The sequence below is a fragment of the Coptis chinensis genome, chromosome 8 (genome assembly GCF_015680905.1).
Source record: "Coptis chinensis isolate HL-2020 chromosome 8, ASM1568090v1, whole genome shotgun sequence".
NCBI lineage: Eukaryota > Viridiplantae > Streptophyta > Magnoliopsida > Ranunculales > Ranunculaceae > Coptis > Coptis chinensis.
The window spans coordinates 71383543-71455631 of NC_141463.1; the positions used below are offsets into that span (position 1 = coordinate 71383543).

At 38.5% G+C, this 72089-nt stretch overlaps 3 protein-coding genes and 1 non-coding gene across 4 annotated transcripts; 2 read left to right on the forward strand and 2 right to left on the reverse strand.

Annotated features, from left to right (window-relative positions):
- Positions 1–5713: 5713 nt before the first annotated feature.
- LOC147482785 (uncharacterized) lies at positions 5714–6214 on the reverse strand. The gene has a single exon (XM_086579423.1). It carries the CDS (start codon positions 6212–6214, stop codon positions 5714–5716), a length of 501 nt encoding a protein of 166 aa, XP_086435549.1.
- Positions 6215–13313: 7099 nt separating this feature from the next.
- TRNAK-UUU (transfer RNA lysine (anticodon UUU)) lies at positions 13314–13385 on the reverse strand. The gene has a single exon. It is a non-coding gene; the product is annotated as a tRNA-Lys (tRNA).
- Positions 13386–38568: 25183 nt separating this feature from the next.
- On the forward strand, positions 38569–46003 carry LOC147482787 (uncharacterized). Its single transcript, XM_086577883.1, has 2 exons — positions 38569–39877; positions 45748–46003. Exon 1 carries the CDS (start codon positions 38703–38705, stop codon positions 39867–39869), a length of 1167 nt encoding a protein of 388 aa, XP_086434009.1. The 5' UTR covers positions 38569–38702; the 3' UTR covers positions 39870–39877; positions 45748–46003.
- Positions 46004–48885: 2882 nt separating this feature from the next.
- LOC147482788 (uncharacterized) lies at positions 48886–53271 on the forward strand. Its single transcript, XM_086576683.1, has 3 exons — positions 48886–49562; positions 51770–52074; positions 52336–53271. The coding sequence occupies exons 1-3, from the start codon at positions 48886–48888 to the stop codon at positions 52692–52694; spliced, it is 1341 nt and encodes a 446-aa protein (XP_086432809.1). The 3' UTR covers positions 52695–53271.
- Positions 53272–72089: the final 18818 nt, after the last annotated feature.

Consider the following 72089-nt stretch of genomic DNA (forward strand, 5'->3'; position numbering starts at 1 on the left):
CCTCGATACCCTTTGCAACCAATGTTCTTTCTTCTCTTGTTTGTCGGATATGCTCGTAGCATCGGTTTCCAACACTTTAACTTTCTTGAATGTATCAGTCCTAGCATCCCCCTTTCGCTTGGATCCAGAAGTCGATAATACCTCGATTCCGGTCGGGTTCGCGAGGTGATCCAAAGACTGGTGAGCGACTTGGTAAGGGTGAGGTAATTAAACCTATAATCCATTCTTTACACTCTGTTCTGTACTAAATAGAAGATATTACCTGAGGAAGGAAGAAAGGAAACTCGGTCCTTAAGTATTAGGCTGATCAGCTGATAGGATTGACTCGTGAACTGAATGGAAGTGCGATTGTAACTGCTTTACCGGCTCAAGTAATCATTCCAAGCCCTGGAAGTCACTCCCTGTCTCCAAGGTCAGTTATGACTTTCTTCCCGGTTCAAACCTTCCCATGTAAGCAGGGATGGCAATAAATCCCTATTTCGGTAAGAACCTGTACCTACTTCTTTGGCACACATAGGTGATGAACTTATACAGAGATCAACAAAGAGAGAGTCACCTTCCGGAATAGCAATAAGGGCCCCATCGCCATCACTATCACCATCAACAGCTCAAACTCCTGAGTCATAAATACCCCATTATCTATAGACTGGATAATGGGTCTATAGATCACGTGACAATACATTGAAATCAGTCTACCCGTTCATATGACTATGTTTAACTTAGGGTACACTGCGACACAAACCAACATAATTAGAGCTGTGTCAGGTCCATTTTAATATAAAAAATATAATAGTCATTAGTTTTAGAAAATACCTTTAGTGTTAAAACCTTCAGATGGAATTGAACACTTCTTTATAGACAATGTTTTGTGTGTGTCCTTCAGGCTCGTTCCCATTCCTTTTGATCAAAAACTTCAAATCCCTCTCGTGATGTTGTTCTTGAAACGCAACATATAACTGTCCATGCGTGAAAACTGGTGTTGGCAAATATATTCCAACTTTTTCGAAAGTTTGTCCTTGGCTTTTGTTTATGGTCATAGCAAAACAAACTTTTACAGGGAATTGCTTCTGAATACAAATGGCCATTTTGTATCGCTTGGTGACAATACTGTTCTTGGAATGAAAACTGGATCTCCTACTTTGTTCCCTGTAATAATATTTGCATATATCACTTTCGAAGCCAATTTTGTGACGATCATCCTAGTACCATTGCATAGTCCTTGACTCTGATTAATGTTTCTCATTAACATAATAGGAACACCAACTTTTAAATCCAGTTTGTGGTTTGGTATGCCGGAAAATTCAAGAGTGTTTAAGAATTCTGTCGGGTATAGAACATCTTGTTCAGCATGTTTACCTTCAATTGGACTTAGTGAGTCTGCACTTAAGTATGTCTTCAGTTCTGTCGGGAGTTCTGAAATTATTGTAGAATTAATTTCATCAACCGTTTCGTTCCTCGGGGCTAGAATGCTTCTTTCTTTGAGATACTGAACATCTGTATATTTGTTGACCAAATCCGAATATATGCATGACACAATATCTTCTACTGGGTCATCACTCTCAGGAATAAGCAAGTCTTCAGGAATTTTGATCCAAGTTGATTCCACTTCATCACTCAATCTAGAAGCAGGCAGATTTCCATCTCCAAGGTCTAAAACCCATTTGCTAAACTCTTCAATAGAGTTTGTTGTAGCTGAGTCTATATTTCCAATCTTCAGTCGCATGTTCTCAGTTAAGTGAAAAACTTTGCAGTTTTTCCATAATTTTGACTTGTTGATAGAAGCATCAACAACATTAGTTCTTGTGCCCCTTGGAATGACTGGTAATATTTGTCTGAAATCTCCTCCCATTAGGAATGTTTTACCACCAAATTCTTTGCCTTGTGATTTAAAAAGGTCCTCCAGTGTACGGTTTACAGCCTCAAATCCATGTATGTGAGTCATTGGTGCTTCGTCCCACACTATTAGATCAGCTCGCCTGATAAGGTTGTGTAATAATGTCCCTTGAGAGATGTCACAATTGGTGTTTTCATCAGTCGGAATAACAATTTTAAACCTAGAGTGAGCTGTCCTTCCACCTGGAAGTAGGAGTGCAGCTATCCCAGACGACGCAACTGCAAGAACAATTTTTCCTTCAGACCGAAGTTTAGAAATTATTGTTTTGTAAAGATATGTTTTGCCAGTTCCTCCGCATTCGTACACGAAAAAAACACCTCCTGATTGAGACTGAACTACATCATTAACAGAGTTGAATACCTCACGCTGCTTAACGTTCATTCCGTTGTTAAGAATCTCATATTCTTTTCGCAACTCATTGCAGTCGTAGTCTAATTCTTCAGCAATCAATCTGTTTTCTGTGGAGATCCTTGAAGACATATCAAATTTCAGGAAATCAGGAATGTTTGTGAGAGATAATCCTTTTTCAGCCATAATTTGTTCAATTTCACAGAGAGTCTCATTTCTAATCTGTTCTTCAGTGAGTTGGAGATTCTCATTATTGTTTTTCTTTCTGTATCGAAACAAAATATCATCTCCGAGGTGCTTTTGATGTTTCTCAAAAAGTTTATCAGGATAAGTCACCCCACAAAGCAGTATCAAAGTGACGAACAATTGTCTTAAAGATTTTGGAAGTTGCCAATGGCTTGCTTCTTCCATAGCATCATCCCATTCGGCTGTCATCCTCTAGTAGTCCATGCTCCTTGATAGAAGAATTTAACAAAATGATACATTAGAATTTGAATATACAAAATATAAATTAGTCGGTAATTTCAATTTTTGATTTTGATCTGAAGAAATATCTTTGATAGTAATTTTTTTTGTCTTGAGTCTTTTTCTTATTAGAGGTGATTTACTCCAATTGTTTTATATTCTATTCTCAATGTAATACTGATATTCTGCCTTCCTCTTTTGTAGTTCAAGAATCTTAGAACTGGGAATGTAGATGATGACGTACCATTGGAAGGGGGTGCTTGAGGATCATAATAACCCAATATCAGAAGATCTGGAAAATCACATGCTGGGTGATAATAACGATTGTATTGAAAATTTAAACTGGTAAGTGAATGCCTCTTTATCTTTGCTAGGGCAATCCTATAAAAACTATATATTTGATACTTGATGGTTACTTTTTCCAGTTTTTGAACCTTAAATGTCTCAAACGGCAGGATGTCGTCATCAAGTTAGAAATTGTCAGGTTTGTATCTATCTCATAAAGTGAACTTTAGCTATCATAAAAGCATCTATTTCTGGACTCGATAATAGAAATGAAAGCTTATCTTAGTGTGATATGAACGTAGGCTCTATGCATTACTTTCCTTTAAGTGATGCTAATAAGGGGTGTCGCAGTTCTTGGATGCCTTTGCTCCAGAGCATCCCTGAGGAGCTATAAGCCGTTGAACTAACTTTTCATATCCGTTATTTCGTAGGAATTAACAATCCCATTCTTTTGTATATATGCCCTAGTGCCTATAAAGATAACTATTTATCATTGATCGCATCCCTGAGGAGCTATAAGCTGTTGAACTAACTTTTCATATCCATTATTTCAGAGAAATTAACAATCCCATTCTTTTGTATCTATGCCCTAGTGCCTCGACATCCCAAGAACTGTTCTATATTATTTTCTTCTAGATTACAGTGAACAGTTTGCTTCTCTGAAATGCCAAACATATCATAGCTTTGGAGCTCCAGCTACATGAGCTTCAATGAGCAACCAAACCTCAGACCAATCATTGTTGGATATGTATGATTCACCGAGTTGTTTTTCTACTCTTATCATAGATAGTTACACCTAACAACTCATGTCTCTAACAGTGACAAATCCCTATGGAGGAAGGGACTAAATGGATTTTCTCTCAACATCCAAGCTAAGTCCGAAAAATCAGGTATTGACCTTTGCTACTTGATTAAATATTGGCATATAGCTCGGCTGGGGTTGTGTTGAGGATCTGAAATTGTGGATTGCTAGTTTGAAATTTCTATTTTTCATTCAAAATATTAAGCTTCCTAAGCTGCAGTGAAAGCATGTGGATGAACATTGCTAAAAGACTAAAATTACTTGTCACAGTCGGTGTAAGAGTAGAAGTCAATATTAGGTCTATTTTAATGCATTTACAACATATTTATCCAGTCCTTATTGTTTTTAATTTATAGATTATGTACAACATATTTATGTTAGAAACCAATATAAACTAAAGATAAAATGTCATTAAAAACATACCTGACATGCAGCTTTGAAAGTTAGATAAACTTTTCCATTAACAGTTGGAATATCTTCATAATTCAAAGGGCCTTTGACAATATTCAGCAATAGCCTCAAATAGAATCTTTCTCCTGATATGGGATGTGCGTAGTACACACGTCCAACTTTCTTCCCTTTTTTCCTTGGCTTCCACTTCTTTTCTTTTTTATTCCATACAAATTTAGTAGGAAAATCAACATATGTAAGATTCCTGGCTAATTCTGGATACTTAACATTTGCCGTAAACCACTCCGTGAACTTTGTTTTTGAAGCATTTTTCCGATTTATTACATCTTTTGGATAATCTCTTTCACTATAATAAGCCAAATGCTGACCTTCAAGATGGAATGGTGACCTTTCAACGCCTGGACTTCTGTATTGAATATCAAATTTCAATAGTCTCCAAACCGCTTCCGAAGTAGATAAGAAACGACAGTCTAAGAAATTTGCAACTTCATCAACATCCTTTACTATTTGATGATTACTGTCGTTGTCTGTAACCAAGTTTTCAACAATAATTGCAGTAGCTCTGTCCCTTCCCTTGTTAATGTATTTGAAAAGGTACTTGATTGATCTGGCCTTGTTGTAATGTTCGACATTAATATGAGCTTGGTACTTTACTATCAAATCTACATTGTGTGGAACAACCCAACCCATCTGTTATCAACTTCTATTTTCTTTTTCATTGCCTTCTGATTGTTATTCCGCCTCCTGTAAATTGTGAATTCATTGTCATCAGTAGTTGTCTCTTCACTAAAAGGTTTTGGATAGAACTTAGTACACTTCTTCTCTTCCATACAAGGGGAAGCTGAGTTTTCATCACCACACGGTCCATGAATCATGAATTCTACAACTGATTCATATGCAATTTTGTCCTCAATTGGGTCGGGTAACTCAGCAGATATGAGCTTATTGATTTGAGAAGGAGTAGTAGGCTCAAAGCGTTGTCCAAAAAGAGTAAAATGTGAGCATGTGGTAAACCTCTCTTCTGGAATTCAATAGTGTATAATGCTGCAAAACATTAAAAAAATTATATCAAAGTAAAATGAGTATTATTTTGTTAAGTATAAATTACTTATTAAAAAAACAGTAAATCTAGGATACTTGCCCAAGCTTTTCCAAATCGTTTGCGCTTTTGTAAGTCTGTCATCAGTTCATGCAATTTAATCTCAAAAACTCTTGCAACAATATCGGGAAAATCATCGGGTTTATAACCAGGGGCTACCATGTCTATACATCTTTGAATTTCTAGCCATTTGGGGTTGCAAGTAAAAGTAATGAAAAGATCTGGTGCACCGCCAGGTTCCAGATATTGCAATGGCATCTTGATAGTTTTGTATCATATAACGAGGTCTTCCTGTGAAAGATGAAGGAAGAACTAATCGTTTCCCTACACAACCAGGCTTTGCGTCACCAGCAATAGCAGCATCTACTAATCCTTGATACAATTCTGCACGAATTGTTTCTTGATTATTTCAAACCAATTCCATTCTACTTTGTTCAGTAGCTGTATAAGAATCTACACAAAACTGTTGTCTCAACTTCTTTCCACGAACCACAGTTTGGCCTTCATTGTGTCTCAGTTGCAATCTAAAAGCATAAAATTCTCTCATGCTAATATTTTTTCTTTTTCCAACTACTTTATTGTTTCTATATGGAATGTCAATTCTATATCCATCTTCAGCATGGGGGAACAAAAGTGGATATTGCATTGCCATGAAACTTGGAATTAATTCATTGATTCTCTTCAATCCAAATCCTTTCTTGTCGATAATAACATCTCTGTGCTCATTAAATTCATCACCATTACCAACAATTAAACCAGCAACCTCTGTTGATGATGGTAAATTATAAAGTCTTCCATCTTTTTGTCTTCTATTAATCAGTTTTATGCTGATGTCTGCTACATAACATTCTTTAAATCTATCCCTTGTCATTCTGTAAGTCTCAGTGAGTTTGTTGGTAACATTCAACATATCTATCAGTCCTTGAACAATGCTAGGATCTAACTCGTCTCTTGCCCTCTTCTTTACAATTTTCTAACTGAGCGAGTTCAACCTGTGTGAGACTTCATTTTCTGTATCATGTATGTACAACTGTGCAAACCTTGGACGGACTTCTTCTGGTGGAAGCAAAGTTCCTATTTTATGGTGATTTTGTCCTTTTATTTTATAAACAAAGGGCCCCTTTCCATCGTTAATTGAACTCTATACTGCACCACCAGTGGATGTGAACGCAAACATGGAGTTGTAGATGCTGATGTTTTCCATGTAATTTGAAGATTTTTGTCCACCTTTGCAATCCAATAGATTTCTCAAAAATTCAGGAGTTTCTTTTAGAAGAGGCAATTGAATCTTGCCGTTCTGACAACATATTGAGAATTTAGGATTAGTAGGTTTTTTGCTCATATCATTCCTTTTTTCATACCAGACAATAGCTCCACAATGAGAACATATTGAACTTGGACAACCAATATCTAAAGGCTCAAAACAACTTCCTGCAAAACAATTATTAGATTATTTTATTGCATAGACTAAAATAGCAATACGGTATAATTTAGTGTCAGAACAATTACTTGTATGTGAAACTTCCAAATCACAAATACGTGGTACTTCTGGATTCAAATCATTGACATCGTCATCTTCATAATCAGTCCCACTAATCTGTGAGAGGTAATCGTCGTCATTTATATCAACATCATCCATTTGATATGAATGGAACTGATTTGGAGAAATACCAAGTCTCTTATTTCTTAATATTTGACTTCGTTTAAACCGTCGTTCTCTAGCTCTTTCTTTAGTAATAACTGTTTAAAAAATTTAATCAGTCACAAATAATAAACTAAAAGGTAAATTATGTGATATTTTGATCATACCTCTGTTTTTTTTTTGGATTAATCTTGCAAGATGGATTTATTTTCATCTTCTTTCCAGCCTTTTCCTTCGTTGCTGTACACAAAAAAAAATTACTTGATCAAAACAGAGTCTGCCAGCCCAATAAATGCAGAAACAATTTGTTTAATCTTCAAAATAGACAGGGCAACTAATTTCAGTACATAGACAACAAAAAGTAGAGTTTACTTCCAAGCTTTAGAATTCGGTCTATAAAAGCATACATACTTCGCTTGTTTGGTTCTTCTGGGCATGTGACCATATCTTTTTGTTTTCTTTTCAAATTAGTTCTCTTGTTCTTGAACCAATTATTTATTTGTTTTTCAGAAATAGGACCATGTTGTATGAGATCATTGGTAATATTTTGTATTCTATCTTTACATGGATTCCAGGTCTCTCCATCAAAGATTTCATTCAAAAATCTTTTTTGAATTGGTTTTGGTGTCCAACGCTTCATGATAGACATGGAGGAAGAGAGGGATAAAGATGAATGTGATGAAGATTTATTGTAAACTACGTGAATTGGAGATGAAGAATATAGAATACGTATTAATTTCTAAGTTTTTAAACTTCTATCGGTGGAAGAGTTTAGGAAAAAGTGGACACTATATAAGTGCAAATTGGGTGTGTTTAGGAAATTGACGTAGCACTCTAGGAAATATTTTTTCTCGTTTTTTTTATCGCAGTTTGGTTTGGTTTGGTTAGGACCAAGTCAGTTTTTATCGCATCAATCATCCTTTCTTATTTTATCACTTTCTCTTCCGGGCCATCATCATTTCTTATTTTATCGCTTTCTTATTGGAACAGACATCAAAAACCACACCTGAAAGCATGAAATGTTGCTTGATCACAGATGAGCAGTGCAATTCAAGACCAGTTAAGGTATAAAGTTTTGCTTACACTTTTTATTTTTTGTGAAAGCTCCTACCATATGCTTGCTTTTCATTTTAGCAACCACCTGCATATGATTCTAGGTTCAGGAATAAAAGAAAGATGATTGATAAGTAATGACTTGAGAATGAAATAGAGGCGAAAAAATAGTTTCTCCATTCTCTCCATATATCTCTCACTCTTCTTTACCTCCCAATTTGAATTGATATCGAAGCGAAAACTCGCTTCGATTGAAGAGCACCGGTACCACGTGTAGCATTCATGAATACATGTTAGTTGGTCAACATCGTAATGGAATTTAGAAATTCTAGGCTTTGAGCTACTTCAAAAATATCTTCGTGGAATCTTAAAGTCAATGGTGTAGAATTGTGGGGTGTGAATTGGCAAGGGGTCGTGTAGTCATTGACATTGAAATACCTAAATAAGTTTTAAGATTGTTGTCGGAGAGCCATATCTTTTTCCTCATACGTTTGAGTAGTTCTCCCCCTTTAAGAACAAAATTTAGTTCTGATGACATGTCCAATTCTTTGCCTTCCTCTGATTGTTCCTCAGTTGAAGCAAGGACTGAAGTCTTGCATCCTTTTTGCAATCTTGCCTTGAGAGTTGCGACTCCTCTTAGGCTGCATTAGTAACTTTTTAAAAGTCATGTACTGGTGGATTTCACATCTTGTTTATAATTTCAAACTTTATTGCTCTATGTGGACATTTTTATGTGCTCGTTTCATTTTCATTAAGTATATTATGTTTTACATGTTGTGGGGTTAGGCTGCATTATAAACATATCACCTTGTCTTCGACTCTTCGCTCCAACAAAATCTCTATAACATTTAAGCTTATAGACCTATTATACATTATACACTTGATAGTAACACAGAGACATTGTTTACCGGAGCTGCCATCAGGTTGGGCACATGAGCAAGGATTGCACGGGGGGCTTGATGATATGCCACAACTGTGGTGAATGTGGACACATGGCATATGACTGCCTATCGGGCAGATTTATGGAGTGTGCAAGCGAAGAAATCTTGACACTTTCCAAATACCATTTGTAATTCCATCAATTACTTGTCTATCAAAAAAATGAGTTAGTTCTGATAATCCTCTTATATCCCTAGTTAAGGTTTTTGTATAAAAATGGTCTATGTAACCTCGATTATATAACCAATTATATATTACATTTAGTATTTTGTCCCAAAAAATTCTCCTAGGACCTATTTTAACAAAAAAATGGATTAAGTTAAAATTCTTCAAATATGAATAAGCGGGACCATATAAAAGAAACGCTACAAATATTCCGAACTAAGCTATACTGACGGAAAAAATGGAATTTTTAACAAATTCATACCAATCAAAATAATTGTTAGAATTTGAATGTAAAAAGTTTCATTCTAGCCCGAATGATTCCCTCGTCTGAGAACTGCCATTCACGCACGAAATGGAAAAGTAAGCGGCTGAGTTAGCCTACCCTACTATACAATTGAGTAGGTATAGTAGGCGAGAGCGAGTTACCGAAGATGCTTAGGCTAATAGAATCGATAAGAGAGTCGGTACGTAAAGGTTAAGGGAATTTTGTTTCGATAATCAAATTACCCTAGGGAAGAGTTCTTTACTTGAAGACTTCAATATGATAAATATTTGCAGGAGCAAGTCTCTACTAAAGTGAAATCCGCCCCTTTTAATTCATAAGAATAAGGATGAGCAGAGCGAAGTCGTGGTTGTGAATGGATTTCCTTTTCGCTAAAAAAAATAGGATGGGGCTATAGAATGCCTTTCCGATTTTTTGTCCCGAGGAAAAACATGAAGAATTGCCATTTTATGAGCTTGTAAGGCCCTATCTTGAAGTCCCCGAGGATAACCGTTTGCTATTGCTATAAGGGCTGCTTGCCTTTATATCGGGCTTTGGTTTTGTTCAACTATCGCTCCTATGGTTATGGTGGAATGTGCAAAGCAAAGATGAATAATGTCGGGGGGGACTCATAGAGAGCCTATTGGTAGTGGAATGAGTAAGGTTGCAGCTACCCGTCCTTTAGAAAAATAATTGTTAGAATTTGAATGTAAAAAGTTTCATTCTAGTCGGAACGATTCCCTCGTCTGAGAACCGCCATTCACGCACGAAACGGAGAAGTAAGCGGCTGAGTTAGCCTACCCTACTATACAATTGAGTAGGGGTTATAGTAGGCGAGCGAGTTAGCGAAGACGCTTAGGCTAATAGAATCGATAAGAGAGTCGGTCAATGTAGCAAAGGTTAAAGGGAATTTTGTTTCGATAATCAAATTACCCCAGCGAAGAGTTCTTTACTTGAAGACTTCAATATGATAAATATTTGCAGGAGCTATGAACTAATGGAACAGATGCTTAAAGTATACACCTACAGGGAAGGTGCAAGACCCGTCTTCCACCAGTCAGAAACCAAGGTAAGCAATTTGGTGCTTAAGGATAGACATTGAAAAAGTTTTTGATAAGATGCTCAGCATTATTGTATAAAATGAATGCATATTAGAGTCCCTTGAAGCTTCAATGCTAGAGTTGGAATATGATTTTACGGGTCACTGCACACTGTTTCTGTTTTGTTAACATTCCAGTTGAACTTGAACCATGACAGACTTGCAGTTATAAGCAGAGTCACATTTTGCATTCAAATATTTCATTTGTAAAAGTCGGGACTACCCTCCGAGTCACAAAGATGTAGTTTAACCGCAGACTCGGATTTTCATGTACCTTCTTTTAGTTCTTTGGAACGTAACCGTGGAGCCGATCATTTTCTTGTTGCTTGTCATGATTGGGTACACTTTCTCGTGCCTCCTTCTTGATTTAAATTTCACCATTTTTTAGTTGAGACTCCAATTTCTTGTGTAGTCTAATAAATTGTGTATTTCCCAGGCCCCGCATGAAATGGTGCGACATATGAGTAGGTGCATTAGAGCACTCTGCAATGCTGATGTTAATGAAGGCTTTGTAATTGGCAATGCTGATGTAGTTGGACAAATGAAGGTGCTATGTGTCATTGTGTTGTGAGAAATTTAAATGGCTATTTATAGAAGCAGAGATGAGAGCTGGAGAAATTTAATTAGAACACCTTCTCTATTATATTGGCAAATTCGAATTTCTTGATTTAATAAAGGTCTCTTTACTACGAAATCTTGTGTCTTAACTACCACTTATTTTGTCTCTATTACACATCAGCTCACCATTAACCGTTTTTCAAGACCAACTTTGAAATGGGTAAAACAAAAGCAAGGCAAATAAAGTACAATCACACTTAAGTTAGATTACATGCTCAAGGTCAGTTATGACTTTCTTCCCGGTTCAAACCTTCCCATGTAAGCAGGGATGGCAATAAAGCCCTGTTTCGGTAAGAACCTGTACCTACTTCTTTGGCACACATAGGTGATGAACTTATACAGAGATCAGCAAAGAGAGAGTCACATTCTGGAATAGCAATAAGGGCCCCATCTCCATCACCATCACCATCAACAGCTCAAACTCCTGAGTCATAAATACCCCATTATCTATAGACTGGATAATGGGTCTATAGATCACGTGACAATACATTGAAATCAGTCTACCCGTTCATATAGACTGGATCAACACCGGTCAGATGGGTATTCCCCAAATACCTTCTTGCATACAAGTCGGATATAAAGATGCAAAACAACTTTCTCTGGTTCCATGCCCTCTGCCAGAAGTTAGTCGCTTCTCCTTGGCTTATCCATCCCCGACCACCCCCACCACGCATCGGGATAGCAGCGGTTCGTGTTCGCGTTCCCTCACATGCGCACCACTTGGCTTATTGAATACCTGAATCAAACATAAAAATGTCAAAAAATGAGGATGACCATAACTCAGACGACATGTGTCTGATAGGATGACCAAGGTAAGACATTAACACTTACATTCTGAAGTGCCTTGAGCGACTTGGCTTCTAAAAAGCAGTCCAAAAGTGTAAGTATGCCTTCTCGAGTTGCTATCAAACCTCCCTAGGGGTGAACAGATGGATCTTGGCTATCGTCCACATAAACTGAAATCTTTGTAGTAACTCCAACATCACTTTCACTACTCACACTTGACATTCTTCCATTCGCCACATGCCCGCCTTCAACTTGCTGAGACTTTCCATACATAACAATTTGTGAAAAACCTTCAAGCAGCAACCCATTGCATCTAGAGCAATACAAATTCTTCATAGCTTGCTCCAATAACGTCTGCTTATCAATCTTCAAAAGCTCTTGCACAAGATGAGGCGCAACTTCGTTTAACTACATCACAAGATCAAAAATTATAAAAGACTCAACCATTGTAAAAAAAAACCACTTTGTATTATCTCTATCAAATTCACATTCTCAATTTCTTATATCCAACAAATTAAAAATTCCAATATCCAATCCAATTAATTCAATCTAAAAAACACACAACAATTAAATATAGTATACCTTCTGAAGCTGATCAAAACCAATATCATCCCAATGCTTAGACCAGATTCCGTTACTTGAAATCGATCTGGTAGAGCATGTTGTCGAATAAGCATTATTATTATTACTATTAAATTGAACATTTCTTTGTGGTAAACCTGGCATCTTCTTCTGAACCCTTGTGCTGAACTTTCATCTATTAGTAGTCGCATTTCTTGACTCATAAGTTAAGAACTCACATAGAAAGTTTATCTAACATAGAAGTCGAGTAAAATATACAAACGATAGTCCAAAAATTTCATCGGAAGAAAACTACAATCGATGCAACTACATAAAATTCTAAATTTCTTACTACGTAAGTCTCCATATAAACTTTGTATACTACATAAGCCCATACTATTAAGCTAAATTTTAAAACAATTTCAACTACAAATCAAGAGTACTCGACATTGTTATGAGTAGTAGTGTTGGCTCCTTGTGGTTCAGTTTAACTTGAACCTATGCCCATATCAAGTAGTAAATCAATGGTGGAGGCCGCAGGAAGAGGGTGATGGGAGCCTTAGAGCCCCCTTTCAACCAAAAGAGAACATGCCAGTAAGGTTGTCTCAATGGTGTCAAATTCCTAGGAGGCCTTATAGGCCACCGGCCCAGGCGATGACACAGCTGGCTACCAAGTAGCAGGAGGAAGACTTTGTTAGGAAACCACGGGGGCATATAAGGTGGGTTTAGTGAAAGAAAGGAAAAGGTCGATGTGGCTGCTAACAATTGATTGACGGAAGATTTGGATGTGTTAAGGCAAACCTTAAATTATATCATACTCAAATCCATTTTAAAGAACTATAAGGCCATTGTTTTTTTTTTTGGGTATAAACTCATGAAAGTAGCGCCTTCTGTGGGGATCGAACCCACGACCACATGGTTAAAAGCCACGCGCTCTACCACTGAGATAAGAAGGCTTGGTGTTAAAAATGACACGATTTCAAGGTCGCAGAAAGCATTAATCATCCCCAAAAACTTCAAAAACTTCTCCCTTTAACAAATTAGTCACATTAGCTAACATTTCCATCAACAAATTTCAAAAAAAAAAACATAAAAACAATCCATAAAATAAGCCAATTACCTATGTAAATTTTAGTGACAACACAAAATTCTTGAGGAGTTTCAAATGAATCATGCATTTCCATTATGTTCTAGTGTTTCTGCTTCACTGAAATCTCATGCTGCAACCTCCAAATTCTCTGGGCACATTTCCATTTCCATCAGGATCGATGTGCCGTGATCCATAATGAAACACTGTAGCTAAGTCGCCAGTACTGTCATCAACTAACTGTTTCCCATTGTGGTCTACTACATAAGACGTAGTCATCATTGCTGATTTGATTTCATTTGGTGACCAATCGGTGTGTGGCTTTTAGCAATGCCGCTTTGAGATATGGGGAGGCAATGACACCAAAGCATTTATTGACAATTACCATTTACCAATAATACTTACAGCTACTGTTACACCCTCAATTCCATGGGGAACAATTGAAAGCTACCAAAGGCTTCTTGGCGGTGTCTATGCACAAACTAAATCCTCAAATTGGCGAACTTGCCAAGCATATATAGTATTCCAACTTTTAACTGAGAGAATAACCTCTTAACTCAGTAATGAAGTAAGTTGAGCCCTTACTGTCCAATATCCTTCTGACTTGCAACAAATCTCCAGATGACTCCACCAAATATATCCTCATCGAATGGAATCTAGCCTTAGGGGAAGCCGCTACAAACACATCCGATAGTTTGTGAGGAATTTGAAATTGATGAATTTGGATTCATGACCAATAAGTTACTTAAAACAGAGATCTTAAGTGAAATCGATTTGAATTAAGGTATATAACCCGATAGAAAATTGTAAAGAAGGCGTTAGTAGATGGTAAAGTTATTACCCTTGAGCAAAGATCGAAACCCCAGTGGCTTCAGTTATAAGAAATCCTCCTTTGCTTGTTCGTTGAGAGTAATACAAAATTGCATGTGGTTGAGGGACATTTCTATAAGATCTCTGTACGCTTTTTTATCTTTTGCTCTCCTATTTTTTCGTCAAAAGTTAAGCACCGATCACTGATCTTGCGCTTTTTTATCTTTTGCTCTCCTATTTTTTCGTCAAAAGTTTTTGAAACTTCCGGTTTTTCACTCTAAATTTTAGTAATTAGTTGTATGATGTGGACACTCTCTAAAGGCTCTAAAAATAGAGCCAAGAGGGTTCAGCTATAATATATATCTAAGGATGAGTCCCAATTTGTGGACAGACTTGTCCACAAACAGCAAAATTCTATTGGTTAACAGTTTTTTCGGTCAGTTTAACAATTTTTTCGGACAATAACACAGTTTTTTTGGGCAGCCACTCCACCAATAAGAAGATGAGGTCTTGTAGACAGCAAACAGTTGCTTGTCCACAAATTTATTCTGATAAAAGATTTGATTTTACAAATTCACAGTTCCACATAAATAGAGGTGCCTATAGTCCATAGTCCATACAATATTTTAATGTCTCAAGTCCCAACTGATAATATAAATAGGGTCCTGTTAAATACATGCTCCGATTCCTAAGAGGGCACTTCCCAACCCGGAAACCGGTTTTAGTTAAGAATAACTCATCCGGTTCACTAAAAAATTAGAGGGGCACACTCCTGAAACTGGGTGACTTTGTATTTCAATTTATTAGTATTATTTTCGTAGGTTACTAACAGTAACAGTGTAAACCTGCGAGACTTTATCTTCTCTCCTCCTCCCATCCACCCCCGCCGCCTCCTCTCATTTCTTTAGGGGGTGTAAAGTGATTTACGCTTCGGGTGGGGCTAGTAGTGTTTTGTTGAAAGATGGAATAACTAGAGCACCTATTGTTAGATTTGGAACTGCTAAAAGAGCTGCTGAGCTTAAATTCTTTGTGGAGAATCCGGCTAATTTCGATTCCTTATCCATTATTTTTAATAGGTTTGATTCTTACCCATCTCCAAAATGTTAGGAATTTTGCGTATTTTGTTTAGTGTTTGAGATTTGGTTCCAATGGATGGAATTGTTGAAGCTTAATTTGTCTGTATTGATGACGAAATGGGGTTATTTTGATTTTTCGTTGCTGATGTATTTTGAAGTTGTTTGGTCATTTTATGTTAAAATTTTGAAGTTGATTGCAATAGCATAGGTTTAGTAGAAAATTAATAGGATCTCTGAATCATTTTATAGTATTTTGACAAACCAAAAATGGAATCCTAATTGCGATTAAGTACTTATATAGGTCTTTACCTCTTTTGTGAACAAACTTTCGATGTTAAAGTCGAGTATAGGATTAACAGTAGCAAGCTTCATTGATAGGAACTGCATTTCAAAGTGAATAAACCCAATTTAGGAAATGCTCAACTACTTCACAAGAAGAAATGCAATTATACTTGAATATGACATAACAAGTTAGTTAGACGATCTTCTACCTCTACTTGTCTTTGAAGAGATTGAACATAATTGATGATTTCATCCAAAGATTCCGCCTTGCCAATAATCTTGTTGCACCACGGAACTAAGTCTTGAAGATATTTCATCCTCTCACTTATCTTTTCCCTTCTCACTCTTTCAGCAAAGAAGACTATGGTCATGATGGCCCTCGCCCACGATGCACTCGAACATGAATGTAATCGACTTGTCTCCGAAGCCTTTGATTTCTCCTTCACTTGAATCTGCTGAAGTTTATTTGTTGTTGGTTTTATTATTATTGTTACTAATGCTGCTGTTGCTGTTGTTTTGTTATGTTATTTTTGACTCCTCTTCTGAATCACCTTTCATCCTCTTGTTTCTAATCTCCTCTGCTGCAACCTATAAATATCACATTAAAACAGAAAAATTAAAGATAGATTTGATTGTGTTGGAATCTTAGTATTGAAAACATAAAAAATAGGAGAACCATATTAAAGATATGATAGAACATCACATCAGAAGATACTCACTATTTTGGATACCCTTCAGTATCATTGTTAAATATGTCAGTGAAGAAAAAGATTCAAGTTAGAATTTTTAATGTAATATGGATTATATTCATTATGGTAATGTGTGTAAGTTGTTGGGGATTGTAATTGAATTAGACCTCCTGATTAAATAGGTTGTGGTCATGCTCTGGGTGTTTCTTGTTCTTATGAACAAAATTGTATGTGGGGGCTCATATGTGGATTGATGTAATTCTCCATTTATTACTTGTACGCGAGCGGTGGTAGCATTATCGATGTAAAGATTATTTGTGGTGGTAGTTCTTATCCTAGACATTGGGATTATGCTAACTCTATATCTCATTAGCCAAAGGAACTATTTGCATTTTCACTTGTGTTTTAGACTGACAATGACGCAGCAAACTAACCGGTGCTGTTTTTTTGTATGGCAACTTACTTGTACCTATGTTTTTTTTTTCAGGTAATCACCAGAGAATCTCTTATAGCAGCTCAGGTGAAACTTTTACCATTGTATCCATTTATGTTATGTTTTTAATAGTTTTAATGGTTTTAACTCAAATATAAGAATATATGTGTGCAGAGAGAAGATTTTCAGAAGTTGTTAGCAGATCTTGTGGAGAAGGAAAAAGATAGACTTTTTGCTGAAGTAGGTGTGACTCTGCTCGAGTCTAGAAGTTATTTTACATTCCAGTCTCGGTCAGAAGAAACATACGATATTGTACATGCCCATTTTCAAAACGTCATCTTTACTTTTAATGGATATGAACTTAATGGTCTTGGTGTGATGAAAGTTTTACATTTTTTTGCATAAAGTTTGGACTATCTATTGATGTTTTGGAGTAAGCTATGTCCCATGGTTTATGCTTATTTGGTCTTACATGAGTTTGTAAGTTACTACTTCTTGACCTTGTGATGTATGGCTATGGTTGAAAATGTAGATTTCATCATTTCCATAATTTAACGCAACGTCAGTTATCTTCCTTATAACTTTAACACTTATTTTATGCACTCTAGCCATAAAATACAAACATTAAGTGGTGTGCGCTCATTTCTTGGATTGTTTGTCATAGGGAAAGACAAAGGCACCACCGCACCATATGGGATTCTAAATTGAAAACACTGCATTTATTGTTCAAAGCATAGTAAAGTGGTATCTAGTTGCTGCCAATTGCTCAAAATGTGTGTGTTTAGTTGCCGAAAAATGTTGGTATTTAGTTGTTGAAAATTGTAATAGTAAAGCGGTAACCAATTACCAAAATTAAAACTCAATTTCGGTATCCAGTTGCTAATTTGATAAATGGTATCCAGTTGCTAAAAATTGCTCAAAATTTTGGTGTTCAGTTGTTGAAAATTGTATTTGTAAAGCAGTAACTAGTTACTATAACTCAACTGCGGTACCCCTAATTTGAGAAAATTGCTCAAAAGTTTGGTATTCAGTTGCTGAAAATTGTAATAGTAAAGCGGTAACCAGTTACCGAAATTAAAACTCAATTTCGGTATCCAGTTGCTAATTTGATAAATGGTATCTAGTTGCTGAAAATTGTTGAAAATTTTGGTGTTCAGTTGCTGAAAATTGTATTTGTAAAGCAGTAACCAGTTACTATAACTCAATTTCGGTATCCCTAATTTGAGAAAATTGCTCAAAAGTTTGATGTTCAGTTGCTAAAAATTATAATAGTAAAGCGGTAACCAGTTACCGAAATTAAAACTCAATTTCGGTATCCAGTTGCTAATTTGATAAATGGCATCTAGTTGCTCAAAATTGCTCAAAATTTCGGTGTTTAGTGGCTGAAAATTGCATTTGTAAAAACTCAATTTTGGTATCCTAATTTCATAAATGGTATCTAGTTGCTGAAACTTGCTCACAATGATGGTGTTCAGTTGTTGAAAATTGTATCTATATAGCGGTAACCAGTTACTGATATTAAAACTCAATTTCGGTATCGAGTTACTAATTTAATAAATGGTATCTAGTTGCTGAAAATTGCTCAAACTTTTGGTGTTCAGTTGTTGAAAATTGTATTTGTAAAGTAGTAACCAGTTACCAAAAGTAACATAAAATTGAGAAGATTACAACATTCTACATTCTACGATTCCTCTTTTTTCTCCTTCCCTTTCACAATAACTTTTGTCCCAAACCCATGACATATGTTGTTAACTTCCACTTCCAATCCCAATGTAAGCTTTCAATGTGCTGAAATTAGACTTAAATTCAACAAAAAGAAAAGAGTTAGACATATACCCAACTTAAAGAAAACAATTGAAGTGGAGAAGATAACTCAAACAAATTACCTTGCAAGTGTGTGGATTGGGTGAGTTTTCATGCTCACCACCTCCCCTAGTTTTGAGTTTTTGTAAGTTTCTATATTAGGAATGGAGAATAAGCATTTAAAGAGAAGTAGGTTTGAGGGTGGGGAAAGAAAGAGAGTATAAAAAGGGCTAAAATTTGGGTTTGAATTTCAGTTTGAATTTGAGAAGGAAATAAAAAAGTTGAAAATGAGTTTTGAGTTTGATTTTGAGAGGGATATTCAAATCAACCTAAAAAGAGAATAAATTGATTTCAAAATTTCATAAAAACAATTGGGCAAAATATTGAAATAGTATTGAATTATTGAATAATTGGTCGAAATATCAAAAGTATTTTGAAATATTGAAATAATTGGTTGAAATGAAAACTCAATTTCGGATGTCGAGATATCGAAACAATTGAAATATTGAAATATCGAGATGTCTAACCCTAAACCCTAACCCTAAATTGAGAATATCGAGGAATCTCAAATTTTGATACCATTACAAATTAAAACTATATATATATATATATTTCAATTGTTTCGATATCTCGACATCCGAAATTGAGTTTTCATTTCAACCATATATATATATATAGTAAGTGTTATATTAGATATTGAATATTAACTTCCAAATGTACTAGATGTTATATACTAGATTCAAAATATCCGAATCTAATGGATAATAAAAACTTTATCCGAATCGGATATCGAATATCCGATCTGAAAATTAATATTAATTAAAATTTTATTTGCTTTGAATAATTCATTTTACCACTATAAAAACTATTATAAATATATATATTTGTCATTTATTATTATTATTTTGTTATTATAGTTTTATATTATTAGTTTATGATTTTATATAATATTTTATACAATAATAAATTAATTATTTAATTATATATAATAACTATTAATTTTTTAAATCGGATCGGATATTTTCGGATGCGGATATGGCAGTATTCAAAACAAATTAAGACATAAAAAATTATCCAAATCCGATATCCGATATCCGAAATTTTCGGATAATATCCAATTTTTTTAATACGAATTCGAATCGGATTCGAATATTTTGATATCCACTTGCACTCCTAATTCAAAATGTAGTTAGAATTGGGGGTGCAAACGAATAGGTCCGGATTCGGATATGTCTGTATCCGAATCCCAATCAGAAAATTTATACCGATATCCGTATCCGAATCCGACGAATATTAAAAAAATTATCCGTATCCGATTTTGGATATCCAGATCGGATATCGGATAATCTCCGGTTCGAAAATTAATATTAATTAAAATTTTATTTGCGTTGAATAATTCATTTTACCACTATAAAAACTATTATAAATATATATATATATATATTTGTCATTTATTATTATTATTTTGTTATTATAGTTTTATATTATTAGTTTATGATTTTATATAATATTTTATACAATAATTAATTAGTTAATTATAATAATTATTAATTTTTTAAATTGGATCGGATATTTTTGGATGCGGATATGGCAGTATCTGAATCCGTATCCGAAACCAGTTCGGACATAAAAAATTATCCGAATCCGATATCCGATATCCAAAATTTTCGGATAATATCCGATTTTTCGAATACGAATTCGAATCGGATTTGAATATTTGGATATATATTTGCACCCCTAATTCAAAGTGTAGTTAGAACTAGGGGTGCAAACGGATAAGTCCGAATTCGGATATGTCTGTATCCGAATCCGAATCCGAAAATTTATACTGATATCCAAATCCAAATCCAAATCCGACAGATATTACAAAATTTATCCGAATCCGATTTTGGATATCCGAATCGAATATCGGATAATATCTGATCCGAAAATTAATATTAATTAAAGTTTTATTTGCTTTGAATAATTCATTTTACCACTAAAAAAACTATTATAAATATATATATATTTGTCATTTATTATTATTATTTTGTTATTATAGTTTTATATTATTAATTTATGATTTTATATAATATTCTATACAATAATAAATAAATAAATTATATATAATAACTATTAATTTTTTAAATCGGATCGGATATTTTCGGATACGGATATGGCACTATTTGAATCCGTATCTGAAAGCAATTCGGACATAAAAAATTATCCGAACCAAATCTGATATTCGAAATTTTCGGATAATATCCGATTTTTCGAATACGAATTCGAATATTTGGATATCCACTTGCACTCTTAATTCATAGTGTAGTTAGAACTAGGGGTGCAAACGGATAGGTCCTGTAGTGGTAGTATGGGGGCCCGAAGTGTCAAAGGGAGGATACGCCCGAGTCAACGAAAGGTATTGAGCCGCAGCGTACAAGATCAATGCTAAGGCACATGGTCGCAGTACGGAAACCCTACACGCGGAGAGAAGGAGACCGCGAGATGGAAGGACAGGTGGAAGGCCCGGATGGAGTAAGAAACTGATATAAAGAGAAAGAGAGAGAGGAAGAAGGGGGGGAAAAAAAGAAAAAGAGGGAGAGGGGGGAGTGAGCGGCCATCAGAGAAGAGAGAGAGGGAATAGAGATTCAAGATCTAGTGAATAGTGACAGTAACAAGGTGTGAGTTGTAACATTTGGCGCCGTCTGTGGGGAACGTGGAAATGGCACCAAAGAAGGCGGCGGGTAGACCTCGGAAGATAAGAGTCTTAGAACAAATGCCAGAAGCAGCGGTGGAGGAAGGGGAAGAGCGAGGGGAAGGAAGGAGAGAGGAAGAAGCTCGGCTTATGCGGGAAGAGATTGAAAGACTGAGGGAAGAAAATGAGGAGTCGAGAAGAGAGAGAGGAGGAAAGGAGGAGTTCGGGAAGAGACAGGGAGGAATCGGAGAACGAAAAAGGCGGAAGATGAGGAGGAACAGGGACCGATTAATCGGTGGACAACCCGGTGACAGATTAACGATGGAGCAAGTCCAACAAATGATAAACAACGACCGGAGGCTTAATCTTCGCAAACAAAAGTTCAAACGGGCGCTACAGTGGTGAATGGATCGAGCCGCGAACTACCGGCAGATGCGATATGGACTTCTGAGGTGCCAAAACGTTTCAATTAGCCAAGATTCGAGAGATACGACGGAACGGGAGACCCGGCAGATCACATCCATCACTTTCGGCAACAGATGCCTCTCTGGCAAGAGGCGAGGTACGATGGTCTGCGGTGTATGATGTTCCCCGCCGCCTTTAAACGGGGGCTTCCGACCGTACTATCGGTTGCCGTCAAGGAGCATAACCAATTTCCAAGAGTTGGAGCAAGCATTTGTTGATCACTTTATACATCAGAAGAGGAGGGTGGTGGACATCGCGGCCTTATTTAATGTCAAACAAAGGTCCGCCGAATCTATCAGGGAGTATCTATGTCGCTTCAAGGCGGAAACACTTAAAGTGGAAAATTTGGATGAAAGGACGGCGGTAATAGCGTTCGAGAGGGGGCTGCGACCAGGGACGGCGGTACATCAGTTTGTGGCGAAGAATGAGATTGCAACATTGCACGAGCTATATCCGCGGGTAGAGAAGTATATCAGATACGAGGACACTATGCAGAAGGACTCAAAGAGGGGAGCCAAGGCAGTTACAGCGGTAGAAAAAGGAAGGGAGCGCAGAAAGACAGAGGGAGAAGACAGAGGTGGGGAGAGGTACCGCGGTCAGTCATCACGGCCGGGGAGGGGAAGAGAAATGACGCGCAAAGAGCAGAGGGAGAAAAGGCCATACCGCGAGGTGGAACAAGTGCCCTTAACAAGACCGTTGAGCGAGATACTGCCGTTGATAAAAAATGTGCCGGGATATGAAGGGCCGCGAACATTTCCTGCCGAAATGCCTGACAAGCCATATTGCGAATATCACCAGGTGCACAATCATGGAACAAACGACTGCTATGCCTTCAAGTGGTTGGTTCAGAGGTTAGTTGAGAAGGGAGTGATGAGGGAGTTCGTAGCGGAACCACAAAATAGGGAGCCGGTGCCCAACGCAGGAAGAATATTGGGGACCATAAATGTTATCTTTAGTGGGGAAGCACTGAGTCACAATGCCCCATCGATAAAGTCGAGGACAATGAGCATTCAACAAGTCAATGAGTCCCACCGAGGGGCGAGATAATGCACGGAGTCGACGGCGGGGAAGAGAGGATTGCATTCTCCCGCTGAGACCTCAACCGCGTGGATACTCCACATGAAGACGCGCTTAGTCATCACGATAGCAATGGGTAATTATGTGGTCAAAAGGGTCCCGATTGACCGCGGGCGTCGCGGCGTGGATTTCTTGTTCAAGGGAGCTCTTGAGGAGATGGGGATAGACCCGGGGCAACTACGGCCCCCGCAGACCAGTTTGTATGGGTTCAATGGTAGCGTCACGGAGCCTATGGGTGAACTTTTGCTACTGGTAACGACGGGTCCGGTGACGGTGTTCTCGAGATTTATGGTGGTCAACTCCCATTCCCAATACAAGGCGATCCTGGGGAGGAGATGGATACATGAGATGAGAGCGGTACCCTCGACCTATTATCAAGTCATACGCTTCCCGACCCCTACAGGAACATACGAGGTCCGCGGAGATCAGGTGGCCTCCAAGAACAGTCACCAGAACACAATTAAGAGGATGTCCCGCGAACCGGTATGTGAACCGGTGAACCCTAGGAAGAGGTCAGCATAGCAATTATAGTGCGGGGCCGTGGAAGGGGCGGAGGAGGCCGCGATGGTTCCAAAGACTTTAGATGAAACGGAAATAGTGAACCTGGGAGAGAACGGAGAGGAGAAGTTGACGTCGATTGGATCAAGACTGACGGACGAATGGAAGGATAAGTTGGTGCAATGTTTGGTGGATAACAGGGACGTATTCGCCTGGGGGATAGAGGATGTTACAGGCTTAGATCTTGGATTCGCATGTCATCGCTTACATATGAGGGAGGACACGAAGCCAGTGAGACAGAAGATGAGGGGAATGAGAACTAAATACGCGGAAGGGATCCGGGAAGAGGTTGCCAGACTAAAGAGTGCAGGGATCATAAGAGAGGTGGAGTTCACGGAATGGCTGTCCAATATAGTCGCGGTTCCGAAGAAAAATGGAAAGGTGCGAATGTGTGTTGACTTCACGGACGAAACCCGAGTGTCCGGCGACGCTTTATCCTATGCCGCGAAAGTGGACGAATTGGTAGATTGGACGGCCGGATTCAAAGATATTCTTATTTATGGATGCGTCCATGGGGTACAACCAGGTTGCGATGTATGGACCTGATCAGGAGAAGACCTCATTCGTGGTGGAAGGAGGCATATACTGCTATACGAGGATGCCATTTGGGTTGAAGAATGCAGGGGGCTACGTTCCAAATGGGGTTGAGAGAAAATGTTTGAGGGCAAGATTCGGCGGGCATCGAGATATACATCGATGATATGGTGGAGAAAAGCATGTCGAGCTAGAGCACCGGAGGGTCAAGGAGACGCTCCAGATAATCGCGGGTCCAATAATTTGAAACTCAACCAGAGAAATGCACATTTGGAGTCACCACAGGGAAATTTCTAGGGTACATTGTGACCGGGGAATAGAGGCAAACCCCGAACAGATAAGATCGGCCGGTGGAGATACCGCCACCACGCATGCTGAAGGAGGTACGGTTGTTGGCGGGTAGAGTCGCGGCCTCAACAATCATCTCAAAGTCATCCGACAAATGTAGGTCACCAGATCGACCGGGTTGAGGAACACCACGGATTTCAAATGGACAGCGGAGTGCGAAGAGGCATTCCAAGAGCTTAAGAGGTATCTAGAAGAAACACCATTGTTGTCACGGCCCGAAGTGGGAGAAAAGTTATTTTTGTACCTGGGTGTCACATATTACGCAATCAGCTCGGTCCTCGTCCGGGTAGTGGATAAAGTAGAGAGACCAGTGTACTTCCAGAGCAAGACCTTATTAGACGCAGAGACTAGGTAATACCGAAAGTAGAAGCACGCCTCTAGCCTTGGTGTTCTCGCCCAGGTTTAAAACCCTATTTCAAGCCCACGCTAAAGAATTGTGGTAACCAACTTGCCTCTCGCTGTGCCTCGAGGGCAGAAAAATCGGAAGAATGCTGAAATGGGCCGTGATGCTTAGTTCATATGAGATTCAAGATCGTTAGGGACAGAGAAGGCTCGTGCAAAGGGCGAATTCTTGGCGGAGTTCCCTGCAGAGGATCCTAACTGGGGGAGGAGATGGTTTTGGAGCCCGAGAGAGAAGAGGAACTGGATTGTCCGAACCCATGGGATGTACCTGAATGGTTGAGAGTGTTTGCCAATGGATCGGCAACGGATGCAAAAGTGGAATAGGCGCGGTAATCGGGTCACCCAGGAGAACAATAGGTTAAAGCAGACGATGAAATGGGCTTCGCAAAGATCAAATAACGAGGCGGATTATGAAGTCGCGGATCGCAGCATGAGAATGGCAAAGTGGTGGACCGGCGTGAAGGAACTCATTGTATAATTCAATCCAATTTGGTGGTATGCCAGCTTAATGGAGGGTTTGGCGGCTAGATGTCCTAGAATGGCAAGGTATTTGGGAGTCCCGGGCGTGGCCTCGGTTCGACCAAACCGATTCATCCATCCGAACAGGGGAGAATCGCCACGCCGATGCCTCGCCTACGCGGGTCGCCACCATCCCGGTGGTTTAAAGAAAGGACAATCGAGATAAGGAAATTGAGCGACCGAAAATACCGAGGAAAGATTGGAGGTAATGATCACGCGAGGAGGGAGACGAGGGATGGATGGGACCTTTCGAAAGCAGTTCTTGGAAGGGTGGAGGTGACCCAACCCTAGAGAAAGGCGGAGATCGAACAGCGCCGTGGAGATACACATCGATTCGAGGAGAATTATATCGAAGGAACTTCAACGGGCCTTTGTTGAAATGTTCAGTCGGCCGGCACAAGAGGTGCTCGCTGAGATGAGATGCACGGCGAGGAGATCGCGGGCCGGACAACAAAGGTACTGTGTTGTTAACACAAGGTTACTTTTGGCCGCATTACGAAAAAGAGATGTTGTGGAATTCGCTTTAAAGTGTGAGAAATGTCAAAGATTCTCTCAACTAATATGGGCCCCAACAGAGCCGGCCCAGACTGCGGTATCTAGCCCATGGCCATTTGCAATGTGGGCCCTCGACATAGTGGGGACCACGCCAACGCCGAGGTAAGAGGAGGTTTTTTGGTCGCGGTGGACTACTTTATTAAAGTGGATCGAGGCCGTGCCTCTGCAATTGGTAAAGGAGGTCCAAGTAATCAAGTTATTGTGGAAGAACATTATTTGCCGTTTCGGGTTGCCTTATGCTATCATTGCAGATAATGGAACGCAGTTCACGGGATCAAGAGTTAAGAGCTTTCTACAAGCCTATCATGTGAAGCAGGGATTCTCGGCCCCGTACAACCCTGAGGGTAATGGGCAGGCAGAATCCTCCAACAAGACCATACTAAACAATCTCAAGAGAAAACTGGAGAGCAAGAAGGGGTCCTGGGCCGACGAGCTCAATCATGTACTATGGGCATATTGGACAACTCCACGGACCACTACCATGGAGACCCCCTTTTCGTTAGCATATGGTGTGGAGGCCGTGATACCAACAGAACTGGTGGCAGCGACTACTAGAACCTTAGCCGTCGAGGACGGCTCAAACTGGGGCATCCTTGCCAGAGATATGAATCTAGCGGAGGAAAGAAGAGACACCGCGCTCATCAGACTAGAAGGGTACCATCGCCGCCTCCAACGACAGTACAACAAGAAGGTGAAGCTAAGGAGCTTTAAGGTGGGAGATAAGGTACTCCGGCGGGTGACCCCCAACACCAAGAAAGTGAGCGAGGGAAAGCTGGGTCCAACATGGGAGGAGCCTTATGTGGTGGTTGAGGTGGGAGGATCGGGCACCTACTGTGGGTTGGCGGACCTTGAAGGGAAAACGGTTGAAAACCGTGGAATGTGCGTCGCTAAAAAAAAAATTTCATGAGTAAATGTAATGGGAGTGGCTATAAACTGCATGAGCTAGTTGTACATATATAAAACCTTAGCACTTTTGGGATGAGTAATGTCGCATGAATTTTTACTGCCTTCAGAGTAAAGGGAATGGAAGGGGGGAGCCTCCCGAGGACGAGAGGTCTAGAACTCAGTAGGGGCAAAAAGAGTTGTCCACGACGGGTGCGAAATCACACACGAGCCGGGGCGAGTGGAGTCGCCCCAGACAAGATGTGAGATGCTGGCAAGAGGAAGCGAAGAGGCTTCCTCGCCCGCTGACAAGGGGTCCGGTCATATGGAGAGAGGGGGCGGGGCCCCGACCTTAATGGGGCAAAGGGAGCGAAAAGCTCCCCACCAAACAGTGAAGACGATGATAGAGGTTCACTACTGCTAAAGCCACGCAGGTATCGGGTACCGACAAGAGCACTTGGAATTCACAAAGACAAAATGTAAGATAAATACCAAAATCAGTTATCCTCAACCAGAGGGAGTAAAAATAAAACGAAATGTATCAGAAGTATTACCAATTACAACAAAAGAAGCCTGGCCAGGGCACAAAATAGGCCATTTCAAGCGAGACGCACTTAAACATTTTCATGTATCACTGACTCGGCGGCTTCCTCTATGACGGCATCCGCAGCAGCGTCTATCACCCCGGCCACTAAGATAGCGGCCTCATCGACCACTGGAGTAGATGCCGGAGGTGGTACAGCAACCTCAGAAGGGGGGGCAACGGCCGGAACTTCAGGAAGAAGCCGCCCTTCTTTGATCAGCCGCTCATGCTCCTCCTTGATCTTCTTGGCCACTCTCTTGTCTGCCTGGGCACGGAAGTGATCCTGGAGCTCGTCCATGTCGGTGTCATGCTGCCTATGGAGGGCCGCCATTTCAGCCTGGTGCTTCTCAGAGAGGGAGGCCAGAGCGGCGGTATGCTGCGCTAGGAGGGTTTCCCGCTGATTACTCAGGCGGTCATTAACTTTATCCATGTAAGCAAGGTGGGCGGCCTCCCAGCCTTCGGCCCCGCGGCCCCCGAAAGGCGCCTCTAAGTCCGCTGGCTTTTTACGCCTCTTCAAAGGGCAACGCCACCATCGGTTTGGTCGATCCTTGCCCTTGCACCAAAAAGGCCTCGGATCATATAAGAGATGTCCAAACTCATTTGAAAAGAAGTAACTGTAGTTAGAATATTCAGTAGGAGGAAGGGAAGACACCCAGTAAGAGGAAAGAGTACCTTCTCCCAACTAGTGTAAAATGAGGTTCGGTGAGAGTCAAACGTTCCCCCGTCAGCATATGCCATGTCTCTAGGAAGATGAGACCCGTATAACAGAGAAGAGGCCACGGCGGCATTGTCCAAGGCCGAATCGCGGATGTTGAGAGTGTGGTTTCGAACCTTGAAGGTGGGGCAGAAAGTAGGAATGGGCTCAGTGCCCCCCCTTTCGGAGCGGGGGGCCACCTCCTTCCCAGGCCGCTGCTCGGCACGAGGGGGAGCAGCAGGGTGGTCGGTGGACTGATGAGCGGGGTCCTCTTCAGATGCAGAAGTCCGCGGACGTTTAGACGCCGGGGGAGGAGAGGATTGAGCCGCAGTTGTAGGGACAACAACGGAGACCACATCATCTGAGTCGCTGTCGAAGAGCTTACGCTTGTGGGCGCCCATGTCGGAATGGGGAGAAGTGGTGGAGAGTGAATGAGGAGAAGAGTATTGGTTTTCCCAAGTGGTCAGGGACCGATAAGGGTGAGGATCAACAAAATGAGGTGGAGAAGCGGAGGATGAAGGTGGGGGACCGCGAACTGGCCTGTGGCGGGGGGAAGCTTTCTTGGAATGGCGCTTCTTCTTGGGAGGGGTATATCCCGGTTTTTCTCTTTGGGCGATTGGGGCGATAAAAAAGGGAAACAATATTTTCCGATAAGTTTCAAAGTGGAGGATCGGAAAGGAGGGAGTGGCAAGTGATGTGGTCAATCCCTAGTACCGCTGGATTGTTCCGGCCCCGTGTCGCTAATCTTCCGGCGGTGGTGGAAAAGAAATTATCGTAGGGTCGCGACTCGAGTCCGGACGCCAACCCAGAAAAAAGAAACGGTCAAGTCAGAGGGTGGAACAAAAGACCTACACCAAGGGGATTAGTAGAGAGGCAGACTCACCGCTGGGGAGAAAAGCCAGGTGATTAAGGTTCAAGTCGGGAGGAAGATCCGCGGAGAGAAAGTTCCCAGAGATGTAAAGAGGGTAATGGTGCCACAACTTGTCCGAGGAGGTGACACGGAGTATGAAGTGCTGCTTTCTAGGTCGAACACAGAAAGAGTGGTATCCCACGCTGACATCCTTGGTGCTCTTTTTTATGTAAAAATGAGCAGTCATGTCGCGGACTATTATTTGAGGGACTTCGGACCGGTTGTAGTGGTTCGCAGCATACATAACCCTCCAGAAATTGCCGATGCCTTGGCAAGGAGGGATGTTGAAGTGATTACACACCTCGATGTCAAGACGGGTGAGGGGCAAACGGAGGCCGGCTACAATGCCCCTACCGTGGCAACTAGATAAACCCGACTTGTAGGGGAACCAAGTGAGAGGGTAGTAGTTAAGCCGGGGACATGTTCTAAGATGACGCCGCTGGGTATGCGTAAGCGCCTTTAACAACTTTCGAGATTAGGTCGACGGCTGTGGGGGCTGGGCGGAAGCGGCAAAGGGCCCAGAGGTGGAAGGAGCCCCGATCTGGTCGGGGTGGGGTGGGGAGGCGACACCGTGGGGACGGGAGGAGGATGAGGTGTCGGATCCGAAACCGACATCGAGGTCGTGGAAGAAGTCACACTGATCAAGACAAAGTTGAAGAGAGGAGAAACCGAACAGTCTCAAACTCAAGAGAGAAACACGCAATATAGCAAATAAATGGATTAAAGAGGAAAAGGGACCAACCTGAGAGAAGGGGGGAGCAGCAGGAACAAAACTCTCAAAGAAAAGAAAACGGGGAAGGACAGCCCGCGTGGACCGGAGAGAAGTTAACGTGAGGAAGAGTAGAGAGAGAGGGAGAGCAACTGGGAAGAAAACGAAAGACTGAATGGAGGAGAGGAAGAATCGAGCGGGCTTTTTATAATAGGAAGGGGCAAAAGGGTAATTGAAGGGGGCTGAAATCGAGGCGACATCAAAAGGGATCAATCAGGGAGTGACGCGTGGATGCACAAGAAACGAGGGGGCACAAGTTATAATTGCGATGGGACTCGTGAGTCCAGCGATGAAAAAGAATCTTTGGGGGCCGCGGATGGAAATGTGGCGTGGTGGACTCTCGACTCCCCGACCACCAAATGGTCGCGGACTCGAGAGGGGGCATCTGTAGTGGTAGTATGGGGGCCCAAAGTGTCAAAGGGAGGATACGCCCGAGTCAACGAAAGGTATTGAGCCGCTGCATACAGGATCAATGCTAAGGCACATGGTCGCAGTACGGAAACCCTACACGCGGAGAGAAGGAGACCGCGAGATGGAAGGACAGGTGGAAGGCCCGGATGGAGTAAGAAACTGATATAAAGAGAGAGAGAGAGAGAGGAAGAAGCGGGGGAAAAAAAAGAAAAAGAGGGAGAGGGGGGAGTGAGCGGCCATCAGAGAAGAGAGAGAGGGAATAGAGATTCAAGACCTAGTGAATAGTGACAGTAACAAGGTGTGAGTTGTAACAGGTCCAGATTCGGATATGTCTGTATTCGAATCCTAATCAGAAAATTTATATCGATATCAGTATCCGAATCTGACGAATATTAAAAAATTTATCCGTATCTGATTTTGGATATCCGAATTGGATATCGGATAATCTCCAATCCGAAAATTAATATTAATTAAAGTTTTCTTTGCTTTGAATAATTCATTTTACCACTATAAAAACTATTATAAATATATATATTTGTCATTTATTATTATTATTTTGTTACTATAGTTTTATATTATTAGTTTATGATTTTATATAATATTTTATACAATAATAAATAAATAAATAAATTATATATAATAACTATTAATTTTTTAAATCGGATCGAATATTTTCGGATGCGGATATGGCAGTATCCAAATCCGTATCCGAAACCAGTTCGGACATAAAAAATTATCCGAATCTGAATTTGTTATCCGAAAATTTTAGATAATATCCGATTTTTCAAATACGAATTCGAATCGGATTCGAATATTTGGATATCCACTTGCACCCGTAGTTAGAAATGTACTAATTCAAACCCAAAACTCTATACATAAGTATAGTTGCTACTAATTCTGAAATAAAAAATTATAACCTAAACGTTTTATTATAGATTGGAGAATGGGTTTAAATTATGTTATATAATCCAATTTTAATTTGTTGGTAACAATTTAGATGTTAGATTCAAAGTCTAGTTAGAACTGTATTTATTCAAACCTTAAATCCTAGAGACATGTACAATTGCTAACAATTCGAAAATAAAAAATTATAACTTAAATGTTTTCTACTTGTTGGAACTAAATTATCACCTAAAACAACTATAAATAAGTTAAAATATGCTAATTATTAATCAAATTATTATCAAATAGATGATTAAACATTTAAATATTGGAACTTGACATCACAGTAACAAGATGCCAACTGGTTTAAGAATTTTCGGTGTCTATTTATTGTATCTTTATTTGGTAAATGGTAACCCGATACTGTAATTTATGGTTATGTATCAGCAACCCATTACCGTAGTTTATGGTATTTTACGACAATGTGTTACCGTTCATCAAAATAGCACATACATCAAGATTACACAAAATTTATTTTAAAATCTAAGATTCAAACTATCGTAATTCATTTAGTTTCAATTCCATTAGGCAATTTCAATTACATTAATCTCCATTTTTTTTTTCATGTTCAGTTGATTCTTCTAACATCATATAATCTTCAATTTATTCGACATTGAGATGTGGGTATTTGTATTACGATAAATCGTTCATTTGAGAGTTGAATAATGATACATACTCCATTTGAGAGTTAAAATATAGAGGTATTGAGAGTTGAGAAGTAGAAGAAAATTGAGTTGAGTTGAGTCAAGGAAAATTGAATTAGATGTAGATAATTGGAGAAGGAGAGTGTATTTTGATAGTGTATAGAGTTGCATAGTGCAAATTAGTTAGTTAAGGGCAATAGGAGGTTACCACTATTTTTTATGGGGAGTGCCCTCTTAGAAAATATGGGTTTTAAGTTGGGACATAAATGTAATAACAAATTCCGGATTGGAGAGTGCCCTCTTAGAAATGGAGAGTGTATTTAAGATTACCCTATAAATATTCACTGAGCTTAATATTGCCATCATTACCTGTTTGTTAAATTTTAACTAATGGAAATGAAAGGAAATAAATAGTCCATTATGGAATAAAATGGAATGGAAACAGTTTAAAAAGGGTCCTGTTAAATACACGCTTCGGTTCCTAAGAGGGCACTCTCCGACCTGGGAACCGGTTTTGGTAAAGAGTAACCCAGCCGGTTCACTAAAAAATTAGAAGGGCACGCTCCTTGAAACCGGTTGACTTGGTATGCAGGTTTTTTTTATAGGTTACTAACCGTGTAAACCCTTCGACACTTTCTCTTCTCTCCTCCGCGCCTCTTTTTCCATTTAGATCAAGAAAACGAAAAATTGATGAAAGAAAGTGGAAGATAAACAAAAAAACGGGTTTTTGAGTTAGATGTCACTCAATTGAGTTGCAAAAAAACACCAGTTGACTTTCGTTACATTCCTTGAGTAACCTCAGTTGAGTTCAGGATCAAGTAAACAAAGAATTGGTTTACATCGCCGTTCTTAACTAAATCAAGTGAGTTTTACTTTATACTTGAATGTTGTTTCCTTATGAGATTTTTCGTTGTTTGAATTTAATCATTAGAGATTGGTTTATGGATAAATTTCTAGCTAGCTTAATTACAAAAATTCAATTGCTAGTCATTGGATACAATGGTAGAGTTGCTGTCTTACTATGTTGTACCAAAATCATAGATATAGCGTATATGATTTTCGAAATGAAATTTAACTTATTGAATTGTTAAAAAAAATGTGTTTTTTGTAGATCTAATGTTGATTCTATGCTTTGATTCGTATTTAGACAAGTGGGTATTGGAAATTTCCTATTGAATTTGAAGTTTTAAGTGTATGGTTAGTTTAGAATCACGTTAGAATACTTTAATTTAGCATGTTGAAGACAATTGAATAAGTGTAGTTGGAATTTTAAGTTCTTCGGGTGTTGATTTGTTGATGAAAAAGACTTATTTTTTAGTTCTGAATATTGTTGGAAGTTTTGTTGTCATTTGTGTTGTGTTGATGAGTGATGATCACTATTATTTAAAGTAGAAGTATATATTACATTTTGGTTGTTTGGATTATGTTTGTGTAAAGACGTAATAAACGACTTCGTTTTACGCCTTCATGCATGTGTTGTTGTTGTTGTCATTGATTTTTTTCTTATTAGGTTTAAAAGTTGCTAATTAAGTGGTAATAAGTGTTTAAGTGTTGTTGTTGTTGTTGTTGGGTTCAATTATTCAATTGTTGGTTACGCCGCTTTTGAGTTCTTTTCTCGGATAAATCCCATTTTGTGTTCTTTAAGTTTCTTTGAGCAAGTGTTAGCAAATCTTTGCACCCTTCTTTAATTCATTCAATTTTAGTCTACTACTTGCCTATCTTAAGAAATAATAATATATAGCTTTTATTAGTTTGACTTTTAGGCTCGAACTTTTACGAATTTAGCATCTATGTGACAGTGGCATTGCTAAGGTTCCTAATAAGCTTGAGAGCTAGATTAAGTAGGACATCAAAGAATTTTTTCCATTTCATGATCCATGCATATGGTGCTTGGTGAGGCATTGTAGTGGGTTCAGTTTATTGCTTGTTTTGTTTTCAGCCTCAACTTTAACTATTAGTTTAGTGTTCACCTTATGATTATGTTACAAAGCACATAATGCCTTTAAAGTTTCCTTAAAAGAATGTTGATCCTATTGGGTGTGGGTCTGGTTTTGATTTACCTACTACTGAGTGCAAGGTGATTTGGGTTTGAGGACATTTTAGTCTTGATGGTCCTTTGGGTGAGCCGATGAAGTTGTCTTTGACTATATATTTTGCTTTGTTTATAACATTCTTACTTCCCAATCTACTCGACCTTTTGTACTTATTGGGTTATTTATTCATTTTTAGCAGGCATAGAAGAATTTTGAGCAGAAGATTAATGTGTTGGAATTGCACCATGGAAATCCATCAAGGTCCATGTTGAGGAGCATGTCTGGCAATTTACAAACTATTTTTCCAAGTTTGTCTTCAGTTGTTTCTTGTGTCATGTTGTAACTCTTTTCTGTAATGTTATTATTTAGCACTAATGGAGCCTGAATTGGCATAGGTAGATTGACATATAACCGTGCCTTCAGAGCATTATTTTGATGAATGTGTAGACTGTTCATATGGCCTATCAACTTTTAAGAATGTCTCCAGTTGCTATTTTTTTTAAGAATGTTAAAAATGGTATCCAATTGCTGAAAACTGCTAAAAACTTTGGTGTTCAGTTGTTGAAAATTGTTAGTTAGTCAGGTTGTTTTTTGTAAAGTGGTAACCAGTCACCGAAATTAAAACTTAAACTCGGTATGTAGTTGCTATTTTGACAAATGGTATCCAGTCACCGAAATTAAAACTTAAACTCGGTTTTGGTGTTTAGTTACTAAAAATTGTATTTGTAAAACGGTAACCAGTTATTAAAACTCAATTTCGGTCTCTCTAATTTGAGAAAATTGCTCAACATTTTGGTGTTCAATTGCTAGAAATTGTAATAGTAAAGCGGTAACCAGTTACCGAAATTAAAACTCAATTTCGGTATTCAGTTGCTAATTTGATAAATGGTATCTAGTTGCTGAAAATTGCTCAAAGTTTTGGTGTTTAGTTACTGAAAATTATATTTGTAAAGCGGTAATCAGTTACTAAAACTCAATTTCAGTCTCCCTAATTTGAGAAAATTGCTCAAAATTTTGGTGTTCAATTGCTGAAAATTGTAATAGTAAAGCGGTAACCAGTTACCGAAATTAAAACTCAATTTCGGTATCTAGTTGCTAATTTGATAAATGGTATCTAGTTGCTGAAAATTGCTCAAACGTTTGGTGTTCAATTGCTGAATATTGTATTTGAAAAGTGGGAACCAGTTACTAAAACTCAATTTTGGTATCCCTAATTTGAGAAAACTGCTCAAAATTTTGGTGTTCAATTGCAAAAAATATAATAGTAAAGTGGTAACCAATTACCGAAATTAAAACTCAATTTCGGTATACAGTTGCTAATTTGATAAATGGTATTTAGTTGTTGACAATTGCTCAAAATTTTGGTGTTCAGTTGCTAAATATTGTATTTGGAAAGCGGTAACCAGTTACTAAAACCCAATTTCGGTATCCTAATTTGATAAATGGTATCTAGTTGCTGAAAATTGCTCAAACTTTTGGTTTTCAGTTGCTGAAAATTGTATTTGTAAAGTAGTAACCAGTTATCGAAATTAACATAAGATTGAGAAGATAACAACATTCTACAATTCCTCTTTTTTCCCCTTCCCTTTCACAATAACTTTTGTCCCAAACCTATTTCCATATGTTGCCAATTTCCACTTCCAATTCCAATGTAAGCTTTCAATGTGCTTAAATTAGACTTAAATTCAACAAAAAGAAAATAGTTAGACATATACCAATCTTAAAGAAAACAACTGAAGTGGATAAGATAAGTCAAACAAATTACCTTGCAAGTGTGTGGATTGGGTGAGTTTTCATGCTGACCACCTCCCATAGTTTTGAGTTTTTGTAAGTTTATATATTAGGAATAGAGAAGAAGTGTTTAAAGATAAGTAGATTTGAGGGTGGGGAAAGAAAGAGAGTAGAAAAAAGGCTAAAATTTGGGTTTGAATTTGAGGGGGAAGCCAAAAAGTTGAAAATGAGTTTTGAGTTTGATTTTGAGAGGGAAATCCAAATCAACCTAAAAGGAGAATAAATTGATTTCGAAATTTTATAAAAACAATTGGGCAAAATATTGAAATAATATTGAATTATTGAATAATTGGTCGAAATATCAAAATTGTTTTGGAATATTGAAATAATTGGTCGAAATGAAAACTAAATTTCGGATGTCGAGATATCAAAATAATTGAAATATTGAAATATCGAGATGTCTAACCCTAAACCCTAAACTCTAAATTGGGAATATTGAGGAATCTCATATTTTGATACCATTACAAATTAAAAAAAATAATAAAAAAATAGGTGTTAGATTAGATAATGAATATTAACTTTCAAATGATTAGTTAGATACTAGATTCAAAATATAGTTAGAACTGTATTGATTTTTATTTTTTATTTTTTTTCAAAATATAGTTATATTATTGTTAGAACTGTATTGGCTAAACCATAAACATATGTACAGTTGCTACATATTAATTATGAAATCATAAATAATAACCAAAATGTTTTATTATGGAATGGAAAATGGGTTTAAATTATATCATTTAATAAAACTTTAATTTGTTGGTAAAAATTTAGATGTTAAATTGATTCAAATAAAGTCTAGTTAGAACTAGGGGTGGCAGTTTTGTTTTATCTAACCCGCTAACCCATTACCTAAATTAGCGGATTTGGGTTAGAAAAAAAGGCTTTTGGGTCATTTAAGGGTTGACCCGCTGAACCCGTCAAATAAATGGGTTGGGTTATGGTCACATATGTTAACCTAAGTAACTCGTTGGTAGACCCGATTAGTTCTCGGGTCTAATGGGTCGGGTCATCAACCCGTGATATGGATAACCTGTTTTAAGATAAGTGAATTATTTTTTAAAATCTCACTATCCCAACAACTTAAAATAAACAACTAAAATGGAGAAGGATTAGCTGTCATATTGATTCATTCGATAAATACATGTTTCGTTATTCAATTTTCATTGATATGTAATTGAATTATGAATGGTTTTTGAGAATTAATATATATATATATATTTATATATATTTTTGATAAATAAAATCGTAAAATACTAAATATTTTGCATATAGGTTGTCTGTGAATTCGATCCGAAACTGATTTGAAATTGACCCGTTGGCTTAGCGGGTCACTTGTTGGGTAATCCGTTATATAGGCGGGTTGGGTTTGGGTTTGACAAACTCAACACGATTAATAATTGGGTCGGATTTGGGTTTGCTCTCTTAACACGTGACCCAGATACGATAGAACACGAACCCGACCCAACACGTACGACCCATTGCCACCCCTAGTTAGAACTGTACTGTTTCAAACCTTAAATCCTAAACATAAGTAAAGTTGCTACTAATTCTGAAATAAAAAATTACAACCCAAACGTTTTATTATAGATTGGATAACGGGTTAATTTAAATAATTATATCGTCTAATTCAATTTTAATATGTAGGTAAAAATTTAGATATTAGATTTAAAGTGTAGTTAGAACTGTACTAATTCACACCCTTTCCGAAATAAAAAATTATAACCTAAATGTTTTATTATAGATTGGAGAATGTGTTTAAATTATATTATATAATTCAATTTTAATTTGCTGGTAAAAATTTAGATGTTAGATTCAAAGTCTAGTTAGAACTATATTTATTCAAACCCTAGAGACATGTACAATTGCTACCAATTCGAAAATAAAAAATTATAACCTAAATGTTTTCTACTTGTTGGAACTAAGTTATCACCTAAAACAACTACAAATAAGTTAAAATATACTAATTATTAATAAAATTATTATCAAATAGATGATGAAATATTTAAATATTGGAATTTGACAACACAGCAACAAGATACCGAATGGTTTACGAATTTTCGGTGTCTATTTGTTGTATCTTTACTTGGTAAATGATAACCCGACACTGTAATTTATGGTTATGTTTCAGCAACCCGTTACCGTGGTTTATGGTATTTTACGACAATGTGTTACCGTTCATCAAAATAGCACATACATCAAGATTACACAAAATTTATTTTGAAATCTAAGATTCAAATTATCATAATTCATTTAGTTTCAATTCCATTAATCTCCAATTTATTTATTTTCATGTTTAATTGATTATTCTAACATCATATAATCTTCAATTTATTCGACATTGAGATGTGTGTATTTGTATTGCGATAAATCGTTTATTTGAGAGTTGGATAATGATACACACTCCATTTGAGAGTTAAAATATAGAGATATTGAGAGTTGAGAAGAAGAGAAAAATTGAGTTGAGTTGAGTCAAGGAAAATTGAATTGGATGTAGATAATTGGGGAAGGAGAATATATTTTGATAGTGTATAGAGTTGCATAGTGCAAACTAGTTAGTTAAGGGCAATAGGAGGTTACCACTATTTTTTATGGGGAGTGCCCTCTTAGAAAATATGGGTTTTAAGTTGGGACATAAATGTAATAACAAATTTCGGGTCGGAGAGTGCCCTCTTAGAAATGGAGAGTGCCCTCTTAGAAATGGAGAGTGTATTTAAGATTATTCTTTAAAAATTGTGTCTATTTGGTAACTTGTGAAAAAAGTAAAGTAAATTGTGTCTATATATATATATATATATATATATATTTTTTTTTTTTTTTTCCTTTTCTTTTCTTAAAATGTTAGGTCTGGACCATAAACTCAAAACTATTTCTATTTCCCTAGTTTTGTTTATGCACGGACAAACAAACAAACTTTTCCATGGGCAAACAAACAACAAAAAAAAACTATAGAAAAAGTGAATCATACCTCTTTTCCTTTCATTTTCTTTCCCTAGCATTTCCTCCAAACAAACCGAAAACAAAAAATATTGGTTCCAAAGACCGAACCTGCTGCTGGAGATTTCAGAAACTGTAAAAAGTGTCCGGCTTTGGTTCGGTTTGGCTTGGTTTCACGGTTCCGGTTTTTGGTTGAACAGCAACAGCCCTAATTTGTACGTGGTACAAAATGTCATTGAGAGGCCACTCCCCACTCCCACTGGGTGAAATTGGTTTGAGGACTTGGTTGAAATTCAAGCTTCAAACTGTTTGCGCTCTCGATTTCTTCTTCTTCTTATTACTAGTTTAACAAGCCTCGAGTTTTCCTTCAAATGCTATTATTTATTACTTTCTCTCGCTCATCAATGTTTCGTTTTATCAGAAGACTAGATAGAGCAAAGTGTCTGTTGTATAATAAAGATAGACCCTTTACATCTGCTGCTAATAAGATTGACAAGGAGTACTCCTTCACAGTCTCTTACCTCGTCAATTCATGTGGATTGTCATTAGAAAAGGCTATTTCTATATCTAACAAATTACACTTTAAAACCTCCACAAAACCAGACTCAGTACTCTCCCTCTTTAAAAACTATGGTATTACCAACACCCACATTTCCAAAATCATCCAAAAGCGCCCCTTACTTCTCCTTTACGACGCGGATAATACCCTTAGACCCATACTTGATTTCTTCAATTCTATAGGCCTATCTGGTCATGAACTCGCCAAGGCCCTTGCCAATAACCCACTCGTCTTGCAAAGCAGTTTATGCAAGACTATTATACCATCGTTCGGTTTCATTAAGAGTATGGTTCCTACACTAAGTAATGCTGTAACTGCAATCAAACGCGCATTGGATATTCTTATACCATATGCTCAAAAGAAGCTTGTACGCAATATTGCTATCTTGCGAACTCACGGCATACCTGAATACAATATTTCCAAGCTATTAGTAGTAAAACCGACTGTGTTTATTAGATCGCCTAGGTTCTTTGAGGTTGTCGAGGAAGTTAAGAAAATGAAGTTTGACCCTTCAAAGGATATCTTTGTTAGAGCAATTATTGTAATGCTAAGCTTGAGCAAATCATCATGGGAAGCGAAAGTCGAAGTTTATAAGAGGTGTGGTTGTTCTGACGAGGATATTCATATGGTATTCAGAAGTAATCCTATCTCTATGTTGTTATCTGAGAAGAAGATAATGGGAACCATGAGGTTTCTTGTGAACGAAATGGGCTATGATCCATTAGTAATTATCAAACGACCAACTACTCTATGTTATAGCTTGGAGAAGAGGATTGCTCCAAGATTATCAGTAGTCAAAGTGTTAATTTCAAATGGTCTTGTTGAGAAAGGTTGCAAGTTAAGTACATACTTAGATTTGCCTGAAAAGAAATTCTTCCAGAAGTTTGTGACAAGGTTTGTGGAATTGACTCCGGAGCTGATAGATGCTTACCAAGGAAAGAGGAATGATCTACTACAAGCTGCTGCTACTACTAACTAGATATGATGGTATGAACTTGAACCTCTTTGGTAGTTAAAAATGAAAATATTTTATGCTCTCCTTATAGTACTTACTCCCTTTTATGTATGAGTCTTAAATCTACCACTTAGATGGATAAGTGTGTAGATTGTAGACCATTTAGACATCTCAGCTGAAACAATTGTGCAAAGATCCGTCTCTTGGATTCAGTCACATAGCCATCTCCATATTTTGGGTCTCCATGATGGTGGATGATAAGAATGCCCCACAATCATTCTTGAATTAAAGATTCCTTATTTTGCAAACATGAAAGTTGTTGAGGTTGTTTTGTGAATTGTAACATTTTTTTTTCCAAAGGATTTTGAAGCAATGGACACACCTGTTGGTGATTGTACTTTGTACTGTCAAAGTTTTGCTAATAAGCCTAATATATATGATGAAATAGATCCTAGTGTCAGAGTATTGCTACCTAAATGGGGCTTTGATGATCTAATTTTAGTAATTTATGCTGCTTTATGTAAACTCTGGTAGACTTCTATCTGTAATAAGGTAGAATTCTATCTCTAATAACTCCCTGCTAATTGACAGAGTTCCATTGGTTTAGTGATGCTTTGGAATTTTAAGTATACATTTATCCATCGTTAATGGATTTGTCACTATGCTTATAACCACTGTTAAGGAGGCGAATGATCTCACTCTCAAGTTATTAATTCACCTGACACAAACCTAATTCAAGTTTCTTAAGGAAATCAAGTAATTCTGGTTATAGGCCCCTGGCCTGACCTGTTTAGCAAATGAGCACCTCCATTTTCGACTAATCCTTGAGGTAGCTCTATCAATGGAGAGGCTGCATATATTTGCAAATTTATGGACAGAAATGATAATGTGCTGGAATGCAGAGGTAACAAATTTCATCTGATAACTAATTTGTACACACTATCAATGTATCAATCCAAACACAATTTGCACAGCGGAGACTGTAGTCTGGTTGACTTTAGGGATTTGTGGTCCGCCTAAGTGCAGTCTAGAGCTTCTCCCCATTTCCTAACATGCATCCTTTTTACAAATATTTATCTATTGTCAAACAATTTCTGCTGATTGGTAACATGTGGACCTTCTTATACTCATTCAGTTAGGACTTTATTTGTGTTTACATACCTATGTCTAATGGATACTTCTTTTATTTTTTATTTATTTTTTGATAATTCATCTAATGGATACTTCGTGTTCCACACTTTGCTACTTTTTCTTTTTGTTACTTGGTTCTCTGCCTAATCCTTTAGATCTGTGTTTGTTGCAATTTGTAGACATGTCTTGTTAAGAAAATTAAGTGGGTTTGTTAACTTGGTGGTTTTAGGAAGTGTTAACTTTTTTACTCATTAGTTTAGGACTTTGGTTGTGTTTACATACTACAGTATATATGTATGATGGATACTTCGTGTTCTCCTTTTTGATACTTCGTGGTTGACACTTTGCTATGTGTTCTTGTTGTTACTTACCCGGTTCTCTGCCTAATCCTTTTGGTGTGTGTTAGAACAATTCGTAGACGTGTTGTTGAGAAAATTAAGAAGGGGCGATAACTTGGTGGTTTTAGGATGTGGGAGGGTGAGATTCGCAGGGAATGCAGGAAGCATCCTCATATTATGGTGGCCTCTGGGGGAAAAAAGAGTAACAATAATGGTGCAGGTTTTGAATTTCCTTGTTAACAATTGGGTTACTAGACTGTCACTAATTGTTAAATACCCATAGTTTTTGTTATTAACATGGAGGATAGGGTTTTCTCCAAGGGTTTTGGTCTCTAAATTTTAATTTCAATGGGTCTGGATGAGAAAGAACGTGGGACTGGAATATGTAGGATGTTGGCAGTAAGTGATATGGAATTATTGAAGATAGTTATACCCAAGTTCAAGGAATATTTAAACGAATCTACCACGGTATATCAAAGGTCTGAAAATACCTGGTTGGTTTGAACAATTAGGAGGGATAAAGATGTTGTAGAGTTTTACATGGTAGGAAATAAGATATGAACTGTGCATTTTATCTATGAACTGTGCATTTTATCCCCCCTCCTATACTTTGAGTTTTTGTATTTGAGAATCATGCTTAAAAAGCTATTGCAATATATGGTTCTTTAAGCAAGAATTTAACATGAGTACTGCTCTCTTTAATGAACTGGATTCTATTGGCTGTGAAGGTTGTCTTGACTCGAGATTAATAATGTTTAACTTGAACTAATTATTTGATAGTGATTATAGTGTGCAATTAGTGGTTCTGCTATCAGCAGGATTCCTGTTATACTCTGTCAAGTACAAATGGCTGGTCGGTGACACTGACCAGTATAGGCCCTCCCATCTTTATTCTCCAGTCAAAATGCAACTCCTTTCAGACCTATGACATATTCAGAAATCTCTTTGATATCATTCTCCTTACACCAATTTATGGTAAGTAGTTGGAAATCTTGGTGAAGCCTAAAAGTAGATCTTGTGCTATAGAATTTGTGTATCGTACCCCCGGAACTTAGGTTGTGTTTGTTTAGTGGCAAATGGGAGTGACAAATTTTATTTTCCCACTAGATGCACCATTTGCCAGTGTTTGGGTGCATTTAAGGACACTGGCAAACACTATTATCTATTTGCCGGCAAACGAAATTTTCCCACTAGAAGTGGGAAAATAGAATCCACCTCCCCCCCTAAACTCTTTTGCCAGTCGAAATTTTCCTACTAGGTGAAGAAAAATTTGCCACCATCGCTCACTCTCATCTCCCTCGCACATTCACTCCCTCAAGCACGGTCTGGATAGGTATCCTCTCTTTCGTTCTCTTCTCTCATTTTTTTCATTCTCTTCTCTCTTTCCTCTCCTCACAGTTAACTTATGTCGATTGTTTTGGATGTAACGATATATGATATTGTATGTTAACATAAACAAAGGTCAATTGGTTAATCTGAAATTCGTGTTTGTGTTTTATTGACCTAATTGGAATAGAATTCTATCAATTTCACTCTAATGGTTAAATCTCTTTTCATATCTACTCAGTGTTATCAAAGTCGTACGATTCTCGACTTGAATCGTACGACTCAAGTCGAGTCGTAATCAAAAAGATCAAAATCGTACCAACAAATCGTTAATACCGTAAATCGTTACAAAATCGGGATTCACATCGCAAAATCGTAGGAATCGGAAATAATAACGATTCAACGATTCAAAAGACAAAGAATAAAGATAAATCAAGAACGAAGAAGAAAAAGAAGAGAAAAAGATAAAGAAATCAAAGAACTTAAATAAGTCTTCATTCTTCTCATTTTCTTCTTCTTCTTCTAATTCTACTTCTACCAAGTTTTTCTTTTTTTCAAGCAACTCTCCTCCTTCCTTTTTTTTTTTTTGTTTTAACAAAACGGGTCGGTCTAATTTTATAAGACACGGGTCATGGGTCAGTCTTATTTTCAGTCCATATAATTTTATAATTTTAGCCCATATTTTATTCGAAAATTAGACCAATTTCAACAAAATTTCAACTTTTTTTTTAGAAATTTAAACCATTATATCTCCATGGAAATTTGAAAATTAGAGTATTATTAGTGTGGAATGGAGATTTGGGGATTTCTCTTAGGGTGATTAGTAATTTTCTTATGGTATATTTATATATATAAAAATTTACAATATATATAAAATGGCTTGAATCAACGATTTACGATTCGATCGATTTAATTGGTAAAATGGAAAAATTCCGCTTTTCGATTCAAGAGTTGACAACATTGTATCTTCGAGTTTGTGATGGAATACATTATGAAATTTCCATTTTGTGGATAATTTTTTCTCTTCCTGAATTTCTTTTAGCAGATTTATTTGATATAAAAAATTGGGGGTATACTAGAAAGTTTGTTGACGGGACAACAAGAATTTATAAAGAACCAAAGTATATATGGTGATTAAATGTGCTTGAATATGTTTTGGAGATGAACTACTTAACGTGTTTTGAGTTTTTGACTTTGTCAAATTTCATTGCTACTGATACACATGATAGTCATGCTTTGATGTGAGATTTGGCTGTTTAAATTCACTTTTTAGTTCTTTTCGAAAACCGTCCATTGTTTTTGTGGCGAGCATTTGACATTTGAATCACCTGTTAGCTAGTTAGTTGTGGAGTGCATAGGGGAGAAACTTTTCATTTTAACTTTTTAAGGATGTGATGGACTTGAATCTATTTTGATATTATGCTTTTGAGTTAAGCTTCATATGTCGTAGTTTGTTCCTATGTCGATGAAGACTATACAGATTCTACTTCCTATACTAAAAAGAGCAAGATTTCTTTTAAAAATAATTGAATACGACCAAAAGAGAGACAAATAATTGAATAAGCAAGATTGCTTATTGTCAGGTGTGCACGATTGGTTATTGAATGAAGTGGATATTGGATTGTATATATATATATATATTGTGTGCTACTGTTTCTTTATAAAGTTGATATGATTGTTTAGTATGTTCCAACATGTCATTGGGAGTTGAATAAGTATGGATTTTTCGTTATGTGTTTGTTTCAAACTAGGCGTAGTAGGTGGTGATATGAATTCTTTGAGTGGTGGTGTGAATGTAAAGATGGATGAGGGCAATGGAAAACGGAAAGAGGGTGAAAAAATGAGATCTACCTGAGTTAGATGGTATCCCGATATGGAAGCTATCTTGATAGAGGTGTTGTCGGAGGAGTTAGCTACTGGGGGAAGGAAGGCTGAAAATGGGTGGAGGTCAGAAAGTTTAAAGCATGCTGCTAATGAAATCAATAAACGGCTTGGAATGAGTCTTGAAGTTGACAATGTAAGATCAAGGTTGAAATCAATGAAGCGTGCTTGGTTAGATGACATACGTGTAGGGGTGGCAATGGGTCGTGTTGGGTCGGGTTCGTGTCGTGTCATACTCGGGTCACGTGTTAGGAGAGCAAACCCAAACCCGACCCAATTACTAATCGTGTCAAGTTTGTCAAACCCAAAACCCAACCCGCATATGTAACGGGTTATCCAACAGGTGACCCGCTAAGCCAGCGGGTCAATTTTGGATCGGGTTAACAGATAACCCGTAAGTTCTTTTTTTTTTTGGATAAAGAATATTTATTAATCTAAATAATAAAAGAACTTGCAAAAGTGCGCAGAGTTGTTGAAGCACATGCATCTGCTGAACGCCTGAACCAAACAAGTGAAACAACTTGTTAGCCAAACAAAAAACATAACCAAACTAGAAACAACAACCATGCATGTCCAGTTTATCCACTTTGCTACCTTGTGGGCAAACCTATTATTAAATAAATGCAAATATTATTGTGACTTTGACGGCTTCATTGTTCTCTTTATATAATTGAGACTAGGGTAAGGGTTCAATGTTAATGTACGTGATAATATATTTTATTGAATGAATCTATAATATTCTATATCTTTGGATTGCTTAGCTTATCCTTCTAAATCTAGTTGATCATTTTTCGTTTTAGTATTTTCTTTTAGGTAATTGGGATTATGAGATTTAATAAAATTCGGAAACATATATGTTTAAGGACTTAAAACAGGTCATACAGGTCACGGGTTGATAACCCAACCCATTGGACTCGGGAACTAATCGGGTATACTAACGGGTTATCCGGGTCAACATGTGTGACCCTAACCCAACCCATTTATTTGACGAGTTTGGCGGGTCAACCCTTAAATGACCCAAAAGCCTTTTTTTCCAACCCAAACCCGCTAATTTCGTGTCGGGTTAGCGGGTCATGTACAAAACTGCCACCCCTACATACGTGCAAATGAGGCTAGTGGCTTTGGTATCCTATTTGAAAGGTTAGTTGGTTTGAAGTAAATATAATTTTTTTTTTTTTTTGTATAACTTGTTTTGAAATTAGCTGTTGTTTCTTTTACTTGTTTAGATGATGGGGAGCATATCCAGGGAGGTGGGGGTGATGGTTCTAAAGCTCATCTGGTGGTTGCGAAGGCTTCTTGGTTGGTTAGGAAGCTACACTAAGTAGGGTTTTGAGGCGAACTTGTTACTTGTTTATGTTTTGAGTATTACTAAGTTTATTTTGGATATTGTGGTGATTAACTGATAATGTGGTGTTAAATTTCCTTCGGATATTACTTTATTGATCTTTGGGATATATATTATGTTGTTGATGTTATTTTATACATGTGAATTGCAATATCATGGATTATTAATTGTTTGCATTATAAACAACGTAACTGGCACTATGTCGAGTGACGCTTATAATTATTGCAAGTAATTATGGATGATATTTTATTGTGTGTATGTTGCGTAGTGTATGTGGGTGTGTTAGTATGAGGTTCCATGGAGAGAGTGATGGGAGGTGGTGTGTGTCGGCTGGTAGTGTGTATGTGAGTGTGTGCTGGCAGGTGGTGGTGGTAGTGTGTTGAGTGTGCTGGACTAGTGGTGTGGTGGTGACTACCTGCTGTTGCTGGGTGACTACATGCTGATGCTGGGTGTGGTGGTGACTGCTGCTGCTGGTTACTAGTGGTGTGAAGTGTGGAGTGTTCTACTACTGCTGCTAGTGATGATATGTAACTCAGATCCCAGCATTGAATTTTCTGTTCTTAATCTGAATGCCGCAAGGTAGCGGTCGAAGCATGTGAAAGGTTCTAAATGGACAAGGGGCATGTATTTGTTTTGTTTCCTTTTGGATGAAAGACGTGAAGAGAGAGATGACAAAGTAAGACTTTGTGTTGCATAAAGTATTACGTACGAGTTTCTGAACGTTTTTTGTAAGCTTTCTTGTAATTACCTCAACTGGTTTAAGTCTGTCTAGCTTTTTATATGTACTTCTCGTAGTGCAAAATTTATATGGGTCTTGAACTAAATCACAATCTAAATTAATTGCATGATTAGGTTTTAAGTCGTGTGTTCATAGAAATCGTGTCTAGGGAGCACAAAATTGTATGAACAAGACATGGATTTGCTCATTTGCATTTGCACAACTTCACTTGCGAAAAGAAGGGATACCTTTACAAAATAACAATGGCAAAAACACAGGCAAATCTAACACCCCGTTAAAATCTACCGCAAGATTCTCCGTCCCTTTGTCATCTCTTGGTTGGGCCCAATGGGCCTTTGGGAAATGGAGTGGGTTTGAAACTTTGAAATAAATCTCAAATAACTCCCGATATTCCAACCATACCGAAAAAGTAACTAACGAGAAGAAAAAAAAAGGTAATCTTCGTCGGCCTCTATCTTTTTTATCTTTCTCCCGCTCTCTCTCTCAGAGAGATTCACAATAAGATTCTGATAATGGGTTCTCATGCAATCAAGGTTAGAGTAAAAGAATAAAAAGCTTTCAACTTTATTATTACTTTTCCTACTAGTATTAATATTAACTATAATTATTCCTAGGGTTCATATATATATATATATATATATATGTTTCCTTATTTCCATTCCCCCACATCTTGAATTTCTTGCGTTGACTATTTTTAACTATTATGAGACCTAGGGGATTTGGTAAAGGTCGGTACCGGTCCCGGTCACCGAAGAGGCGGGTAACTAATGAAAGACATTATGAATCATATGGAGAGAGGAGGCAGTTGCAACGGGGCTCGTTGAGGAGTTTGAGTCCTCGTCGCGATACGAGGAGTAATAGAAGGAGTAGTTCAAGTGAGAGGAGAGAGTATGTTTTACGAGATCATTTGTTGAAATCAAGGAAACCACCACATGAGGAGGGGTTTATGCGTAGAGGCACTCCTTTGAATGATTACCGACGGGAGAAATATTCAGTGGCTCAGCCTAGTTTGAAGTATAATGGTAGTGGTGGTGGTTCTTCGGGTGTGAGTGGACGTGGTATGTTTGTTGATGGTGTTACTCGGACTTACAATGGATTACCATCGAATGAAATGGGCGGTTTGAATTCACACGGTCGAAACTTTTTGTCATCGTCATCATCGGGGAACTTTCACAAGGGTGATGATGATCTTCGTTACAGAAACCGCTTGAATGCAACAAGAGACGAAAAATCAGTGTTTTCTTCGAGGAATGTTGCGTATCCTACCATTGGAATGTCTCAGTCCAAGGCTTTACAAATCCCGTCATCAGCATATCAAAAGGATGAATACAATGGGGCTCGAACTATGGACTCTGCAAGATACCAAAACAATGTGTCCTACTCGCAGGGTTCATATAGTGGGGAGAATCGAGATTATGCAACTGTGAGGAGGGAGAAGGATTATCCGGGTTATCACTCTGATGAAGTATTCAGAAAAATGCAACCAAGTACTCAAGAAGACTGTGTACCATCCAGGAAACATTCTGTGGATCTGGTTGAAAACACATTTTATGATACAAAAGGCTCTCATGGAAGACCGGCGGATGGCAGTATGAGGGACAACCAGTCTTTGCAAGAAGAACCAGTCTCAAGCTACCCTAACATGAATAGAAAGCTAGCTAGAGTGCGGGAGGCGGAACCATTGAGTACTGGGAGTAAATATCTTGAGTTTGGAGCAAGAGTATCTGGGAAACATGGAAATTCTCAACCCATGCGAGGTCATGGTTTAGGAGTGGAAGCAGGTCATGCATTTTACAAAGAAAGATTGATTAGTCCACCAAGACCCGAACATGATCCAGATATGTATCGACTCGATGCGAGTCCTCCACAAAGGTCGAGGGTAGAGGAGGTGGACAAATATGATCAATTTGCAGGGGTGCAGAAAAGGAAGTATAGTAAGGATGAGGAGAGGAGTATACATGAGGTAGGGGACGTGGACAAATATGATCCATTGACAAGGGTGCAGAAAAGGAACTATGGTAAGGATGAGGAGAGTATGCATGAGGTCGAGGAAGTGGACAAATATGATCCGTTGGTAAGGGTGCAGAAGAGGAAGTGTAGTAAGGACGGGGAGAGGAGTATACATGAGGTAGAGGAAGTGAACAAATATTATCCGTTGGTAAGGATGCAAAAAGGAAGTGTAGTAAAGACGAGGAGAGGAGTGTACATGAGGGAGAGGACGTGGACAAATATGATCCATTGGTAAGGGTGCAGAAAAGGAGGTATTGTAAGGAAGAGGAGATGACTATACATGAGGTAGAGGGTGCAGACAAGTATGACCCATCGGTAAGGGTGCAGAAAAGGAACTATAGTACGGATGAGGAGATGAATATACATGGTCTTAGAATCACTGTCCCAAGCTGTGGGAATAGCTCTAGGCAGGTGCAAGATTTAAGTAATGTTGACGAACAGTCGGCAGGAGAAGATGTTAATGCTTTGCCATCTTGTGAAAAGTCAAAGCCACCTCGTAAAAAATCAGCATTCTCTCGCCTCCAGTATAAGAAAGTTAGAGTTTCTGCCACTCAACGTCTATCTTTAAATGGGCAAGGGTGTGCAACTAAGCACAGTATCTTGAATGGTGGAAGGCCGAGCATTAAAAAACGGTTGACACTAGTTCCTCTAAATGTGCAAGGTCCAAACCTTTTAGAGAGAAGACAAGATCTTCATAAATCCAACAAATCTCAGAAAAGAAGCTTAAAAGATCGGCTTAGCATAGTGCATGAAGATACTGCCGGTGCTTCAGAAGGCAAGGCGTTACCTGTAAAAGCTGACCCACCTGAAAAGTCGGAGGAGTTTAAGCATCTGGTACATAGAGCTTTCCTTCGATATTCTAAGCAGTTGAATGAAACCCCGGCTCAACGAAGAAGATACAAGGAGCAAGGAGAGCCTGGTAGTCTTCTGTGCAACGTATGTGGCAGGTCTGTTTTCTATCTCACAATGACTTTGAAAGTGGATAACCTTTTAATAGCTATTGATTCTCAAGTTTCTTTATCCTATTCACAATATTTTGTTCAAGAGAGTACCAGTAGCTACCCGTTTTAAGAATTTAAGGATCTTGTAAGATTTTGTTTGATACTTTTTCTCTGGATACCATGAATTTGGAAAGACTAGTATTGCTTGAGTGATTAGTTTTGGATAACTTTTGAGGTGGGAGTGTGGGACAAACAAGACATAGCGTCCTTTTCTATCCAAAGAAATGAGGATAATATTGGGGACGTTGAATTAACAAATTTGTGTAAAAGAGTTTTGTGTATATTGGAAGTCAGTCTTACAAGGAAAGCTAAGGTTGGAGAGTGTTTTATAGTTATCTATATTATTCGACTACTGTTATCATCAACTGGTCATACCATTTAGTGTTTGGTGGATTTAATCAAAGACATTGTCACTGGAAGGAACAGTGTGGAAGTTGGAAAAACCATATGGTGCAAATATATCCTATGGTTACGGGAGATGGATAAGAATGGATATTAAGCACGGTTTACCCAAGGTTGACCTTATGTGGATGAGGAGGTGTGGGCTGTCTGGTCGGGAAGGCGTAAACGCGTGATGATTTTTTTCCTATCATGGATTCCTGGGGAAAGTTGTATACTATGGTGTATTATTGTCTTTTAGGGGCTTTAATTTACAGACAGACATCTTTAATTGGAATGGAACGTTATGTCGTAAGTTACACTGACATGGACACTTGTGTCCATATCCGACACGAATACGAAGTGTCTGACATGGTGAAATGTCAAAAGTTGAGGTATATCACATACAATGTGATTATATCGCATATAATCCGTGTGTGGCCGACCGACACGGATTATATTATATTTAAAATTCGGCGTCTCCATGTAACATAGGTTATGACTTAATATTTAGGACACTACAATTTGTTAACAAGGACCTATGGCACCATATACTTCCTTTCAATTATTCATATTATAATCGCAACTTATTAGGATTAGAATCGTGAAACACCTTTAAACATTCGGGAAAATGTCGTCTGAAGTTCTATACTAAACATGTCAATTCTATTTTAGGTCTTTAATTTTGATGGAAGATGCTGTATTGATGTCTTTTGGGTGCTTTAATGCCGATCAATGTGCTATTTATTCTGGACTGGTAGTAGATTTACACCTGTCAATTACTTAATCATTGCTTGTTGTAGCAGATCCTGCACCATGATTATGATCGTTATTTGCATTGAACCTTCATTTCGTGATGTAGGTTGAAACTTGAAAGAATCATATATACTTTTCCATAAGTTTATCATTTTTTCATATTTTCCTTATTTATTAGCCTCTCAATACTCTCCAGATCTACATACTCTTACCCCAATTGCATTGTCAAATATTTTCCCTTTCTCTCAATATTCTCTCTCTTCAGCCAGATGGTGAAAAGAAGAAAAAAAAAAAATCTTTATTGCAATTTACAACTCTCTTAAGTGTTTTAGAATGATGGCGTTGTTCAGAAGAAGAAGAGAAGAGTTTCTCTCCTCTATAAACATAGTTTTTGAATAGATGAAACGGAAGATTATGAAGAAGAAGAGAAGAGTTTCTCTTCTCTATAAACATAGTTTTTGAATAGATGAAACGGCTCCTCCAAAATAAACTATTGATGCGGCAGAGATCAATATTGAAGGAAGAGTTTGTCCTGAAAAAAAGGAGGGGAGCATAATACAAATTTGTCATTTGTACTTTCATCACCCCATATAGGTTCAAACAGTACTTATGATTTCCTACAGAGTTCACTATATACTTCTGTGCCAGATTAGTTACGACCTACGACCAGTTTTGTTGTAAAACAATTTTATTGTGTAGTATTTTAACGGATGTGAGTTACTTAGATTGTGGTCTTCTTCTGTGCAATTGGTTTAGGTAGATCTGAAGCTCCACTTTTGATGTTTAGTGACCTTGGAGTTACTTTGGTTTCTTGATTTCTTGTTGACAGTACTAAGCTATGTTTATTTCTAGTCCTTACCTTAATTAGTTGCATGTCCGAGAGGAGTGCTTTTTTTGTGGTGTTTCAGAGAGGAGTTTCATTCTTATTTTTGTCTTTTGTTGTTGTTGGGTGTTTGTTTTCTTTAATGCTTTTGTTCTCTCTATGTGCTTAACGTTTCCTACTTTACCTGATTGTACAGCCCAAATCAGTTTGTGGACACACGCAGCTTAGTATCACATGCCTTCTCATCATTTAAGGTTGGGCTGAGAGCAGATCATTTGGGTCTCCATCAAGCACTTTGTGTTTTAATGGGATGGAATAGTGTCGTGGTCCCTGGCAATACCTGGGTCCACCAGGGGTTACCAATTGAGGAAGCTTTAGCTGTGAAGGAGGACCTTATTGTCTGGCCTCCAGTTGTCATCGTCCATAATAGTTCCATTGGAAGCAAGAGTCCAGATGATCGGAAGCTTGTGAGTGTTGAAGAAATGCAAACTATACTAAGAGGTATGTAAGTTTCAGTTGGACTTTCATTTGTCACTGCTTGATCTTTCAGAAATTTTATTCAGGACCAAAAAAAAGAAAAATAGTTCCGTGTCTATTCTCTCTGCTCAAATTTTAAATTTGCATTCTAGTTGACAGTTCGCATCTAGGGATTTTTGGTCGGACATTGACCTCATGTAGTGATTTTAACTGTTCCATCTTTTTGAGGCTTTTTTGGTCTTCTCTAGTCTTCCTGCCAATGGCATTCTCTCCTTTTCTTTGCAGACATAGGATTTAGTTTGGAAACAACTAAGGTGTGCCGTGGGAAGCCTGCCAATCATAGTATTATGGTGGTGAAGTTCATGCCCACCTTCTCTGGGTTGCAAGAAGCAGAGAGGCTTCATAAGTATTATGCTGACAAGAAGCGCGGGAGGGAAGAGTTCCAACAGATCAGTTCTAACAAATGTAACATTGGCGAGGAATCTAGAGAGGTTCAAGTGGACAAACTGGAATTTGTTCTATACGGGTACTTGGGAATTTCTGAGGACTTGGATAAACTTGAGTTTGAGACTAAGAAGAGATCTGTGGTGAAGAGCAAGAAGGATATTCAGACAATTGCAGATGCGCCTGTCGAAACTGACTAGATGAGTAGATGGGACACTTTTGCATTGCATGTACCTAGGTAAAGATTGCAAAAGTAAAAAGTGGGAGGGTAAGGTACTTGGAAAGATGAAAGCAAAATTTGGTGGATATGAAGTTTAAGATGAGATCGCCTACAGAAGGACAATCCATGTTTTTTAAATGCTTGACCTCAGATTATTTAGTAAATACACTTGAGTGCCAGAATTTAAATTCATGGAGGGGCATTAAGAGTTGGAGGGGTTGCAACCCAAAGTCCTTGGTGTAGGTGGTCTATTATCTCAAACTTTGCCATGGAGTTTGCAATCATCATTTCAAGACCTTTTATGCCACTTCTGTGGGAAATATTTCCCACATTTTACTCTGCAGTCTTTAGTTATGGCATGCCTGGCATTTAACAGTAAGTAAAAGCTGATATCGGGAGCTCCCATTTGTCGATCAGTGATTTTTCATTTTTGTGCTGATCAAACTTGGGGTTTAGTGGCCAAAGTTTTGGTCCTAAGGATCCAGTTTTGAATTTTATTTGCTAATGGAGTAACAATGAACTTGTAAATTTTTGCCATTATTGTTGTTTGTTTTATAGTGATCAGCTTTAACCTTATATGGTTTAACAAATGCTAAAGAAGCTGCCTGATTTAGCACGTAGTACCTTTTTACGGGAAGACTTTTCTGGAAATTTATGCCATATAGAAGTCCACAAAGATATGAAATGTTCTGTTTTAGGATCTACTAAAATGTTATATTTCAGAGGTGTATCACTGTGTTCCTTGGTGTTTTTTGTGAGTGCAAATTTGTTGCACACATTTTGGGAGTGTATATGGTAGTCCATGTAACCCACACATGATTCATCTCATATGGCTTGACGGCCTTCTCCTTTTCTGGTCCTTTTGGTAAGAGTGAGCATAGCAGCTCGTATGTGTGGAAAACTTGTTGAATAGCTTGCAAAGTTGTATGATAAATGGGAGTTAAAAGTTTAGGGTTTTGCAGGTTGAAAGAACAAATTCTTCCAAGAATTCTTTGCCAACATCTGTACTAACATCATATGAACTGTTACTGCATACTTGCATAGTGCTCTTTTGATCTTGTGGATAAGTAATTAAACTCTGAATGTCCTGTATGTGCAGGAGGAAGTTTTTCAATGATGATTCTCAGTTCTTTCTATTAGGTTATAGTTGTAGAGATATATCATTAGGTCACAGTAGATTTGGCTGTGTTGTGGTAATCTTTCATTTTATACCTGCGGAGGGATTGAACAGTAAACATCATTGTGAATAATTTCACAGCTTTTGCTACACTAGGTTCGAACATGTGAACCCAAATCTTTGTTAGGATTGTGTTCGTGGATTTATAACCCCGACTTGCGTCAGGTGCTCCTGTCTGGAATTAAGAAAAATAGTTATCGCCATCATCTGCATCTTTAGTAATCAAGAGATCTTTAGTAATCAAGAGTTCGATACAATGATATCTGACATTAAGTACGCTAGGCACTGATGCACACTATACATAAGTTGAAAGTTCCGAGTAAAACTGAAAACAGTATAGTTTACTTTGTGTTATGAAGGTACGCTCAAGGAGACATGACATTAGTTTTGCTGGAGGGATTAATTTTTCTTGGTAAACGTTTGGATGGGAGTCCGGGTGGTTGTCCAAATGTGGGTTTGCATGCCTTAGTACCTCCTCGAGACTTCGACGCGAGTTGACCTGCACAGCTGAAAATGTGATCTTAGTTTGGCATTATGCAAGTTAAATATCTCAAAGTGGGAGTGCTCACGTGAATTTTAGTAGGTCTTGACTTTATTTTGTTAAGAGAGTCTGGATGAGAACACTACTGTGGATGAGAGAACACCACTGTTTCGTTTCGTGTAGTCCGGATGAGAACACTACTGTTTCGTATCTCTCTCTCTATATGTGTGCAATGCGAAATGCTTTGTTTCGCGTCTCTTTTTATACAGGCTTTAAAAGAACTCAAATATCCTAAATATCGGCAGTGGGAAGGTCTGAGGAACTTGATATATGCAAGTATGTCTGAGGAAAATTATAATACTGCTGAAACTTTTAGGGTTGAGCTTGAGAGGCTTATAGAACATGAAGAGAGTTTCTGGTAGCAAAAAACTTGTTTCAACTGTTAAAGAAGGTGGTAGAAATATCAAATTCTTCTACCTCTCGATTGTGTTTAGAAGAAGGAAAAATCATATTACCAGAATCATAGATGACTCTGGTGATTGGATGGAAGACAGAAAAGATATTGGAAATACTATAAACTCATACTTCACAAAACTGTTCAATACAGACAATCCTATACCTGATCCCATCATTTTAAACCTTTTCAAACCTATTGTAACTCAAAATGAGAATTCTCTACTCACTAGAATACCAACTACTTCAGAGATTTGGAGTGTTGTCAAAAAATTTAGTAGCCTCAAATCACCTGGGCCTAATGGCTTCCAGGGTGTTTTTTACAAACAGTATTGGGACATCATTTCTCATACTGTTATACAAACAGCTCAATTTTTTTTTGTTTATGGTGATCTCCCTCCCACTCTCAATGAAACTTTCATCACCTTAATACCAAAGATAATCAATCTAGATCACATTTCCAAATTCAGGCCTATAAGCATTAGCAACTTTAGCTACAAGATCATTTCCAAAATTTTAGCAAACATATTTAAGCCTTTGTTTCACAAGATCATCTCTCCTTTTCAAGGAGCTTTTATCAAGGGTAGATCTATAGGTGATACTACTAGCATGGCTAGTGAAATTTTGCATAATTTGAAGAAGATGGAGAAAAAGAAACAAGGTTGGATGGCTGTCAAACTTGATATGGCCAAGACTTTTGACAGATTGGAATGGAAGTTTATTGAAGATATATTCCAACAGTTGGGTTTCTATGAAAAGTGGAGAGAGTTGATCAAGACTTGTATCTCCACTGTCACATATAATGTTCTCTTAAATAGATCCCTTTTGTCCAAAGTATTTCCCTTTAGAGGAATCAAGCAGGGGGATCTTTTATCCCCTTATTTGTTTATTCTTGCTTCAGAAGCCATTTCTAGGCTCTTGGCTCAGGCAGAACATCAAAATCTCATCCATGGCATAAAACTTAAGCTTCATAACCCATCTATCTCCCACCTTCTCTATGTAGATGATCTTATTATATTCTGCAAGGCTATTGATATTAACACTTTGCGGTGTAAAGAATTGAAGTTCCTTATCCGTTTCGTTGCTAACTCAATGATCACTTAATCACTATTTTTCGGTTTTTCTAGTTCGAGTAGGGGTTCGTTCCAACCTAAGTTCTAGAATATATTACCAAGCTTTAGTTTGCTCATTTAGGAAACTAATGAGTAATGCTTTTATGCTAAGTCTTGATTTGTTTTACTTCCTAACGGACACTTATCATGCAAGACACAAAAACAGATCAAAGTTGATAGTTAACAAGCTAAATAAAGAGAGAAAGGGTAGAAGATTATGCTACTCATGCAAGGTCTCACTATATTCCTTCTAGAATTAGATTACTACAATCTCTAATTTGTTTTGGGTTCATTAACAAACTCCAAACGGATTAAGAATCGATCCCTAGCGAGATAAACTCATCTCTAAGTCCATCTTACTAGTATATGAAGTTGAACTGATATTTCATCTCTGAAATACCATCTCAACTCCTGGACTCATAAAACATACTCTTGTCAAATAGAGGAATATGAGGTCAAATAGGACGCGGGTGCGCGACTAGCCCAGGCGTGAAAAGGGTGGTTGTATGTACCACCATATTAGTACCCTTACTAATGAATTCCATTGGGGTCTTTACATTAAGTCTAAAAGACCGATCCTTGGTTACCTGGACGGCTCACAGTTCCAGTTAGCCACTTGAATGGCTCATAGTTCCAGTTAGCCACTTAGACGGCTCACATGTTAAGTTAGACATCAGGACAGCCCACAAGTCCAGTCAATCACCTGAGCCGGTCTCATGTTTAGTTAACCAGTCCTATCTAGTGAGAGTCCTTGTGCTCTCAGAACTCTTATTTTATATTTCTATAAATAGGACTCTTCACATGACAAACAACTACGTTTTGGAGACTTGATTCTGGAAACATATTCTAGATACGTAGGCAACCATTAAAGGCACAGTCTCACTCTTTATACAACATCTTCCCTTGCAGATTCAATAGTGTCTGGTCAAATTCTTACCCAAACATAATTGGTGCCGTCTGCGATTCTTATTAACGTTCCCTCTTCCACGTCTCTCTCTCTCAATCTTTGTCAATGGCTACTATAACAAGATCTCTAGCGAACAAGCAGGCAAGAGCACAACCATCTGAGGGAAACAATCAACAAAATGCTAAAGTTTGTGTCGATCAATTTGCATCAAACCAACAGGCTCCACCTTTGTTGCTTCCAATACCAAGACAACGCAGATCTAAATTTCCAAGGTCATAGGCTCCAGTCTCTTCTCGTCCTAATGATACAAATTCGCCATATGCAGATCTAGATGAAGATCCAGATGCAGGTGTAGATCCAGTTGCAGATCCAGAAAATATGGAGACAAGTGATGAAGACCTGATCCTGGAGGCACTGCGTCACAAGCTCAAAAGGGAAAGGAGCATAACGCGGACTTGCAGAAGCAAATAAACGAAGAGAAGCAAGTACAAACAGACAACAACAATACTGCTTCATCTACTCCATCAAGAGTCCCAAGATCTGGAGAAAACCATAGTGTATTTCACCATTTGCAAGACAATAAAGAAAAATTCCGAACCACTGATGTTGTCCCTGAGATTCGACCAATCAATCCAGGCCAAGAAATATTTCAACAAATCTATTAAGGCGATTGACGTCTCCTGGGGAACAAACAAAAAGTTGTTGTTCTCTACACCACAGTTATGCCAACGGTACAATATCTATCCACAATCAGTAATCTGGTCGTGATACACAAGTTCCATAAATTCGTGCAAAGTCAATTAAATGAAACATGGATGCGTGCTTTACTTTCTTTGGGGTATGGTAAGGCGTGGATGAGAGTTTCATGCTGGACGAATCTATTTGAGGAAGTAAGCAATCTGAAGGATTGATCCAGTACTCCCATCTTCCTAGTATGGTATGGTGCTTATGATCTTGCACTAAATTCATTAATCTAAAGAAAGGATCCCAGATACGTACATGGATTGATACTGAATCAATCTTGGGTGTTTTCCAATCACTAGACTTTAGGTCTAATTCTAGATGCATGTTTCAAAGCATCGTTTTTGGCTAGATTTTTTCTATATATTTCCTTTTTGTTGGTCTTCTAACATTTTGTAGAGACCAACTCTTTTAAGGATCTCATTCTCACAGTCCCACAAGCTAAAAAGAATCTCATGTAAGCAACAAATAGAAATAAAAAAGAGCAATGGAATGCCTTTACATTATTGGGCTAGCTTATAAGCGCATATCTCGATTATGCTTTTCTACTTCGTGAAAGAGAAACCAGGGAATGTCCTAGGCCTAATAAGGTGATCTCAGCCACAAGACTCACTTATGTTGTCAAAGCACCGAGTCGACTAAAAAAAACACTCGACCTACCCACGCCTCTATGTGTTGATAGAGGGCTCTAGGCTCACGACTTACCCACTCCTCCAAGTCCAGCTACAGAGCAACCTATCGGAATTTGCTTGGCTGCCACAGACCTACGGTAAGTGCAGTATTGTTTGGTGATGGTGAAGATGGCCGTTCAATCTTTTTCATTGGCAAAACTCTAACGGGGGCGGAAACTAGATATTCAAGAATTGAGAAAATTGCTCTCACTTTGGTTCACTTTGCAAGACGCCTTAAGTTGTACTTTCAAGGATGATTGGTCAAGGTATACACTGAGTACCCTCTTCGCAAAGTGCTCCGGAATGCACAAGAATCAAATAGACTGGCAGAATGGGACAATTATTTGAGTGCATATAGCATTACTTTCGAACCACGTACTTCACAAAAAGTTCATGTTTTTGCATCTTTAATGTCGGACTTTCCAATCAATGATTTGGTCACAGAAATCAATCATGACGAAGACTCATCCACTAAAAAGGCAATAGTTGGGGGCGGCGAGGTCCCACAACATTTATTACCTTGTCATCAGACACATTGATAGTCTACACAGACGGATCATATAACAAGTTTGGATTCGGGTTCGGGTGTCTTTTTATTTCTCCTGATGATTCAGCGATTAAGCACTCAGTTCATTTCGGTTTCAAAGCATCTAACAATGTAGCGGAATATGAAGCAGTCAGTTAAGCCATGCATATTGCTTTAGGATTAAAAGTTCAAAATCTTCAAATATTTACAGACTCTCTATTAGTGGGAAGTCAATTTGGAGGCTCTTTTGAAGCATGGGATGATAAGATGGCAGCATATCTAGACTTGATCCATAAGTTTACTCGTCAATTTGATGTCATTTAATCATTCAGAGACCTCAAAACGACATTCGACACGCTGACGCCTTGGCATACATCTCTGCATCTATCACTATTGATGGCCCAAGACAAGTTATCGTCGATATCTAGCAAGATCCAAGTATTGATTTGTCAGTCGAGCAACTCACGGACATTTACATCAACACGTGCTGTTTTTTCATTGCTTCTTCAGAGTCATCACCTTTAATCGTTCATGTTGTGACCACAAGAAAAAGAAAATATGAAAATGATGAATTGTTGCTTAACTCCATACATTACCTTCCTGAACAATGACATATTTCCTTCAGACCCCAAACTCGTTGAGACTGTCAAGCGTGACGCCTGGAAATTCTTAACGATAACATCATCCAATGGTGATCTACAGTTGTATAAAAAGAGAAATATTTTATCCCCCATGCTTAGATGCCTCACCAAAGCAGAAGGCTTACTCGTGTTGAAAGAAATTCATGCAGGCATTTGTGGCAATCAAGTCGATAGTAAGAATTTGGCTTATAAAGCAATGACCCAGGGATACTGGTGGCCTCGTATGCAACTAGATACCAATCAAATTTCTCAAAGATGTATACCTTGTCAAAAACACTACAACATAGGTGCTCTACCAGCCATCGAATTGCATCCAATTTTTTCTCCATGGTCATTTGCAATGGAGTTTGGACATTATTGGCCCCTTCCCTATCCTGTTCAAGAAGGCACATTAAAGGGTGAAGAGTCGAGAACTGGCCTACAGAGCGACTAGCAAGCGTCCTCAAAACTGACCTATAGTAAAGCCTCGAAGCTACCACTTTGACAAAAATGCATATCTGGGGGAGGCTACAATTAAAGTAGTTGTACAATCTGACATAAAACGTTAGCGAATCCTAACAAACCTACACTGACCAGCAAATTAAAGACGCGGTCAAAAGGTTATTTTTGAAAGAAATTGAAGAAATATTGAGAAATCATAATAAAGTTCAAGTTTTATATACAACTCAAGACTGGGGGCAAGCACTTGTCGAGTATTTACAATTCAGAATTAACACCAATTAACAATAGCTGTGTCATTTATGCTTATGGATGATAACATAACGAGTCTTGCTACTGGTAAGTATATCATTCTGAAGACAACTGCAAAAACCTACAATGACTCAATACTACGTACAGTTATTTCTATGATACCAGCAGAAAAAGTGCATTAACTTCAATAGTCTTCTAACTCATATCATAATTGGGGGCGACGGAAACATGTTAAGAGCTAAATTTGTTCAAACATTAGAGTATTTTTGAAAGTTGCATTGGCGTTCATGCGATGATTTTTAGGAACTAACTCTTTATAAACGAAAAATAGTTAATCAAAGTCGCAGAGTTTGCATTTGCGAATCCAAACTCTGTGCAATCAAAGCCCTAATTTGGGTTTGCGATACCAACTCTAGGCAATCAAAGTCGCAGAGTTTGCGTTTGCGATACCAAACTCTGTACAATTAAAGTCCTGGTTTGGGTTTGCGATACCAACTCTAGGCAATCAAAGTTGCAGAGTTTGTGTTTGCGATACCAAACTCTGTACAATTAAAATCCTGGTTTGGGTTTGCGATACCAACTCTAGGTAGTCAAAGTTGCAAAGTTTACGTTTGCGATACCAAACTCTGTGCAATTAAAGTCCTGGTTTAGGTTTGCGATACCAACTCTAGGCAATCAAAGTCGCAGAGTTTGTGTTTGTGATACCAAACTCTGTGCAATCAAAGTCCTGGTTTGCATTTGCGATACCAAATTCTTATTTCAATAACTTTCTTCTTTACCAAATCGAATAAATTCCATCTGGCAAAGAGGGGGGGATGTATGTACCACCATATTAGTACCCTTACTAATGGATTCCATTGGGGTCTTTACATTAAGTCTAAAAAAACGATCCTTGGTTACCTGGACGGCTCACAGTTCCAGTTAGCCACTTGGATGGCTCACAGTCCAGCCACCTAGACGGCTCACAGTTCCAGTTAGCCACTTAGATGGCTCACAGTTCCAGTTAGCCACTTAGACGGCTCACATGTTAAGTTAGACATCTGGACGGCCCACAGGTCCAGTCAATCACCTGAGCCGCTCACATGTTCAGTTAACCAGTCCTATCTAGTGAGAGTCCTTGTGCTCTCAGAACTCCTATTTTCTATTTCTATAAATAGGACTCTTCACTTGACAAACAACTACATTTTGGAGACTTGATTCTGGAAACATATTCTGGATACATAGGCAACCATTAAAGGCACAATCTCACTCTTTATACAACATCTTCCCTTGCAGATTCAATAGAGTGTCTGGGCAAATTCTTACCCAAACAGTGGCGCACGCGAGTCATTCTCAACCTCCAGGCCTCAAGTTTGGCCGGACACTACCATTTTGGGGTAGGGTGCTAAATGGATCCTAAGTTCTAAGCAGTTAATCCTACTTCTAAAAGACATATAAGGATCCTCACATGAGCATCATTAACCCTCCACCTTGGAGGGTTTTAGCTCATGATCATGGGATTACTGGAATACTACAAATTTATCTATACTAATGTAAGATGGGAAGAAGAAGAAGAATAATACACACTGATTTACCTAAGGAATGTCAAAATTTTATTCAAGAACTAAAAGATTGTTCCACCATTAAAACTATTACACTTAAGTGCTCCATTAGCAAAAAAATAAAATTACATAAAACAAAACATGGAATGAATGCTTTCCTTCTTCATTTACTACATATGAAAGCATTCATTTCTCAATCCCACGTGATACCACCTCCCATATTAACTTCCCTCTTATCTAAAAACCAAAGCAACTTGACACCTTGCATTTTTTTCACTATTAGCACCTAAATCCATCTAACTCCATTAATATCATGCAAGGTGTCCACTTTGTGCCAATTATTTGCACATTATGTTTTGACTTGCATGATGACTCCTCAAATCTTATGGGCCCACATAGTGGGTCCATGTGCTGTGTCCAGTGGCGGGCCGGTCTTTTGGCATTTTTCAATTTCCCGCCTTTGTGAAGAGTTTGTCGCACTGATCGTCTGAGCAACTCACTTGCCGAATTCGGAGTCCTGGTTCAAAAGATATGAGCTCTGGAAGGTTGATGCTTCTGTGCACGTAATCCCATTTTTGACTTGATTTTGTCTCGTTTGAGTCTTTGGGCTTTAGTCCGGCTTTGTTGGGCTTCACATGGGCTTAATCGGAAAGCTTTACGTATACTCACTAATCCGTGCTTAAATACTAGCTTTATCATTATTTTTACGTTGGTTGCGCAAACCTGCAAAAGCACGAAAATACGATTATATCATGATTATTAAACACATAATTAACCGAAATGTTACGTCTCTACGGGGTTTTATAATACAGTTTTAGATGCTTATCACACCACCCACAAATATCACATTGCTTGTCCTCAAGCAAAGAAGAGACATTAAAACAGATAAGTGGCAAAAATGTGTAGTCCTAACTAATCCTCGTTTCACAGAGTGCGGTTGCATTGACAATATGCAACAAGGCCTTAAACCACTAGGAATTCCCTAATGGACGAGTTATAGCCTCGTGAGAGTTTTCAAGAGAAGATACTCACAAACTTCATCTATACTACAATGACTTAGTAACAAAAGCTTGTTTTCTAAATTAATCTCAGATATCTATACATCTCCTTAGCAGGGAACGAGGATTAATTCCTTTGAAACTCAAGTTAATATGCATACAATAATTAAAACATCTACATATGAACACGTATACAGTGAACCCTACATAGAACTGTACAAGCAGGGCCGTTTCTGGATCCTTTGGAGAGCGTCCCTAAATGGGTTCTCACAGGTATGTGTCGAAATACAAATTCACTCATAATTTTTCCACTCAGGTTTCCCTAACTCTAGTGTGCAGTGGGCACACATTTCCTCACATACTCGATGACAATCAGAGGAGCTGAGGTCGATCAATCACATCTACTACTTATTATCACACCACCCTACTCCTAATTGAGCTAGATGTATTTATTAGGTATTGTGGGATTTAGGTGGTGGTGTAGAAGAAAATGGGAATGGAAAATAAAAAATGACAAGTATAAGAGAATAAGGTCTTCATGATATTTACACTAGAGAAATCCTTGTTTTCTTTTCTTGCTTCTACCTGAGTTTTCCTACTTTTCTCTTAAGCCTTTGGACTCCTTTTTATCTGATTTTTTTTTTTTTTTTTTTTTTTTTTTTTTTTTTTTTTTTTTTTTTTTTTTTTCAAAAGCTTAAGAAACATAATTCTATTTTTCTTTCCTAAAGCAAATATCTTACTTTTATTTGGGACAAGTCTTTCTCTTTATTTTTCTACATTTCATCATATTTCTCATACTCATCATTTAGGTAGGTTATTTATTTGGGGTTAATAGATGGGTAAGGAATTTTTGGTGAAAGTGAAAGGTTTGATGAAAGGTTCAGTGGAGTGACTAGCATTAAAATTTGTAACAGGTATGAATTTTTGGCTATGTCGATCCAAAGACGGCCTAAACTCTCGCCTAGGGTTCGAATGGTGATCAAGTAAGTAGACGCGTGATTTTCTCTATTCGGAAAAACTACTCCTCTGTGTCATTACTCATATATCACACATATCGAGGCTTTTTGGTTAGATTCTCACAGGATTGATAATTTAAGTAGACTAACAGTGGGTTCCAGAAACTTACTGCTATGTACAATTGATGATACTCAGTGCATGAATACTCATGAAAAGATGTAAAAACTATTTCGTACGTATTATCTTAAGTTTCTTAAGAACAAATCCTAATTCAACTGCTAATGCAAGATTTCTAGACGATTTTAATCATTGAAAAAGGAAACAAGACTTTGTCACTAAGTACATTCACTAACAAGAAAGTAGAAACTATATACAGCCTACAAGTTGCCTAATTTTTGCTACAAGTTTAAAGCACCCCCCAAACTAAATGATGCTTAGTCCTCGAAGTATGAATAGATAAAGAAAGAAATTACTTGAGAACCGTGAGCAAAATTAGGGCTAGATTGTTGGAACAGAAAGTTATTATAACATAATATATTATACAGAGATAACAAAGAACAACAATAACATAGGAAAAACTAATATAGACAATTAGATTTATATACACATTAGCCATCATTAAATTTACCATCCAGTAGGTCCTGATGTTCTGGCGTCTTCTTGAGTGAAATGAATTTCCTTAGCATCACACCAAAAGATAATGGTTTGCCAAATAGTGCTCCATTTTTGTTCTCCAGATTCGTTCAAATGTGCCAATATTTTGTCATCGTTTGGGTAACAACGAACATGCCTCAGGTACTGTGAAAGACGTCGCCATTGCCGAAACCTTAATGAATGAATTATTCTGTTCGCCGGGCACATAGAATATACTTTAACCCAGTCGTGAAAAGTAGCCGAGAACTGTGGGAAATGTGTCTTCATAATTCGGCAAGCGGTTACAGGTAAAAGTAGATACTGATGCCGAACAGTGCGAGCTCTTTTCAAATTAGAGATAATACAGTTTAAGATATCAAAGAATGTATGATCTTGAGCAAGAGCATTGAATACGACACAGGCAGCATCATTGGCAGTAGAAAAATGCCAATCTCCTATGATGTTCAAAAGGATGAACAACATCGCATTCCCCACATTCATGGTCTTGCTTGCTAAAAGAATGGTGATGTCTGGCCATCTGCCAGGTGCAACTCCTTCTTCTTTAATTTCAAGATCATCACCGTATGTTGCGCGAAAAGTAGGCCATGAAAAGGAACGGGTAGAGTTCTGGATGATGTATGGCCATGTTGCTGCCGGCTCGTGATATGGTAGATCCAAAGTTAGGGCAAGCGTTGGCTCAGAAAAGATATGGTGTGTTCCACCAACTTGGACTGTGAACCCGTCTAAGAAAAAGCCGTGAGCATGGTTTAATGCTGGTGTGTCTTCCATATTGGCATAAAAGTATGCAGCCAAACTTGGAGAATAAGTTTGGTCAGGTCGAAGAACAAGGGAAGACCACCCAATGTTAGTGATGTAGTCACAGAAGTAAAGGCTATAAGCATTGGAATCCATCATAGCCTGGAAGGATTGCTCAGGAATGATTTTTGGAGTTTCCATGCTTAATGAAGATGATCTTTGATAGAGTAGAGAGAGGGGTAAGGCAAAGATTCCTGGCAGACTATCAATCAGTGTGAGGAAACATCCAAACTGAAGTAGCCACATTGTGTAAAGCAACGTGAGGGTCCCACCAGAAGGAAATCAAGTATGTCTCCCACGCCTGATGGATAAGGATATATATGAAGAGAAATGTTCAATAACGTCTGACTGGAAGGATGAAGGAGTATGGAAGAAGATAGACCCCTCTTGTAATCAAATTTAAAATAACAGGTTAAAATTTGATTATTGGCTATTAATAACAACGTGAATTATGACAATCCTAGTAGGCATACTCGTTCAAGAAGACACAAAGATAACAACAAATTTTTTATTATTAGAGCACACGACGAAAAACTTAATTAATAATTTATTTATTATTATTATTATTATTATTATTATTATTATTTCTTCTTTTCTTGAAGGAAATGTCATGGACCATGATGACGATGATGATGGTTATGGGGACGCAGAGCATGCACAAGACTGTTTAGTTCATCAATTTGTTAGCTGAGCTGAAGCTGAATGGGCCCCTAGTTGGTAGAAAGCGTAGTTTGATTCTCCATTAGGAGAGCGAGATTTTCCAAGGACTGAGAGTGATTTTCCAAGATTGCCTCCTGTTCAATGTCGTGCATTACTTGACGTTCATGGAATTCAAGAAGACTTTTGATGATGATTTCCTGGCGTGTGTGTAGTTCCCGCATGCCTTGGTGAAGAAAATGAATGCCTTCTATAGGATTAAAAATGTTTTGCATGACATTTTCACCAAAGAAATATTCAGAGTATGAACTTTGGTCTTCTTGTTCATCTGTCAGAGTATCTGGAGTCCAAAAACCAGTGACGCAGTCTGTGTGAATTACAGTAAGGCCCGCTTTTTTTAAGAGGTATTTATGGATAAATAGCTGGATAACCCCAACGCAACATAATTTTGTGACTAGAGTAGGCAGAGGTGCTAACCGTGTTTTAGGCCTGGTGATCGCGTTCCAGAGATATTGGATTATGCAAAAGTCATCCCTTTGATTATGCATAATCCAAAGTAGGTGGAGTTGAGGTTTTGTCACTTCAGATGTTTGTGCTGTACCTGCCACATTGTGTCCTAACCAGTGGAGCACAGCTCGTTGATATAGCTTCAAAAAGCGTTGAAGAACAACGTGATGTCTGTTTCCGACTTCGCCACGAGATATAGTGGCCTGTTGTACTTGTTTGACGGTATCAAAGGGTGACTCTGGAATATGGAACTCCGGGTTATTCATTGGAATTTGAAGTATGTCGGAGATAATTTCCCTAGTCAATTCAAATCGTTGTCTATGGGCATGGAAACATAATTTATCATGTTTAGGTCGCTAAATTGGTAGAACATCAAAACCAATTCTCTGGAATAACCAGCTTCTGAATGATATAGAAGAGGCATCCATCCTTGACGTACAATTTATGTGTCAAAATATGGAGAAAACATGCCATCATAAAAAAAATTCAAATAATTTTTCTCCTGCACTATCTTTCTTGGTTGATCCATTTGAAAGTATAAGTGGGGAAGGATAGTGAAGAATGCATGAAATGAAGATGGCTGAAAGGAGGAGATTTATAGCCAATATATGAGCCTGTACGAATCAGGATGGCAAGTGTAGTTAGATCCAGAATTAATATCTGGAAAATACAAGTGAAACATGTGTTGTTGTTACACATAATTATGTAACAGCAACTATGGGTATCCATAGTAGGTCTTTTCATTTCCGATCGCCAAATAATTAATGAGGTGTTCACAATGTTAGAAAATACGGAGGAAGGTTTCATATGGCAGTTAGACCAACATATATTTTCTATCATGAGTTGTCAAATATAGTATTGAAAATAACGTCCCTTTGACTATTACTGTAAGTACCCTCCGTTCCATACTACAGTACGCGTGTCCACATAACAGGTCGTCTTCTTTCATAACCGAGCAAAATCGTCCAACACCCATCAGAGCGTACCCAACGACCCAACACCCAGGTCGTCCAAAGCATCAGTTACAGCCATTTATGAAAGGATATCAACTAGCGCAATCTCGGAGCTCAATCAACGCCATAATCAAGGAAACATTAACTTTGTAACAACACATTAATGGCGAATCATCAAGATAGCACACAAGGTGGATCTACACTTCGTAACGGTCCAAAGCAAATATGGAAAGTCAACTGACACGCCTATAAATAGAGAGAGATGAACTACGTAAGGCTTGATTCAAGTTTGGCCCGGGAAACTTGATACGTAGGCAACTCTTATCCCAAGAAGAGTGCAACCATTCCCTATACTCCAGATCATCAGGTCGTTGTCTAGTAAACACAACATTTACATTGGCGCCGTCTACCAGTTCGTTTCCTTAAGAAAAGCATACTTACTCTTTTCTCAATCCCACGAAACTGGTAAAAACCACCATGGATACTTCTCTTCAGATGTTGCAGAACAAATGAAGACGCTACAAGATGCTTTCATCACTTTACAACAAGAGAATCAGATGATGCACGACCAGGCCACCTCTAACGCCAGCAACGGCACGACAGAAGAAGTGGAGCACAATGATGTTGCAGCCCTCACTAACACCACCAATCAACGCTTAGAAGACTTCACCCAAAAATTAGAGAAGTCAAACAAAAGAGCGAGCGCGATCCAGATTGCTCAGAAGATGCTAGAAACGTACAAGGCATCACCATTCACCACAGAAATCAGAGACAAGCAGCCTCCTTCAGAGTTCATCCAGCTAAAGTTCCTGTTATACGACGGTACCTCCTACCCAGGCGAGCACGTAGCTCGCTTCAGTCAAATCCTTGCACTCTACATCCATCCAAACTACGACTACCTAAAGTGCAAACTTTTTCCAGCTAGTTTGAAGGACGGAGCAATAGAATGGTTTTACACACTCCCTCCCGATTCGATCAGGAACTTCGATAAGCTGGTTGAGACGTTCGCGGCAGAATTCGTCCACAACAGAAAGAAGCGAGCCGACCTAGACTCTTTGTTCCAGATCAAGCAAGCTCATCGCGAAACGATTCACGTCTTCCTAGGACGTTTCAAGAAGGACCTCCTCTTGCTGGAATCAGGACTCAGTGATGGCTTTGCAATTTTTGCGTTCACAAACGCCCTATTAGACGACTCCGACCTAGCAGGGTCCCTCATGCACAACAAACCAGAAACCTCAGCCGACCTGTATCACAGAGTCGACAAGTATATCAAGTATGAAGAATGGATGGCCCAGCGCAAAGGCAAAGAGGTCCTCGCAGTTAGAAACGAGCAAGACCTCAAGGGAAGCACGCAATATTCAACCAACAACAACAACAACAACAACAACAACAACAATAGCAAGAGATCCAGCTCCAGCAAGCCTTCTTACACGAAGAGGAAATTCTCCAACTTCTCTAGGATGCCGAGTCAGATCCTGAAGAAGATATATACAGCAACATTCTTCAAACCCAACATCATATCAACAAGGTAATCGCCATACCAGAGCGTCCATACTGCTATTTCCACAAACTCCACCACCACCACACCAATGATTGTTGGAGCCTGAAGCACTACCTCCAAGACTTAGTGGAGGAAGGCAAATTAAAAGAGTTCCTACCAGAAAGCGACCTGAGGCACAAGCTAGATGCCAAACGCCATAGAAGCGGGAGCCGCTAGCAATGAACGGCCTGCGAGCAACAAAAATAGAAGCAGGAGCAGATCAACCCGACGATCTAAATCTCCAGGTCGGTCGAGGCACAACAGGAGACAACACTCCTCCGACCACGATGAGGACAAAGTAATCAACATGATTATAAACACCTCAAACGACGAAACCTCAAGTCGGGAGAAGCGCAGAAGAGTAGGAGTGCTTCAAGAGATCTACCATCTCTCACACAAAGCTGAAATGATCAACCCCACCAATCCACAAACAACAGCAACAATTTCATTTACTGAAGAAGACCTAGACAAGGTGTGCCTACCCCACAATGATGCATTGGTAGTGCATGTAAAAATCAATGGGTGGACAGTCAAAAGAGTCCTCATCAATCCAGGCAGCTCGTGCGATATACTTTTCTACCAAACTTACAAGGATATGCACCTGCCAGACTCGGTGATGATAGAATCAAACGCACCAAAGATGTCCACATCGTTGAAGCCAAAGATGTCTCAAAGAGGCAAAATCCTCAAACATCCAACCTTCCAGCAACTGCATCAGACAAGCTCAAAGGAAAACAAGCTCAAACATAACCAGGAGAAAAAGTCAATTTGGGCACAACTGACGACCCAAAATTTGTCTACGTAGGGGCTGATTTAGACCCCAAGCTCAAGGAGCAACTTGTCAAGTTTCTATCTCTCAATAAAGATATTTTTGCTTGGTCGTATATCGATATGCCAGGAATTGACCCTCAGGTCGCTTGCCACAAGTTAAATGTAAATCCAACTGTCAAGCCTATCAAACAACGACCTAGGAAATTAGCACTCAAGTTTCAAAAGGACATCAATGAAGAGATAGAAAAGCTAAAAAATGTTGGATTCATCAGAGAAGTTGAGTACTCGACCTGGCTAGCCAACATAGTAGCCGTTCCAAAGAAGAATTGTCAGGTACGACTTTGCATAGACTTCACCAACGTCAACAAGCACTTCCCAAAGGACAGCTTCCCTTTACCAAGGATCGACATACTGGTAGATCAAACTTGCGGCCATGAGCTTTTGTCATTTATGGATGCATACAGTGGGTACAACCAAATACTGCTTGCAGAAGAAGATCAGGAAAAGACATCCTTCATAACCGAGCAAGGTACGTTCTGCTACAACGTCCTACCATTCGGCTTGAAGAACGCAGGTACGACCTACCAAAAACTGGTCACCAAAATATTTAAAGACTTGCTAGGAGACACAATGGAAGTCTACATACACGACATGGTGGTCAAAAGCAAAAAGGCGGGCGATCACATCTCCCACCTACAAGAAGCTTTTGAACGACTTCGCCAAAACAAGATGAAGCTCAACCCAACCAAATGTGTATTCAGAGTAGCATCAGGAAAATTCTTAGGTTACCTCATTTCACAAAGACGCATTGAAGCAAACCTAGAACAGATACGGGCTCTCCTTGAAATACCAGAACCAACTACAAATCAACAAATCCACAAGTTATCTGGCATGGTTTCAGCCCTCAACAGGTTCATCTCAAGAGCATCTGACAAGTACAGACCATTCCTGCAAATACTCAAAAAGGAAGCAACTTTCACTTGGACAGATGAGTGCCATAAAGCCTTCAACGACCTGAAAGCTTATTTATCAACTCCACCCGTCCTGTCCAAGCCAGAAGAAGGAGAAACACTGGGGCTGTACCTTGCAACTACCGACTTTGCAATCAGCTCAGTTCTCTTTCGCGAACATGATGGAGTCGAAAAGCCGGTCTACTTCACCAGCAAGACGTTGGCAGATTCAGAAAAGCACTACTCTCCGATGGAAAAAACAAAGCTTTCATTACTCTACTCAGCTCGGAAGTTCCAACCTTACTTCCAATCTTACAACATCAAGGTCATCATAGATACACCCATCAAACAGGTATTGAGTTCTAACAATAAAACAGCCCGCATGGCCAAATGGGTTGAAGAACTCGGAGAACATCACATTGAGTTCGTTCCTAGAACGTCTCGAAAAGGTCAGGTCGTTGCTGATTTCTTAGCAGATTTCCCCATCGAAGATATCAACTGGGAGCCCGAGCCAGTCACTTCACTCCATAAACAAGCCACCCCAGACACACGGCACTTCTACGTAGACTGAGCATGCAACAACAATGGAAGCGGACTGGGGGCTGTGTTAACTTCACCAGAAGGAAGCCAGCAGCAAAAATTAATTAAGATCGATTTTGCAACGTCTAACAACGAAGCAGAATACGAAGCATTGATTATAGGACTCCGCATGGCACAACAGCTACAAGTCCCAAAACTTAAGGCTTACAACGACTCCCAGCTAATTGTCAAGCATATCACCAAAGAATATTTCACAAATGGAGCAAACCTGGCAAAGTACGCTCAGGTCGTGAATGACCTCATCAGATCGTTTAAAACGTTCTCATTGGAGCACATTCGGGGAAGATAACGCACATCGCGATCCTAGCTTTCTTAGCTTCAAAGATACAAGAGGTCTGCCCCACCACAGTCTACATTGACATCCTGGAAAGACCCGCTTACCAAAAAGAAAATGTCAATAGCCTCACTGATTTCCAACCCTCATCAGTAGAAGAGATCAATCAATCTTGAATAGGCCCATTTCTCAAGTTCATCTTACATGGCGAACTTCCATCAGAAACAAAGAATGCTCGTGCAATACAATTCCGAGCCCCAAGATACATAGTAATCAATGGATGATTATTCTACAAATCTACATAAGGGCCCCACCTAAGGTGCATAACTCCACGCGAAGGCTAGCTTATTTTTGACCAAATCCACAAAGGTGAATGCGGCAACCATGCAGGCGCACGATCTCTAGCACATAAAGCAATAGCCCAAGGATATTATTGGTCAGGCATGCATATAGAGGCAAAAAGGTACGTTCTTAAATGCCTCCAATGTCAAATATTTGGTCACAACCACCTAAGTCCAGCTAGGGAATTGATCAACGTAGCCAGCCCATGGCCTTTCCACATGTGGGGGCTAGACATCATGGGACCGTTCATCCCACAAAAGAAAACAGGTCTCAAATACGTCCTAGCAGCCACTGATTACTTCACCAAATGGGTTAAACCAATCCCACTAGTCCAAGTCAAGGAAGTTAACGTCATCAACTTCATTTGGACCAATATCATCACAAGATTTGGTCTACCCCACACCCTTGTCATGGACAACGGAACCCAATTTGCGGGC

Excerpts from the sequence above, each read along its gene's own strand:
- LOC147482785 (XM_086579423.1), bottom strand. The coding sequence starts at position 6,214 with ATGTTGAATGTTACCAACAAACTCACTGAGACTTACAGAATGACAAGG.
- LOC147482787 (XM_086577883.1), top strand. The coding sequence starts at position 38,703 with ATGCTATTATTTATTACTTTCTCTCGCTCATCAATGTTTCGTTTTATC.
- LOC147482788 (XM_086576683.1), top strand. The coding sequence starts at position 48,886 with ATGACTATACATGAGGTAGAGGGTGCAGACAAGTATGACCCATCGGTA. Across the intron at positions 49,563-51,769 it reads CTGTGCAACGTATGTGGCAG|CCCAAATCAGTTTGTGGACA; the intron begins GTCTGTTTTCTA and ends CTGATTGTACAG. Across the intron at positions 52,075-52,335 it reads AATGCAAACTATACTAAGAG|ACATAGGATTTAGTTTGGAA; the intron begins GTATGTAAGTTT and ends TTTTCTTTGCAG.